The following is a 60,049-nucleotide window of genomic DNA, read 5'->3' as shown; positions in this document are numbered from 1 at the left end:
TCTAGTCTTCTGACAGTACCCTTCAAGGTCAAAGGAAGTTTAAAAAAAATCAGGTTCAAGGATCTGACATTAACCTTCAAAGCCCTTAATGGTCTGGAACCAGCCTACCTGCATGCCCACTTCTCCCAATATGTCCTTCAAAGTGCCTTGCTTTCAGTAAACAACAACCTGCAGGTGGTTCCTGGCCCAAATGTTGACCCGCTAAGATCAAACAGGGCCAGGGATTTCTCAGCTCTGGCCTGGGTCATGAACACTGTCCAATGAGTTCCACAGGGCCTGTAAGACGGAGTTGTTCCACCGGACCTGTGGTTGTGGACAGCAACAGCATCCACTGAGCTCACCTCTTTTCTCCCCTTCCCTCTTTTCCTCCTTTCCCGCTCCCTCTTGTCAATATAACGATGATTGGTATGGAAAGTGGTAATGGAATATTATCTCTTGAAGCTGATGGCGCTGAGATACCATAGGAATGTTTTATTGATTTTTATTGATAAATATGTGATATAATTGCTGTAAGCCTCTCTGAACCTGTCGGGGACAAACAGCCTATAAATTGAACAAGTAAACGAACAATTAAAAGGTGGAATTTACTCCATAACAATGTAGTGAGAGCCAAATAATACATACAACAAACACATAATATATACCACACACAGTAGTGTGGCTCTCGGTGAGGTTGCAAGATGAGAATGAAAGATTGGAACAAAGATCAGCGTGGGCTTGGTTTTCTTGCACGGTGAGTACTACATCCCTGCTTACAGCATGCTTTCTAATGGAGCAGAGTTCTGGTTTCACTCTCCCCTCCATTTCTGGGTAAACACACACAGGCAACTTGGTGTCCCACTGGAGTCTTCTGAACTCCAAGAGGGGTGGCTGCACAAATACTTATCGCATGGTCTGTGCATGTGGATTGGTGGGGGAGAGATCCACAAAGGGATTCACTGATCCCAGTCCTCCTCACAAGGATGCTGTAACAATTGGTGCAGAGGGACTGTGCTCAAAGTTAGTAACCATGTTTTAACAGCCTAGTTTCCTGTCCTTTTATTGCATTTTTTTTTAAAAAAACTACTTTCTTCCACAATTTAAAATGTTTAAATATTACTTTTCAATGCTCCCTCTTGTGGTGCATCTTGTATTTACCACACACAGTGCAATCCTATTCTAAGGTTCTCTGGTCTAAACAGATTGAACACAGTAGGTTTAGATTGGAGTAATTTTCCATAGGAGTGCATTCCATTTAAGAAAACATAAATGGCATCCTCAAAAAGTTGTAGAATACCAGGGATTTCCAGCTGAAGTAGCTGAGATACAGAAGAGTGTCCAGAGGAACAAAGGACATCGTATTGGGCTATTCCAAAATAGTTCCTAAAGGCGTTTTTTTCCCACAGGGAGGTGAACAGTAAAGTGAAACAGTTGTGTCTTCTCTACTTAATGAATTTCTGACAATGAGAGAAGAAATAAACCTTAAGGTGCTTTCCCAAACACAGAAGACAGCCATTGCGGCCTTTGGAAGGTAAGATTTTTCCTTTGCAAGACCAGCACTGTGTGAATATGCATAGGAAACTTTTCAAATGTGGTTTTCTAACTGAGGTTTACAATTTGTAAATATTGTTTTTAGAAATAATTGCAGTGATTCTTCTTTTCTCTTTCATTACCACTTACATCAACTTGTAATGTCATAGTCTTACTGGATATATTTCCAGTTGTATTTGGGATGGACATATGAGACTGTCCAGGAAACTTCCTACAATGAATGCTAGTTCTTTTATAGACAAATTGATTAACCTTTGAATAATACGTACATAGTTCAATGATAATATTTTTGAACTCAGCAGATTTGTGCATAATATGATCAGAACAGCATATATTGGATGTTGCAGTAGCAAATGGTGAAATTTATCATTTTCAAAAGCTAAACTCAGTTGCCTGTCATCTGTACCAAACAAAACTGTTCTAATTTTTTTCTGCTTTTCATTATTAATTCTGCTTCTGGGTAAGAACAATTCCTGCATGTATACTTACATACCTCACCCTAACCTATGGTTTCTCCTGTGCTGTGCTAGGGGATATACCATATAAAAGTATTTCTATTGGACAGGAGTTTGACATCATCTGCTTAGCTTTTGCAGTGATGCTCACCTGATTGAGGGGGGGGGGATGGGACTAATTCCCACTTCAATCAAGCAGATGACTGTTACTTTCAAAATAAGCCTATCACCTGTACTTTCAAAATAAGCTTATCACATGCAGAAGTACGTACAACTTTCATGTGCAGTGATGGATAGGGTTTTTTCTTTCTGTGAGACATTCTTCTACATACGTGGTCCCAAAAGTGGAGAAGGCAAAGTGCATAGTGCATAGTGACCATCCTTGAAGCTAGAAATATTTCATTAGTAAAGCTGAAGTCATTTTACTGTAACAAAAGATTTGTTGGCATTTGAAAACAGATCTGGGAGCAGCTCCCTTTTCTCATGTGACTCATTGCCATGTCAATCATGACAGAAGGGGATAAAAATACAATAAGCTACAGCTTGCTGAGGCAACAGATCCCGAGAGGGAAAGTAACTTTAGACATTTGTTCAGCATGTCTGGCGACCGAGTGCTTGTGAGTGTATAAGAAAGTGGTTGGAAAGCGGACAGTTTGTGCTGCGACCAGAAGGACAGGAAACATTGAGAGTTTCTGCAGCGGTGGTTAGTCTGAGATAATACCATTGTATAACTAGGCTGAGCGACCTCTCCCAGTGCTGAGAGCCGGGAGCCTGGCGTCTGGCTGGTTGGCGCATGGCCAGTTTTGGGTTCTCCGGTCTGGGGGGAGGGTGTGGAACCCTCCCAGGCAGCTCCCCACAAAAAGCTGGCCACACCTCACCTTGCAAAGGAAATCTGGCTACAGCTCCAGACTTTGTGACTTTTTCTTTATTAGGGCTTTCCCCCTCCCCCTCCTCACCAGTTCACTGCATTTGCTGAAGTTTGGTGTTCACCCTGGAAAATGAAGGAACTATTTAAAGTCACAAAAGGGGAAAAAACCCTCAATGGCAGGATTACTGAAGGCACTTTTGCTGTGCTATTACACAGGGCAATTTATATTCCAGAACACATTCTAGTAGCAAAAAGGCACTGCCAACATCACTTACATGAAAAGAAATCATTTTAGAATGTCATTTTCCCCAAGCTTAGGAATGGGTCTCCCTTATTCAGATCATTTATCAGTGGTTCGTTTTATGAATACAATAGGCAGTTTTCAATATATGAAAAGAGTTCAGGATGGTAACTCCTGCATTTCAAAGCATTTAAAGGAATAAGACTTCACACTGGTCACAATCCAGTGAGCGCTTTTAAGTACACCCAAAGGACTGGGCATGAAGGGTTTCTTTCAAGACTAGCCTCCCACACTGCATGACAAACTACGTTTGAAATTCTCCTGAATTTCAAATGCACTTTGCTAACAAGAGTGAACAAATGGGGGACCCAGAAAGACTTGCAGGGGCAACTTATCTTCCACCACTTCCCTTTCCCTACCCTGAAAGGCCTGTAGCCTCCTGCTTTTTCCTGCCTCCTTTTCTCATTTACATCAACAACCAACCTACTTTTACCTGCCCTTTGTCCATAGCTTTCCATCCTTCTCTGTGCCTAAAGCCTCTACCCAGGAAAACTATGGCCCAGTTGGGTGGTGCTGGTTGCCAGACTGGGCCCAACTGCACAGTGTGGAACCTGTAAGGGGAATCTCATTTTCCCTCTTATCACCTTACCCATGCTATTTCCTCTCTCCCTCCTCCCTCTTCCCAACCCCCATACCCTTATCCATCTCTGCTTCCTCATCTCCTTCCCACTCACCCACCAACTCACCATTTCTCTGCTGCCCATCTTCAACTTTATTTATTTATTTGTTTGTTTGTTTATTTCATACTCCATCTTTCTCCACAGATCCAAGGCAGTTACATCACACAATCTGTAAATACAGTAATGGTAGAAGGTCACCCTGAAAGCTTTCAGGTCTAAATGGGGATCAGAGGTGTAGTGCCCAGGGGGCCAGGTGGGGCACGATGCCCCAGGCAGAGCAGCAGCAGAGGCATGGCCAAGCCGTGGAGGGACATGGAAGGGGCATGGCAAGGGTATTGTGGAGCAGGGCGGGGGCGGGCAGTGTTGCAGCAGGGGTTCACAGTGTGCGCGCGCCCCAGGCACAGTTTCTTCTTGCTCCACCCCTGATGGGGATTTGAACCTAGGTCTCCCAGATTCTAAACTGACCACACCACACCAAACCACACCACACTGGCTTTTGTGAGGTGGCTACAGTTGAAAATTAGCAACCAGCCAGACCTGGTTGATTCATGCAAGCCAAATGACAAGTCACCTGATAGTTGATGCTGGTCCTAGACCTGATGAGTCCTCTCTCAAAGACCAAAACCATCCTGGAAAAGACCCTTCCCCTCCCCCACATTTTACTGACAGAAAAACAATGCTGGAACTAGCTGGCAATTTTGTTATACCACAGAGGGCATTCATTTATTAAAAGCTACAGACCCTGCTCTATTATTTTGTGGAGTTTGAAGCCCTTCAGTGGATTTCTTTGTTTGTTTTTAATATTTTGGATTTTTCTGAAAGGTTTGTTGAAAGATATCTGGTCTGTTCATGGCTTCACGCTCTGAATATAAGTATCACCAGATGTGGCCATGTTGAGAACTAGCCGCATTGATGATACCCAGTGTGGTATAGTGGTTAAAGTATTGGACTATGACCTGGAAAGCCCAGATTCAAATCCCCACTCATGCAACAGATACCCACTGGGTAACCTTGGGCTAGACACAAACTTTCAGGCTAACCTACCTCAGAAGGCTGTTGTGGGGGAAAAATGGAGGAAAGGAGAATGATGTAAGCAGATTTGATCTCTATTGGGGAGAAAGGCATGATATAAGTAAATAAAATAAAATGTATTTATGACAGTGTGGAACTGCTTTGGAATACCATATAACTAATCTCCCACTGGTTCATCTGATCTCTGGGGTGTTCATCTTACTCAGTAATCTTTTCAACATGTACTTTTCTGTTCGACACTTAAAAGGCAAATAGCATTTCCAAAATGCATGTTTTTAATGAATTACTCAAAATTTAGGTTTGTTTTTGTTTGCTATTTAGCAGTCCAACTTATTAGCTTATATATAAATTTGGCTGTGCTGAAACCCAAGCATGAGCTCTCTCCTGTTACCCACCCTCAATTTTAATAGTTGCAAGTTAACTTTTAGGGAAGGGTGTCAGTTATAAATGGAGTTTATATGAACCAAGATAAAATTCAGAATGATTATGACAAAGGTAATAACAAATTCACCATCATTTCTCAAGTGGAAGTGGCTTCATTGCTGCATCACCTGGTTTCAAAGTCAGTAACTCCAGTAATTGCTATGGCAAAATACACCTATACAAACTAGTTGGAATAGAGTTTAAAAATCAACAAAACCTGGCTACCAGTACTAAAAAAAATTCAAAACCAAAAATCAGAGACATTCAGAGTCAATTGCAAATGAGCTCCACCCAGAGACATGCTAATGCAATTGCAAATGAAATTGGAAGTTCAGTTGCTAGTGCAATTGCAAATGCAGTTGTGAATGTGATTGCAAATGCAACAGTAAATGAACTTTATCCAGACACATGCAAATGTCTCCCATCCCTCTGTAAGGTGGAGAAAACATATACCCCACCACACAATCATTCCACACTGTGCCATGGAGAGAAACAAATCTCACTTTGACATACCTTTGAAGATGCCAGCCATAGATGTGGGTGGAATGTTAGCAGCAAGAATGACCAGACCACAGTCACACAGCCTGGAAATCCCAGAACAGCCACCTGCTGTTACTAGTACATAAATTGTTTTTCTAATGAAAACAAAATTTATAAAATGTTACGATGAGTGTCAGCTGTGCCAAATGCTGCAACATGATTTAAATTAAACTTTCTTAATTTACAGAGCAGATGGAAACTGCAGCAAAAGGGCTCAGGAAGCCTGTGTGTGCTCGTTCTAAACCTTGGCTAGCTACTTGTGTACATGTATCAATGTACATGGTCCACGACCAGCGATGCTATTTCTTTAAATTTGCCCAAAGTTGATTCCTGCACATGATGGAAAATATATACAGCCAAAGGGTTGACTGTCATGTACAGGGGTTTCCCTCTGGCTACCATGTACCAAAACGGTTGTGTGAATAGGTTCTTAGAAGCTGTCTGTATAGTGACTCTTACATGACCTTGCTGTAATTTACTGATTGTAGCCTCTTTAGCACTCATCCACCTGGTTGTCCCTACAAATATTTGCCTACACAGAGTAAGGAAATTGCATTTTCTGCAGGGAACTGGTAACAAGACACAACCTCTCAGCTCTCTGTGTCAACACTGTAAAACAAACAATAGCTGTTAAAGGAGAACGTAAGCATTCATGTGACAAGGTGCACAGAGTTACTCATGACCGTGACCTACACTCTTTATCACTGTTCAATCTGTATTGTGAGAGCTAGAACTGTGTCAAGGAACTTGGCAGGAAAAGTGGGGGTGGGAGAAAACTTTTCTATAATATGCAAGGACTTTATTGCTAAGCCAATACCTACACTCATTTATTGATCTTCCCACTTTTTAATCTGTTAGCTTTTCTTCCTTATGTACTGAACTTTATAGAATTCTGAATTCATTTTCAAAACCAGTTTGTTTGGTTTTATTTTTACAGAAAATCATGCCAAAGCAATGCCATTTCTGGCTTGTTTCCTTGATCTTACTTACACTCAGATCAATGGCTGATGAGGTTGTCTCGAGAAGAGTGTTGAGACAGAGGATACAGAAGATGATGGAACTTGAGTAGGTAAGAAGGCATTATAATTAGGAAACAACAAGGCCCTTGGGTTTTACTTATAGGTTTCCTTTTTTAAGTCTAAAGTTTTCATTGGCTCCTTGAAAAACAAGGTTTCCAGATTTAATTAATCAGGTTAACTGATTAAAATTATTAATAAAATGTGTTCTTCAATTAATTAGGCAGCAAATTCTTTTTTAAAAATGAGACAATTATTTTAATACAAATTTTTAACAAAAAACTGCCTATGGCACCATATTGGAAGAGGCTTTGTCCTTCTGCCACACAAGGGAGAAAAGTCTCTTTTGTTGGCGTCTGCTGAGATATGAGCATTCACTATTCAAAAAACAAAGCAAGTATGAGTTCTTTTCAGAACTATTGTTTTATGCACATTTACAGTGATTTGAACTGTCAATTGATTGACTAACTCACACAATTAATCTTAATCTGCTAACAGCCCTAACTCAAAATGTTTGCATTGTTTCTTCCTTAAACGAAGCCAAGTTGCTTCTAATTTCACCTCAAGCCTGAAAATGTCAAGGAATCTTTAGACATTAAGGAACTCATGGAAAATATCATGACTGTCATAACCCTGTGAAAAATACCATAATCCCAGAGGAACATCTTGTGAGTTAAGAAGCCTGCAGTGCACTGCTGAAAAGTCTTGGTGCCCTGGTCACAAGCTAATATTAAAAAGAAAGAGACTTGCCCAATTCACCTGGTGACTGACTGTAGCATGAACTTCCAAAACACCTCTCAGTCTATGTTCATTTTCCCCTTCCAGCCATCTTCTCTCACTATGTCTTTTGAAGATAGTAGGCAAAAAGGTGGTGTGTCTGTGTGCTTCATTATAGTAGCAATAGTTTAACTAGTGAGAAACTGATGTCATCAGTAGAGCCCTTGACCTGAGAGGCTTGAAGATAGCACAACACACTGCATATAGCTTGCATGCAGAAGACAATCCTTGGCATCTAAAGGCCAGAGAAGTGCCATGGTTGGTTGATAGGTAGAACATATTCTGTGCTTGTGGAAGATTTATTTTTAAATTTTTATTTTTGGAACTTATACCCTCACTATGTGGAGATTTCAGGGCAGTTTACAAAATTGAAAAATACAATTTAATCTATTACTTTGGCCCAGGCTTTCATTAAAGTGGTTGAGAATTTTCCTTGTGTAGCAGGAACGTTGTGGAAGTGGAAGTGGGCAGAGCTGGGTAAGAGATATAGACATGAGAGATTCGTTGGTGAAGCTGCCCAGCAAGAAGATGTCTTGAGTAGCGATCACACACTTCCTCTACAAAGGATGGTCAAACTGACAAATATTGCTCACACTTTCTTTCAAGAACTCTTCTGTACCAAAATGTTCAGGTTTTGCTGCCTTCACTTTTTATTTTATTTTTGGAACGTATACCCCACCCTAAATGGAGGTCTCAGGGTTACAAAATTGAAAACTACAATTTTTCAGATTACAGGTTCATTTTCAAGTTAAAGAATCTCAAGCAGATGTTCAGAAATACCATCTCTACCTGAGACCAGTGGTGGGATTCAGCCTATTCACACCTATTTAGTAGAACCGGTAGCTAATTTTTTGCTAGTTCAGAGAACTGGTGTAATCCCACCACTGAGTCCTTTTGTTAAAGTTTTGAATCCTACCATTGCCTGAGACCCTGGAGAGCTATGACCAGTCAGAATAAGCAATGCTGACTAAAGGAACCAGTGAACTAACTCAACACATGGCAATGTTATATGCTGACATTTGTGTCATGTTAGTCGTAACCGTATACATTCTCCTTCAGTGGCTATCATCAAAACAGTCAGTAAAATGGCGGTGGTAATGGGAAGATGCCATATGAGTGTCTCTTGAAGCAAAGTGACTAGCTGACTATAAAAGACAGAAAAAGAATTATAAGATAAGAGAGATGTTCTGATTCCATGTTCAGCTTATATATTAATCATTGGCAGATAGAATCCTTTCATCTGTGACCTTTCTACCCATGCAAGCCTCTGTGTTATATCTCAGGGTGAATAGTGAGACACCCTGCATGGTAAGTGTACATTCAGCTGGCGACAGAGTTCAGAGATCAATAAAGTATGGTGGTTTGTAGCCACAGTATTTTTAGAAGATGCCAAAGGGAGGTATAGAAATCAATACATTGGTCTGTAAGAGATCAGGTGCTTTTTGCCTTTCAAACACTTAAGTTGGAAAAGAAAATGGTTGAGGGAATCTTAATGGTATGGAATTGTTTAAAATTTACAGCATGTTACAGTTTGAAATAAAACTATTATAAAATGATGTAAAGATGGTATTTAACACCAAAATAATTGGCAAAGATATATAAAGGTATGTCAAATAGATGTTGGAAGTGTCAACAAGAGGGGTCTTTTTTCACATGTGGAGATCATGTAAGGAGGCCAAGACTTTTTGGGATATAATACTTAAGGAAATACAAAAGATTTTGAAAAAATCTTTTTGAAAAAACCTAAGACCTTTTTGTTGGAAATTATGGGAGAGGAACTTCCTGAGCAATTTAGAACTCTGTTTATGTATATGATAACTGCAGCAAGGACTTTTTATGCACAAAAATGGAGAGACAATAAGACACCAACAAAAGAGGACTGCATTCTGAAAGTTACAGAATACGCAGAAATGGCAAAGTTGACAACGTTATTAAGAGATAACAGTTTTGACAATTCTTCAGAAAACTGGAGATCCTTTACAAAATACCTTTTGCAAAACTATTCAAAAAGGGAAGCAGCGGCACTGTTTGAAACCTAAAGAAAACAGTAGAGTGTAATTACCAGAAAACATTTAAGAAAAATCAATTGCATAACTAATCAAAAAAGAGTCAGCTGGAAGTCACTATTTGCTGTGTACTGAGTTGTGCTGCTTTTTTAAATCTTAGTGTGTTTTGTTGGTTTGGAAAAAAAGAAAAAAATGCATTCAAGTCTGTAGTTCACAGCAAAGGGTTGGATTCAACCAGTTTTTCCACTGTGAAAAAGGGAGCAAGGAGTCTCCTTTGACCATCAAATCAGTAGTGCTGGGGATCATGGAGCCTTCATGGACAAAACCCATATGGCTCACAGGCTGTGGGAGGGAAAATGGCAGAAATGGAGTGAAAAAAATCTGTCTGGATCCAGCCCAAAAGCTGCAATCCTGGGAAACTTGTTTGGAAAGCCCATTAAACACAATGGGTTTAAACTCATACATGGGGCTCAGTGGTTAGTCACATGATCTCCAAAATGGTGTCAGATGTTTTCACCAGTGCAAGACTTCACAATGAAATAGTCCTGCTTGCCCACATCCTAACTCACAGAAATGAATATGTATGCCTAAAATGTAATGACTAAGCAACTGTTGAGCTTGTACCTGCCCTATCTGGATACACAGATTCAAGTACATATAAAAGTTCTTCTAGTTCAGTACAGTCACTGATTTCTCCTTATCTGTACAGTGAAACCAAGAAAGTGGAAAGTTGATTCACACCCAGAGTTGTTGACAGCTATGGCTACAGCACAATGTAAGGAAATACAATCCACAGCAACTGCAGGCTTTACGCAGCAGTCATTCAAACTCTTCCTGAACCTCAGCAGCACTTCTTTGTACTGATTTTAGGAATAACTACAATATCTAAATTATGGGTTTGAGTTATGGGTTTTTTTCTATAGATAAAGAAGGTGGGGCCTCCTTTGACCACCAAAAAGGCTACCCTGGAGATCATGGGACTTACATGAACAAAGGGCATGTGGGACAAGGGCCTGTAATAAGAAAGGGGACTGAGAAAGAATGAGTGAAAAGAGGTGGCTGGATCCAACCCTACAGCTTTTTGATTCCTTCAGGGGAGAAATTGATTTTCAATTAACTTTTGCTTGCCCCATGAATTACACTAGTTCAAAACCATGTGACAGAAAAATAGAGGGATTTATTTATTTATTTATTTATTTATTTATTTATTTATTTATTTATTTATTTATTTATTTATTTATTTATTTATTTATTGTTACAGCTTCTATACCGCCCCATCCCCGGAGGGCTCTGGGCGGTGTACAACAAAAAATATAAATAGACGAATTATAAAATCTTTAAAACAGCGATAACAATAGCAGTAAAAGTAATAATAGAAGTCCGGACTAACCCCATTTTAAAATTCTCCCCCCCAAAAAAGGGGAGGAGGGTGATGAGTCACACATTTGATAGTGGCCAAGATGAAAGGCCAGTTGGGGGGGGGCACCATTTCAGCTGGCTGAAAGATCTCTCCAAAGAGCCCGGTGGAACAACTCTGTTTTACAGGCCCTCTTGGAGGGAACTCATTGAGGAGTCCCATGGGGGCCAGAGCCTGAACTAGCCGGAGGAAGGGTGTTCCCACCAGGCCGCAGGCCAGAGTCGTGAAGGCCCTGGCCCGCGTGGAGGCCAGCAGCATCATAGAGGGGCCAGGGACCACAAGAAGATTAGACTCCCACCAGCGGAGAGGCCGTGCAGCAGGGACATATAGGGTGATGCGGTCGAATGATACGAGGAGGTCCCAGGCCGCGTAAGGCCTTAAAGGTCAACACCAGTACCTTGAAGATGATCCGGAACTCTACTGGGAGCCAGTGCAGCTGGCGCAATACAGGCTGAATGTGATCGTAGATGGCACTGCCTGTGAGTAAGCGCGCCGCTGCATGCTGGACCAGTTTTAGTCTCCGGATCAAACGCAAGGGAAGACCCGCGTAGAGCGAGTTACAATAGTCTAATCTGGAGGTGACCGTTGCATGGATCACCGTGGCTAGGTCCGCTTGGGAGAGATAGCAACATACTAATGCACCCTCACACAATTATTTAATCTTGGTCACCAAAAGCATTGGAGATATGCAAAAAAAATTTTTTTTTTATTGCTTTGTTTGGTGTCTTAATTCATTAGTGGATTCTGCACAGGATATTTTTAATGAGTTGAATCATCATAAATGAACTCGTTTTCCAAGGGAAAACAAGTTCATTTATAACAATTGTAACTCATTATAAATATGCTGTGCGGAATTCACTATTGTGCTGGTTTGTTTCAACAAGTTTGCTTCATTTTGTGCCCAAATTGCTTCATGTCAGTTTGATTTATTTTTAATCATTCCTCAAAGGCAAATTTCAATTCATTGTAACTTTTTATTTCTTCTCAGAAGTAAATGAAATTTGCAATAATTGAAACCCTCTGTTAAGAAAAACACTGGCTAAATTAAATCCAAACAAATACTACATTTCATCATTTTAAAAGTGTGGGGCCACATATGTTCCACCCAGGCCAGGAATCTCACAGACAATGTAAGGTCCCACTTGGTAAGGTTGCTGCAGAATGTCTGAAAGACAGGTGCAAGGGCTTTTGAAAAATTATTCACAAAAGGTATATGAGGGTCTAAATTTATCAGCATTTCATTTTTTACCCAATTATTTCTAAAGTCATAAGAAGCAGACTTTAGGGAAGTTCCTTGAAAAATTTCAAAGGGGTATGTTTCAGAGGGCCCCCCAAAATTGAACATGAATCAATGCAGAATCAAAATGAAACTAACTCTGGCTCACCAATATCAATTATGAGGCATGGCATGGACAAATAACAGGTCTCGCACATACTGCGTGGAAATACAACCCATTACTTTATGGACAACCTCATGCAAGGGGAAGGCAGTAAAGCAAGGAAACTGCCACTGTGCTGCCTCCAAAGAGGCAATCGGTTGGCCAGGAAAGCCTATAGCAAAAAATGACCTACATCATACCTTTTGGTGGAGTAAGTCTGCGCTGCTGTGTCTGTCTGTGTGTGTGTGTGTGGGGGGGTTCCCAGGAACATATCCCCCCTTCATCCAGGCACAGCAGTAACCAGCCACCTCAGGGCCCAGCTTCCTGGGTTGGTACTGAGGCAGCTGGCCACTGAGGAAAGTCCCTTAGTGCCGGTGTCAATGTCACTTCACATGGCACTGATGGCACAGATGCCAGTTGCACAGATACTAGCAAAACCATTTGCAGCTTCCAATATGGCTTCAGCCCACCTCCCCCTGCCCCCAGATTGCACAGTTAACGGCTAATATCCAAAGGGCCAATCATTTCCAGATTTGCATAGTGCAGAATTAGTAGTAATATCATTATGGAAACTGCCAGTAACAATCCCACAGAGTGAAAAAATATATCAGCATTCTTATTTCAGTATTTGACAATTGAGTCACATTTATCAGAGAATACTATGACTGCAAACCATGCCTATACATGTTCTTTTTTTAAAAAAGTCATTGCTGCCAAGTGTCTTCTGACTACATTAATTAGTGGTCTTCCACTAATGCACTGCTATCCATGGAAGCATTACTGGAACTCGGCTGCTGGAACAATGCTTACCATTTCTATCAAACTGAAGCCTATTTGGAAAGATAATGCTTATTACTCTAGAAGGATTGAGTATGAGTTATTATTTGGCAGGCTTCTCCAGGTCAATAATGGATGCGTGGGTGGGATAAAATCTGCTTCACAGTCAAGGCAGTGTAGATGCTAGACTTTGGTGTCTTTGGGCTAGAAGCCAAAGCCTGATTTAAACATGAAACTAACAGGACAAAAGAACTTCCCTGTATGACTTTGCCAATGCCCAGCATCTTGTTTAAAGGTGGCTGCTATGCAAGTAAACAAGTGAAATGTCAGTGTGCCAGCCCAATACCCACCCAGGCCAGGGATCTCCAACATGCCTGTGTACTGACTCAGCTTAAATAAGATGCCAGACATATGCAAAGCCACATGGGTAAAATTTTAATCCTTCTATATATACCAGGCCAGGGATATTATTGGTAAAACAAATATAAGTTGATAATGTAGAAAATAAATAACATCAATAAAATGAACAGCATATTCCTAAAATATGGGAGAACAAGCAAGGAAGAATTAAGAAACACATGGAGACTCTCTAACTTGGGTTTGGGACCCTTGCACAGAATTAAGTTCAGGGTCAGGGGAAAACTTCTTCCCCCTTGCACAGCTGGACCAGTTTGGAAAACTGACACACTAGAGGGAACAGAATGTGCTTTAGGGATCTTTTCCTGGGTAGTTTGTAAGCAAGTGCAAAGTGTCTCTAAAAAGCTACCAGTAACCATGAAATAACCAGACATTTTCCAAAGAAAGGTTTCAGATTTATTGAGGGAAATATAAAGATACAGGAATTGAAAAGGTACTCAAGCATAAAAACAATGAAATGGATGGCATTCAAGATGTTCTCATGAAGAGTTGCATGAGATGAGAGGTAGTGAAACAGAGTCAAGTCTCTGGTTGAGTGAGAATTCTGCACCAAGGAATGGCCGTGAGGAGAAGTGGAAGAGAGGGGGAAGACAAAAACGGATGAACAGAGAAGTTTGCTATCCTCTGCTGAGCTGTGTTGAGTACATTTTCTGTTGAAATGATCTAGAGATTCAGGATAGGGGACTTAGACAGAGCTTCTAAAAGTCTCAAGGCAAGAGAGTTTGCTGGTTCCAGAAGAGCAGAGCTGCTGGCGGAACAGCTATAAATAGGGGCCTGCATAAAAGACTATCAATGACATAATTGTAAAGTCCAGGAATTCAGGGTGAGTTTAGGATCAGAATTTGTGGGTTTCCTGATTTTGACTGATGAAGGGGGAATTCCCTAAAGGATAACAAAAGGTGGTTTTGTCTAGGCACTGTGGACAAAAGGGCTGATCAGGTGAAGTCTTCACTCATGCCTGAGTCAGGTTGAGGGGAAAACATTCAGACAAGATCATCAAAAGTAATCAAGCCTACCTGGTTGCTTGAAAGTAATTAGATTTTTGTACTCAGGAAACCTGCCCTTGCTAATGAAATGACATTGATTGATTTAGGTGGGTGTCTGGCTTTGTGAGCCGGTGTCTCATCTGTGAATCAGTTTCCTGTCCAAAGTTTTGGCCTCTGGTTAACATAGTCAGAGGAGAGCCTTGGTTTCATCTTTTCCAAAACATGGCATTGCTAGCTCCTAAAAAAGCTGCCAAAGCAAATTTAGCCAAGGTGGAGCCAGAATAGGCAGTGCACATCAGGGAAAGGGCTCCCTGGTAAGAAATGACTTAGCAGATTATAAAAATGTGAGAAGGTACTTAAAAGAGAATAAGGACACTGTAGAAAAGGTGACACTTTTAATTTTATTTTATTTAGAAAAAGTTGGACATGTGCCATTCCTGATCCATTTTGGAGAATGGGCATTAGAAGTACAAAGTTCCATAGAACTGACAAGACGCAAAGTTCATGAGCTAATTAACAATAATAACCCTGCTGAAGAAGAATCAGTATCTGTATCTGTAAAAGAAGTTCAGCATAAGCAACCTTTTAGAAGTTTTGGAGAGTTTCCATATCAGGGCTGGCTGCAGTTTGGGAGGAAATGGTCAGCAAGATGCCATCCAGTGGAGCCCCTTGCTCCCTCTTTGTCCCCATTTCCCTAAAAAGCAGGTAAGAACATAAGAACAAGCCTGCTGGATCAGACCAGAGTCCATCTAGTCCAGCACTCTGCTAGTCGGAGTGGCCCACCAGGTGCCTTTGGGAGCTCACATGTAGGATGTGAAAGCAATGGCCTGCTGCTGCTGCTGCTGCTCCTGAGCACCTGGTCTGCTAAGGCATTTGCAATCTCAGATCAAGGAGGATCAAGATTGGTAGCCATCACCAGTTGCCCAAATGAACTTGTCATGCTTGCTGTCACCAGGAGTAGATTCAGTCTTTTACTCACTTACCTTTCCCTCCCTGGGTGCCCACTCCTTATTCTGGTGGATCCACTATACCAAAATCAATCAAGGGGTCAATGTGCCAAAACTGTATACAAAACACGATTATGCTGAAAGCGACTAGCAGCACAGACAGGTGCATAACTCAAAACTCTTCATAAGAACGCAAAGACTTAAAGAACTATACGAAGTCAGTATTGCAAGATAGACTCTCTGGTCTTACATTATTTTCAAATGACTATAAAAACATTACAATATAAAAGAATATGGTTAAGTATACAGTAAATGCATCAATAAATCTTTCATGTATGGTCTTATCAACATAAATCAACATCAAGATCTTATAGCAAGTATAGCTCAACAAAACCACAGTGCAAAATATTCAGCATCTGGATAAACGGACAAACCTCGTCAAAGCTTCAAGGTTCATGGCACCGGTGAAAGAAAAAACAAAGGTGTTCAGCTGTCCCAGGTCTCTTTTAAAGAGAGAAATTTCTTTGACAAGTCCCAGCCTTCAAGAGGGACAGCATCTCAATTAATCATTCTGGACTGCGGTCTCCTGCAGCACCTCTAGACTGCCACAAAAACATCAAGGACTTATCAAAAGTATTTCTCTCTTTAAAAGAGACTTGGGAGAGCTGGTTACCTTTATTTGTTTCACAGCTAGCATGAGCCTTAAACCTTATTCTGGTGGGTCAGGTGACTGAGCAAGCTTCTTCCTTTCCCCTGATGTCTAGTAGAGGTGCAGCAGAGGCAGAAGAAGAGAGCCCTAAGCTTCCATTAGAGGCAGTAGCACATTCACTATGGGAGGAGAAAAGGAACAGTTCCATCATTAAAGCCTGGTCCTGTGATCTTTCCACTGTTGAGAACAGGTCAGGTGAGCAAACATCAGCCATTGCAGCTGGATCACTCACTCAGAGAAGAAAATGAACAACCAAGCAGCAGTGGTGCCTAGTAATTGCTGCTGTTACAGCTTTTCTATCAGCTTGGCTACTGGCCTCCCTCTGTGTGGTTGCTCTAAGCCAGATATTCCCAAACCTTTTGAGTCATGGAGCATTTTTCAGGACAGAAATTTGTCACGGAGCATTGTCATAGCCTTTATGCCAAAGGCATATATGTGCATTCTTGGGCGTTTTTATCTCTGTATTTTTCAAGTTGTTAGTTTTTTATTGTATGTATAGCAAAACCAAGAATTATTTTTTCAAATTCTAAATAGCTTAAATTTTTATCTAAATTTAATTTTTCTCATTGAAAGTAATTAAAAATTGGAACTTTAAAGAACATTTTCTCAAAATTATTTGTCAGACTTATTCCAATCTCTTTGTGGAGGAGCATTTGGAGATGTTTCATGGAGCACCAAGTGCTCCATGGAGCTCTGTTTGGGAACCGCTTCTCTAAGCCATACAGTCAGAGGTGGAATTCAGCCAGTTTGGTCTGGTTTGGCCAAACCAGTTGTTAAAAGTCCCCTCGCTCACCCTACCCTGGGAGAGGGAGCGACAATGGAGATTTTAGCACCAGCCCAGGGCAGGGAGGAGAGCTCCAGCTCAGCTGGAGGGAGGGAGGGAGGGAGAGAGAGAGTGAGAGAGTGAGAGTGAGAGAGTGAGAGTGAGAGTGAGAGAGAGAGAGAGTGTGTGTGTGTGTGTGTGTGTGTGTGTGTGTGTGTGTGTGTGTGTGTGTGTGTGTGTGTGTGTGTGTGTGTGTGTGTGTGTGTGTGTGTGTGTGTGTGTGATCTCTAGCAGGGCCTCCAGCAGCTGAAGCCCTGCTGGGCTCTGCTGGCTGCTGTGGCCCCGCCTCCTCCCTTGATGGAGGTTGAGTGGGGGGTGGCAGCAGGTTCCGATTGAGTGGCACCCTGCCACTCCCCCCGCTCTAACCAGAACTGGTTGTTAATTTTTAAAAATCCCACCACTGCATACAGTCATTAAAATACCAACATTCATCCTCTAAGTTCAAAGCTTATATTACTTTAAGCACCATCCCCTGGGAGCATGCAATGAGGGCTGTGACCTCCATAGCTTGCTTGGTGATCTTCCAAAAGCATATGGCTGGCCATTGCTGAAGGCAGTGATGCTAGACTAGTTGCACCAGAAAGTCCCTTCTTAGGCACTTGAACATTTTGTTTTATTACAGAAATAAGGGGATTCTCTAAGCATAAATTCAGGCTACACTGATTACTTTCTCCTTATTCACTGCTGCCTTGTGGTGGGATCATAAGAACATAAGAACAAGCCAGCTGGATCAGACCAAAGTCCATCTAGTCCAGCTCTCTGCTACTCGCAGTGGCCCACCAGGTGCCTTTGGGAGCTCACATGTAGGATGTGAACGCAATGGCCTTCTGCGGCTGTTGCTCCCAATCACCCTGGTCTGTTATTAAGGCATTTGCAATCTCAGATCAAGGAGGATCAAGATTGGTAGCCATAAATCGACTTCTCCTCCATAAATCTGTCCAAGCCCCTTTTAAAGCTATCCAGGTTAGTGGCCATCACCACCTCCTGTGGCAGCATATTCCAAACACCAATCACACGTTGTGTGAAGAAGTGTTTCCTTTTATTAGTCCTAATTCTCCTCCCCAGCATTTTCAATGGAATGCCCCCTGGTTCTAGTATTGTGAGAAAGAGAGAAAAATTTCTCTCCTGTCCAACATTTTTCTACCCCATGCATAATTTTGTGAACTTCAATCATATCCCCCTCAGCCGGGCCTCCTCTCCAAACTAAAAGAACTTCCCAAACGCTGCAAGCAACTCTCCCTCATGGGAAGGTGCTCCAGTCCCTCAATCATCCTCGTTTGCCCTTCTCCTCTTGCACTTTTTTCTATCTCCCTCAATATCCTTTTTTGAGATCGCGGGCGACCAGAGACTGGATTTTACAGTATGCTCCCATCTGGTCTTGGTCAGCACTCCACTGCTTTATATAAGGAGCATGACAATCTTTGCAGTTTTATTCTCAATTCCTTTCCTAATTATCCCCAGCACAAGAGTTTGCCTTTTTTTTACAGCTGCCATGCATTGAGTTGACATTCCCATGGAACTATCAACTAGAAAGATGCTCCTAAACCCCTTTCCTGGTCTGTGACTGATAGCACCTGACCCCTGTAAATGTTATTATGTGAAGTTTGGGATTTTTTGTCCCCTATGTGCATCACTTTACATTTTGCTACATTGAACTGTGCATTTTGCCATTTTCTGAGCCCACTCACCTAATTTATCAAGGTCCGGCTTGGAGCTCTTCAAGCAATCCTTTTGTGGTTCCTCCACCACCCTTACATAATTTGGTATCATCTGCAAGAGCTTGGCCACCACGCTTAGCTACCTCCCTACTTCCAGGTCATTTATGAATGAATAGGTTAAAGAGCACTTTGGTCCCAATACGGATCCTTGGGGGGACGCCACTCCCGACATCTCTCCATTGTGAGAACTTCCCATTTACACCCACTCTTTGTTTCCTGTTTTCTCAACCAGTTTTAATCCATAGGAGGACTTCCCCTCTTATTCCTTCCATTGCTGAGTTTTCTCAACAGTCTCTGAGTGTAGAGCTTTGTCAAAAGCCTTTTGGAAATCCAAGTAGACAATGTCCACCGGTTCACCCGCTGTCCACATGCCTGTTTACACCCTCAAAGAACTCTGAAGTAAGTTTTGTAAGACAGGATTTGCCTCTGCAAAAGTTTCATGCTGACTCTCTTTCTCAGCGGGTCTTGCTTTTTCCTCACATGTTTTATAATTTTATCTTTAATGATAGATTCTACTAATTTACCAGGAACAGATGTCCAAACTGACTGGCCTGTAATTTCCTGGGTGCCCTCTCCTAGATCCTTTTCTTAAAAGATTGGTGGTGACATGGGCCATCCTTCCAGTCTTCTTGTGGGATGGAGCCTGATTTTCAGGGATAAGTTGCATATTAAAGGTAGAAGATCAGCAATTTCATGCTTGAGCTCTTTAAGAACTCTTTGGGTAAATTGCAATCCTGGGCCAGGGGATTTGGTAACATTTAGTTTATCAATGGCTGCCAAGAACTTCTTCCTTGTCTGCTACCACTATCTTCGCTTAGTTCCCTCGGATCTCAGCCTCCTAAGAAGTTTCTTGGTTCAGGTGCAGGAATGTTCCCTCACACCTCCTCTTGGGTGAAGACATACAGATGCAAAAGAATTCATTCAGCTCTCTCTGTGCAATCTCCCTGCCATCTTTACCTGCTTAGAAGCACACTTTTGTTCCTTTGTCATCTAACGGGCCTACCGGCTTCCCTTGCTGGCTTCCTGCTTTTGCTTTGATGTGTACTTGAAGAAGAACTGTTTGTTGCTTTGTGAATTCTTGATGTTTCCTGCCATGACCATGCGTTCCTCCATAATCCTTTTTTGCCTCCCCTTTACAGCTAAACTTCTGCTTCTCTTTTCTTTGCCACCATTTCAGTAGGTTCCCTCTCATCATTCTTCATATCAGTCAAACTGGACTTCCATTTTCTAAAAGACATTTTCTTTTTTCTGATAATTTCCTCAACCTCTCTTGTTAACCATGGTGGCTTTCTTTTGGACTGGGTGATGCCTTTTTTCTAACCCTGTGGAACACATTACAGGCTGAGCTTTTATTACTGTGTTTTTTTAAATAACCTCCAAGCATCCCTATGGACAGTTTTGACTTCCTCTTTGATTTTTCTCCATTTTCAGCTTCCCATGCGTACTCATCCCCCTCATCTTTTGAGAAATTTCCCTTTCTGAAGGCAGTAATGTAACTACATTAGTAGTTGCCACTTCTGTTCGCATGCTGAGGATACTGAATCTGACAGCATTGTGGTGGCTGTTCCCTATCGGCTCAACAACACTGGACTTCCTTGCACCAGGTCCTGGGTCCCCACCTTAGAATTAGATCTAGGATCACCTCTCCCTCTGGGTTGGTTCCACAAACCATCTGCTCTAAGCCACAGTCATTTAGCTTAGGCTATCCAGGAATGCTCTCTCCTTACTTCATGCACCTGAACATGCATTTTTCCAGTTTATATGGGGATAGTTAAAATCACCCATTACCACTACATTTTTGTTTTTTGTTGGCCTCTCTAATTTCTTTTTCCATCTCAGAATCCTCTTGTGCACTTTGGTCAGGGGGGGACGATAATATATTCCTAATATTAAACTGTCCTTCACACCTGGTATTGATATCCACAGTGATTCTGTAGGGGAACCAGCTCCCCTTGCATTGTCTATTTTATGTGATACTATGCTCTCTTTGATGTAAAGGGCAACTCCACCCCAATGCGCCCTGTCCTATCCTTCCTATAGAGCCTGTAGCCTGGTATAACAGCATCCCACTGGTTCTCCTCATTCCACCATGTCTCTGTAATGCCCACTATATCAAAGTCCTCCTTCAAAACTCTGTACTCTAGCTCCCCCATTTTAGGTCGAATGCTTCTACTATTAGCATAGAGACACCTGTATACCCTGTCTCTGTCCTTAACCTGGGATTTATGTGCTTTACCCTCAAGTCTTTTGCAGACACTATCCCTTGTCACATGCATATTGCTATGTTCCTCGCTTGTATGTGGTTGATTTAGAAAAACCTCCTTCTCTGTCTGCATCCCCATAGATACTGTATTCTGAACCGAAGTCACCTCAGCTCCTGTCGGCTTTCCCCCAGTGATCAGTTTAAAAGCTGTTCTGCCACCTATTTAATGTTGAGTGCCAGCAGCCTGGTTCCTCTTTGGTTAAGATGAAGTCCATCCCGTTTGTACAGGCCTGCCTTGTCCCAAAAGGTTCCCCAGTTTCTGACAAATCTGAAACCTTCTGCCTTACACCACCTTCTCATCCACGCATTGAGACCCTGTATCTCCGCTTGCCTAGCTCGCCCTGCGCTTGGAACGGGTAGCATTTCTGAGAATGCCACCTTGGAGGTCCTGGACTTCAACCTGTTTCCTAGCAGCCTAAATTTAGCTTCCAGAACCTCCCGGCTACATTTCCCAATGTCGTTGGTGCCAATATGGACCACAACTGCTGACTCCACCCCAGCACTGTCTAAAAACCTATCTAGATGAAGCGTGACACCCGCAACCTTCGCACCAGGCAGGCAAGTCACCATGCGGTCATCACGCCTCTCGCAAACCCAACTCTCTACATTTCTAATGATTGAATCACCCACTACAAGGAGCCCCCCACCTCCCCGAGGGGTATCCTCAGTGCGAGAGGATAGCTGATCACCAGTTAAGGAAGGGATCCCATCTAAGGGAGCATCTTCCCCCACCTCAGACTGGCACCCTCCATCCCCAAGACCTTCATTCTCCATGACATCTGAAGAGATGTCACTTTGGGAGTGGGACCCGGCTGTTAAGTCCCTGAAAGCCTCGTCTGTCACCCTCTCTGCCTCTTTCAGCTTCTCCAGGTCTGCCACCTTGGCTTCAAGAGAATGCACAAGTTCCTTGAGTGCCAGGAGCTCATTGCAGCGAGGGCACACCCACGACTTCTGTCCTAGTGGCAGATAGTCATACATGTGACACTCAGTGCAAAACACTGGAAAGCCCCCATCCCCCTGCTGGCTTTCTGCCTTCATATCTGATTTGTTTAGATATTTAAATATTAAGCTTTTAGCCAGTGCCCCCCTGGAGCTATCTGCACGTACTATCTGTCAAATATGTCCTTATTAATTTAAAAAACAAAAAAATTAAATTAAAATTGCCGCTGGTTCCAGAGACTGAACTAAAGCCCCACCTCTCAGGACAAAAGCCCCACCTCTTAGGACAAAGAGGAACAAGAGATGAACTCTGTTAACCCCTGTTAAGCCCCACCTTCTAGATTCAGCAGCCTTAGCTCACAGCAGCCTTACAAGGAGAAAAAGAGATAACCCCTGTTAAAATACATTGTTTTAAAAGCTGTGGCGTTGAGAAAAGCCCTCCAAAATGAACACCAGCAGGTCACTCTGCTCTTCCTGGCCAAGTCTTCTTCCCACTGCTGCTACTCCTCTCTGCTGGTTCCAGAGACTGCTTTCTGTCCCAAGAACAGTCTTTGGTTTAAAACGCTTTAAGCTTTTTTATCAGCATGTTGTTGGCAAATCTCAAAACTGTGTGTGTGTGTGGGGGGGGGGGGGGTTCAGGGCTGATTTTCCTGCTGATTATACCAAATGGCAAAAAGTAATATAGTAAAAGAAAATATTTACAAGTTCATTTTGAGACAGGATTGCACAATGACATGCCTAGTGGGCACTGCTTGCTCATCATCCTACTTGTGAGCTCCCAAAGGCACCTGGTGGGCCACTGCGAGTAGCAGAGAGCTGGACTAGATGGACTTTGGTCTGATCCAGCTGGCTTGTTCTTATGTTCTTATGTTCTTATCAGAGCTTGGAAAAAAGAAAAACCAGCCTTAATAATTTTATCCAAGAATACAAAATAAACAGAAAAGCCAGAGAGCTGAATATAGTTTCTAACTCATGCATGGAGACAAAGAAGGATGATATAATTGCAGAAAGTGGCAAGGGATCACTGTATGGTTGTGAAAAAGGGATAGACGGGCACACCTCATTCAGTTTATTTTTAAACCTGTGTTGTCATTGATTAATTCTGCAGTACAAATCTAGTTATAAATTATCAGCAGTGTTGCCAGTTTCATGAAAAAGCAAAATCCTAAGATTGGCTCATAGCAAGCTGAGCATGCTGACATTCTGATGTGGTTCACTAATTTTTTCTTCATAGAGTCCATAAATTCAATTTGTTATAATTACTGTCAATAAAATTAATGAAATTGCAGGCTGTTCAACAAAAGGAATATCAATCTGAAGCTTTTCATTAGGTCAGAGAGACCTTCATTTATCACAGGTCCATTTTGTGGAAGGCAGGAGTTTGGCCCTCAGTTTGTAACTGTTGCAATTTTTGAACTGATGTTCCAGAACTCAGAAGTGCCCTCAGATGCCTGTTCCTTGCCAGGGGGAAAAAAAGAGGAAGGGTGGAGGGTGTTACAATTAAAAATAGAAATCCAATGAGATTTCAACATTAGATGAAAACTATAAATTGCTAAATTAGAATATATGACATTAATAATACACTGAGGACTCCTTCCCTTGCTACTTATTTTAGCAAGGGGCTTAATACCTGGGCATCATAGACAATATATTGTGCCTGTGCCCATATTCCAGAAATATTCATCTGCACATGTACAAGTTATTTACAAGACATATTTTATATTTTTCCAACATTACCTAATCTCAATGTGAAGACTATTAATGTACGAAAATATTCTAAAGGAGAAGTAATCAAATGGAGACCTTTTTGACTGATGGGAGCCTTCTGAGGAATGGTGGTGATGTCTGGCTACAGACCTCAGCTTGGGAGATCAAGAGTTATGGCAAAGGGATGTCTCCTGTCCTTGTAATAGAGTCATGAGAAAGTCACTTTGGGTGATGAGATCGATAATCAAACAGATGCCATATCTCTGAAAATGGCCAAGAAAACAAGTTGCTGAACATGTTATTAAGATGTGCATTTAAAAAATAGGATTGTAACCAGCCATTGAAGTGAAGCATTGTTCTAGGATAACTAATCGTTCTACATATTTTCTCTGGTTTGTCTTCTTCCTTTAGCATCCAGTCTCTTGCATCATGCTGCTTATTTACAATATCCTGCCTTCCCCCTCACCCAATTTCTCTTTTTAACCACTTACAATATGGATCCTAACTCTGCCGCCCTTTGAAACTGCCCTAACCCAACCGCTAATGACCTCATCACTGTGAGATCCAAAGAACAACACTAAATGCAATTTACTTGATCTCACTGGTAAGTTGCTTGACCTTCTTCACCTTCTATGTTTCTATGACCCTATTGTTTCCCAAAATGATGGGAGTCTGTCCTTTTTGGAATCGGGAAATTAGTGAGAACAGACTTCTGGTTAAATGAAGGGTTGAGCAAACTTGGACACTTTGTTGCCTATGTATACAGAAAGTTGCTTATGCAAGAAATTTGCAGGAGATCAAAATAAAGTTTAACAATTTAATTAAAAGGAAAATAATAATTGTAAAATCACACAATAATCAAAGCAGCAGAGCACAATCCTATGATATAGAAAGCATTGAGTGGACGGGTTTGAAATAGATGGATAGAACTGAGGGAATTTTCAGAATAATACTGTACCAGGACTTGGAGTGGAGTGGTCAGATAAACAAAGCTGAGTGACCCAAACTAGCTCTGGCAGAAGAAACAATGTGTTGGGCACAATATCAACAGAGAGGCATCCAGAGAGGTGTTCAGAGATATTGAATACTGGCTACTGGGATAGGGGGCTTCTTATAGGGAAAAAGAGACCTCAGGTTTATGCAGAGTGACCCTTAATCTCCAAAGGAGAGTCCTGCTTTCCCAAAAAAGACAAAAGAAAAGCAGTCAACTTAAGTGATTATGCTCAAGTTGATGGGTGAAATATGTGAAATTAATGTTTGGTGCTTAGCATTAATAGACTAAGCCTGGGAGTGACTGCAAGATAATGCAAGTATAAATAAGTCTTTAGAGAGAAATTAGTCAGAAGAAGAAGCCAAGATTAGTGAAGTACTGGCAGAACACTTGGGGCATTCATATTAGCAAGTTCTTTGTCTTTAATGAGGAATATATTCCAGGGTTGGAGATGGGGGCTTGGCTTTAATTCTTTTAGGAAAGGAGTGGAATGCTATTATGCAAGGCAGATATGGGAGAAGTTAAGTCCAGACATGATATTCTGTCCTTGTGAGTACACTAACCAGTGCAGAGAATGGGCACCCCATTATGGCTGGGTACTGCTGGGCATCCCAAAGTTTGGCAGGACGGGTAGGGATACTGTTGTCTTAAAACAGGGCTTCCCCGACCCTCCATGGATTGGTCTGGTAACACTAGCATCTGCTTATTTTCTCCCAACCTCCATAAAAATCCATACATACATTTTCCTGTGCTTTTTAGTTCTCAGTCTGGGTTCTTCAGGGATCTGTCCTTCCCTCTTCTATTCTGTTTCTGTACACCATAGTCTGAAAGAACAGGAAACAGGAATTAAAAGGGAGGAGATTGTACAAGATTTGGCAGTTTGCTTTATTGGGTAATGCAGCAGCTGTGGATGTTTAAATTTACAAAATAAACCTATTTTGGAACTTGTAACTCAGTCACTTGAATCAACCACTACTTAATCAAATCCCGTGGCTTTTCAGTATCACCTGTCCTATATACTGGTGGTGATATCCATCTCCGTCTATCAATCCTAGAGCGTCCCCCTTCATCCAAACTTGCATCTCTGGTAGGGATTGCAGAAATTTGAATTTACTAAGTTGCAATCAGAGCTGATCACACAGCATGTTCAGTTCATGCTAAATATTTTGAACACCTGCCCATATTTGTATCACTTTTTTTCAGATCTGAGCACTGAAACACTGCTGACAATGGCTATGCAGCCAATCACCAAACAGCATGCTTTTTCATTAAAAAATATAATATTTATTTACAATGGATTAATATGATTTTGATTGATTTAACTATATGTAGGCTAGCATTTCCCATGCATTTCCCCCACCATATCACCTGTGTCTTTTTAGGACTTTAAATAATTGGTAATTACTATTGCAAAATTGTGCACTAACATTCCATCACTCTATTGCCATGATCTCTAATTCCCCCAACATTCATTCATTTAAATTAAATAAGTCTCTAGCCCTTTTCTTTTCCTTTATTACTTTGTAAGAATAGGGGCTAAAGAATTCATTTTTTAAGAAAAGCAAGCTGATAATTCAGAGGTTGTGGCAACAGACTGAGAGGACATTAGCACACACCTTCTCAATAACGATTACCAGTTTTTTTTGACAGAACAAAAATCCTCTGGTAGCATGGCAAAGGAAAAAAAGGTGACAGCTTCAGGGAAGCCATTTGCACTATACAGTACTGTTAGGAAAGTAATACAGCTAATCAACTTGCCAAATAGCCATAAACAGGTCAGTGAATAGCTGAATCGGTCAATGAAGAATTAGCTCCTTGCTTGTGACTGCTGACCAGGACATCAGCTGAACTGGTAGGTATTTTAGTATCCCTAATCTCTACCATTCTCGACTGCCCAGGCTAGCCTGATCTGATCAGATCTCAGAAGCTAAGCAGGGTCAGTCCTGGCTAGGAGTTATTTTATTTATTAAGATAGTTGACTTCTATTCCCCCCTTCAAATACATCCCAGGGCAAGTTACAACAATCTAAAAATGCTTTCTGTATTGCTGTAAAAACACCATCGTGTCCATATAACATTGGATGGGAGAGCCACTATGCAGAGGAAAGCAATGGCAAACCACTTCTACTAGTCTCTATGTAAAAATCCTACTGAGTTGCAGTACATTGGCTGTGACTTGATGGCACTTTACACACACACACACACACACACACACACACACTTGTAAAATATCTCAACAATATGACGCTGTGCTCTAATTTATTATCAGCATAACTTTACAAATTATAATATTTCCAGTAGCCTAATGATGGAATTAGCACTCTAGTTCCCACAGCCTGGGAATGGCTTGATTATGTGGTAGATGTTTTAAACATGCTCATCAACCCAGAAAAAAATGGTTTGACATTTTCCCTTGGAACTTCATTTGTGCAGTTCTTTGTTTTGGGTAAGGTTCATGCAGGAGGCTTGTTGTAGATAGTGTTCCAGGCTTTCAAGTTTGTTCTGTTCTTGTGTAAAATACTGGGAACATCAGCTATTACAGAAGAATTTATTACCATTTCCGCTTCTTTGAACCAGCGTGGTGTAGTGGTTAAGAGCAGGTGGATTCTAATCTGGAAAACCGGGTTTGATTCCTCATTCCACCTGAGTGGCGGAGGCTTATCTGGTGAACCAGATATGTTTCCACACTCCTACATTCCTGCTGGGTGACCTTGGGCTAGTCACAGTTCTTTGGAATTCTCTTAACCCAGGGGTAGGGAACCTGCGGCTCGAGAGCTGCATGCGGCTCTTCTGCCCTTGCACTGCGGCTCCACAAGCTGAGCCTCTGGCCCCATCCTTGCCCGCTCTGCAGGCAGCAGGGTGGGCGCACCAACTGCCCGCGGCCGGCTGGGCCACGCCGCGGGCTTTCCCTCTCGCCTGCCCCGTTGGGCCCAGCCGGGCGGTTGCCCGGCTGACCCTTGGTGGAGGCCGAGCTTTCACTTGGCCCCATTCTTGCCTCGCTGCCCTGCACAGACGGCTTGGAAGCAGTGGCAGGACGCATCCATGCGCTTCTCAGAATGAGCGGAGTAAAAGGTTAAAAAAAACCCAATATATACAGTGTTATCTTTATTTTAAATGTCAAAATTATTTGCGGCTCCAAGTGTTTTCTTTTCCCATGGAAAACGGGTCCAAATGGCTCTTTGAGTGTTAAAGGTTCCCTACCCCTGTCTTAACCCCACCTATCTCACAAGGTGTCTGTTGTGGGGAGAGGAGGGGAAAGGAGTTTGTAAACCACCTTGACTTTCCTTAAAGGAGAGAAAGGTGGGGTATAAATCCAAATTCCTCCCCCTTCCTTTTGTTCTTCTATTTTTAGATCATTCATTTACTATTTGTGATCTGTTCAAATGCAGAGTTTCTGTGGGCTGTATGATTAGGTTTAACCAAAGAGAAGCCTTGTAGTTGGCTCTAGATTTTAGTGAAGAATTAATGACATGTTTCTGGGGAACTGAAATTACTTAATATGTTTTAGTGAACAAATTCTCCCTTCAGTTTCCAGAAATAAAACCAGCAAAGTGATAATAGTATCCTTAGAACCCAATCCTAAGATTTGTTTGTTTGATTGAGTTTAAAGTTCTTGCTTTATGGTACATTATGACCCTAGTTTATTCCAAATGTCTTTAGACACTAGTATTAGTTGTTGCTATTCATAGGTATTCCTGAAACGTTTCATTATAAACCATGTGACCACTTTTCTGGAAGCTTTTCACTGTTTTACATGATGGAAAGTAAAAAAAATAACAAGAATCTGTTATCATTTGAGCAAGTGTATATTCATTTTTATGCTGCTTGTTACAGTAGCAAAGAATGGGTTAAATTGAATAAAGATAATCTTAACTGAAACATAATGGAATTTAACATGATTTTCATAAGGATGCCAATAATTTAACCTGGGGATCTTCTGCAGTGCTGGCTGTTTGCTGTCCTTGCTTGCTTGCTTGCTTGCTTGCTTGCTTGCTTGCTTGCTTGCTTGCTTGCTTGCTTGCTTGCTTGCTTCCTTCCTTCCTTCCTTCCTTCCTTCCTTCCTTCCTTCCTTCCTTCCTTCCTTCCTTCCATCCAACTAGGGTGGCTTGGAGCTCCCCAGACTCCACTGCCCCACTGTGGAGGCCATGTTAGGGCAGCAGAGTCTGTGGGGGAGTGCAATTTCAATGCTTGCCCCAGGCACCAATTTTTTGTAGCTATGCCTCTGTATTACTTGCTTAGAGGTAATACACTGCTATAAAATACAGTCATTAAAATGAAGACAATTATTTGATAAATATCTTCATAATCACCACTACCACCACCAACTAAGTCCCCCTCCTCATGGGCCAATAAGCACTTCACACAGATCCCATCCCTAAAACGAGTCTGCCCTGTGTTACTTCCCCCAAATCAGTTTTTTTTAGAATTGCGCTATTCACGAGTCATTTAAAAAAATCCCAGGTTGCAGCTGCTTGCAAGCAAATGGTCAGACAGGAGGCGTTTTATTTGCCTCAGTTTCCCTTTTTTAATTTTGTGGCTTATATCTGCATAACTACGTAGGTGCAGATGGTCATATCATGAGACATCAGCATGGCTATGCGGGGGTCCATTTGTGCATGCCTGTGTAGCTACGCATTGGTGGGAAGTGAATTTTTAAAAAGAGATGTGTCTCCATGCGAAGGAGCAACAGCGACCTGGATTGTTTTCATGGGCTCCAATCGCTGCCTGCATGGATGCACGTGAATGCAAAAACAGGAAAATGGGTTACTTTATCCTGACTGCAACCCGTTATACATTTGCTATGCCGAAAGGGCCTAAGTCACAAAGTGGTATTCTGAATAGCTCAATAAAAATTAATTGTCCATTAGCAATCACTTCATTGAAAGAAAGCCCTTTTGTTTATACATCATAATGAGTTTAAGTTTTCTAACTGTCAGGGAAATAAAACAATAAAGCAGGCAATATCTACTATACTGCATTATGTTTTGCTTCCTTTGTCCTGGATGCAGACTTTTTATCAGCATCCTTATGTAGAAACAACTTATATTGAAGAAAAGTAAACACAATCAATACTGGTTTTGTTGTTTTCTTTCTTTAATATGTAAAAATATAATTTAATACCCTTCGAACAAAGGGAAACAGAATTAATGAATTCTCCAAGTATATGTGTGTGTGTATTTCTGTTTCAAAATTTCTCTTGTAACAGCCTTTGCTCGTGGTTTGTGAATACTAATTATTTTTATCAAATTTGACTGCCATTTACTTTGTAAAGAGTAACACATTTTGAAGCAATTTCCCTTCGTAAGGACTTGGTGATGGGAATGGTTTTAGTTGGGACTGACACATAAAAGCTTAATCTTGTGATGTAGAGCCCAACTATACAGTTCTTCATCTGGTTTAGCAGCTTGCTGCAATGTTTTTTGCCTGTGGCAATAGGGACTATCAGAATTAAAGACAGGAGTGTTTAAAGTTTTACAGCCCTTCCAAAGCTGTAACAAATGTGTACAGTTTCCATGACGTCATTTGGGCAGTGCAATCCTGAGAGGGAGGGCAGTAGTTATGATGTGGCCAGGGATGACACTGTTATGCTGCCTCTAAATCAGTTTGCTGTGCCACAGTCAGCTAGCCAGCAGAGATGCTCCCCCTAACCCCCGTGAAACTGCTTTGTGCAGCTCCACGGGATGCATCTTCCAATTTGCTGGCATAAGTCTTCCCAAGCAAATGAGGGCATTCCTGGGCCAAAAGGGCCCCACCCCCAGGAACACCTTCTTCAGCACTAGCTCCTGCCTTGGAAAAGTACTGGTGCTGCAGCAGCTCTGGTGCCCGAGTGTTGCACGTTTGTGTGGCTCCCCACACCATTGTAAATGCCTCTGTACCAGTGTAAATGCCCCTGATGCTGGCATCAGTGGCAATTACACCAGAGCCAAGGTCTTGCCACCTCATGAGAAGTCTCTGGCCACTCTTCAGGACTGCACTGTTGGGCTCTCTGTATCAGGCACAGGGCACGCACATGAACTGGTGTTATATTTACAATGATAGAAACAGGCAAGCCTCTCCCTGGTTGTAGATGTTAACCTTGTCTTGGCTTTGCTTTTAACTATGGTGTAAAATGTCACCTATCATTTCGTAATTATGCATTATTTCATCAACACACCTAACAAAATTCAAAACAATCTTAACCCATAATAAAAAATATCCTAGACTTCAGCAAGGCTGAACAGACACCATCTCACAGCCCCAGTGAACATTCAAGTATTGTTCACATCTGTAAAAGTAAATCTAAGGGCAAATTCTGTTTTCATAAGACACAGAAAAATCAGCTTTTGTCTCACATAAAAGCACAACAATGTGTTACTCTTCCACATCATAAATACAGAAATGCTAACATTATTGAACATTCAGAAATAGGATTCTTATAATTTTCTAGCATGAAACAAGACAATAGTGTTCTATGACCCCTGGGAGAACCTGGGTGCCATATTTCTCTAAAGCAAAGATGGGAACCAATGGTTTCATATCTAAGAATACTACAGTTCCAATTAACATAAGGATGAAAAACGTTAGTTTTTCTTGTTACATATAACTTTAAACATAACCATGTGTTCAAAAACAATTCCTTAAGAGAAAAAAGATCATTTGTACACATTTAAATCCTGCCTTTCCCTGAATAATCGAGTGCATAATCACACCAATGCATAATCACACCAATGTGATATAAAATTCAGTAAAAATTACAATATTTAAAAACAATAGTCAATAATAGCTTATGAAGTCATACATAAAAAATCAAATGGCATAGCGATTAAAGTGTCAGGTTCATTCTGCACATGCAGAATAATGCACTTTCAAACTGCTTTCAATGCTCTTTGAAGCTGTGCAGAATGGCAAAATCCACTTGCAAACAGTTGTGAAAGTGGTTTGAAAACGCATTATTTTGCATGTGCGGAAGGGGCCTCAGACAGGTTTTGGGAAATTCAGGTTTGCCTCTTCACTCTGCCATGGAAAGCTTGGGCCAATTACATGGTCAGCTTAATTTATCTCACAAGTGGTTATTGCAGGCAGAGAGAATGTTGGAAACTGCTTTGGGTCCTTACTGGGGAGAAAAGCAGGGTATGAACAGTAAAATAAATAAAGTTTACTAAAGTTTGTGCCATCAAGTCATAACTTGACAACCCCATGGGGTTTTAAGGCAAAAGATGCTAAGAGGTAGCCTCATCACCTGCCTCCATGTCATCATGACCCTGCTATTTCTTGGAAGTTGCCCATCTAAATTCTAACCAGGGCTGATCTCACTTAGCTTGTGAGATCAACAACAGTCAGTTAGCCCTAGAGCTACCAGCATACAAATACACAAATGTAATTTTACTCAGGGCTTTTTGTATATGTTTGATACTTACCAGTACTGAATAGCAGCACCTTTTTCTGGGGCTGTCCTGAGAGGCAAATTGTTAGAAATTGGCACAGCCTTCTTATATGAATACTGGCACTGTTTTTGAAACAAAAAGCTCTGATTCTACTAACAAAAAGCCTTTTGGGAAAAAAAGCAGCTCTGCTGTGTCTTCTTAAAAAATTAAAAGGAGGGAGGAGCTCTCTGGATTTCCTTTGGCAATCCTTTCCAGAGTGTTTGATAATGAATCTGGGTTGAAGACAGTCATATAATTCTGTGAGATCGCATAGTGATCAAAGGGCTTTGTTTTGGATCCAGCAATCTGCCAGTATAAGACAAACACTGATGGTCATGGGTCTTCTGCACTTTCCTCTCCCTCCACCACTTCTGACTTTAAGAAAGTTGATTCCCAGGGTTGTGTGGCTCACATAGAATGAAGCCATGCAGTGTGGTGGACTACAGTGTTGAGAAGGAACGCGACAAATTTATCCTTCCTTCCTTTTCCAGTGGTGCACTGGTCTCTTCCCAGAATGGAGCTCTGCTGACTGAGGAGAAGGTGATTTAACCTTCCTGATCCTCATTTCGGTCCACTAACCTGTATGGTTCTTACTCCACATGAATTTTGAAACTCTGGGGATCAACTTCCCCAGGGTTAAAGGAACTGTTGGGAGCAGGGAAAGAAAAACAGAAAGGATTTATAACCAATGATGAAGAATTGATATTTTCCAAACAGTGTAGAAAGCTGTTTCTCCATAATGATAATCTATTCAGACACAAAGCTTCTCAGCTTGTTCAATTTACTCATGGTTTTCTTGGGAGTTGCTTCACAAGTTTTGGAACTGGTTTGGGCATGGCTTTTCAGCACATCTGCGCCCCCTCTGCATTTTTACAATTGTGGAGTCAGTTTATTTTCTTCTGCATGTGCCTTAAATCACGCCCCGTTATCCAACTTCAGCCCACCTCAGATGTTATGGACTCAGCAGTTCCCATCATCCCATGCCTTGTATTCTTAGCATGGGATGATGAGAACCGCAGTCCACCGAACATCTCCGCTAACTGTCCCTCAAATAATCAGGGACTTTCTAAAAGAGGATGCTATTATCATTGGTGGGGTCACAACACTTCCCCTTTTACTTTTTGTACATGCTTATATCAATATAGTAAAATCATGGCTGCATTTTTTAAAAGGCACTAAAATATCAATATATTCCTGTAAAAATAGTTCAAGCAGGTTTTCGGAATTCTCAGCTTTCATCTCTTTTTAAAAAATGTTAATCTCTAGCCCTTTCCATCAAAGAAAAAGACATATGTTCATTAGGGAACAGGATAAAGAAACATTATACGTGAAGAAAAAGGCTACTTCCAGAAAAAAAAACAGGGTAAAAGTGGTGGTAAAAGAAATGGGAAAAATACACATAAACAAAATGAGGGGAAAACTAAATACAAAGAAGTGTTTGCAGAAAACAGGGGATAAATCACAGGAGTCTGGGACCAGAACTGATGGTAAAAAACATGTAGAGAAGCCCATATTGTCATCCATGAATATTCTGAATTATTTCAGAGTAATTTTAAAGTGGAAATGGATACAAGTAATACTTGATGTATACAGACAGTCAAAAAAATCAAAATCAGTTTGTAACCTGAGGGGAAAAATACATTTCTCTGTAGCTCCATGCTATGCTTATTCATTTTGATTTGTTATAATGGTACACATTATCAGCCACATTGCCCAACCAGGACAAACTGGGAGGACTGTGCTGCCTTGTACTGGAGGGCAGAAGAAAGGAAGGAGGGGATCTATTTCAACCAACAGAGGGGGGTGGTGGGAAGAAGGAACAGACTCACTGCAGCTCCTGCCTGGCTCACACCCACCTATGTTGTGTGGGACAGGGTCCACTACCTCACAGTGGCAGCTCCTGTCTACCTCATTCAGGGTGAGGCTGCCAGCTCGCAGTGGTGGTAGCTCATACCTATCTCAGAAGAGGCCACCTTAAGGTCCACCCCCCCCCCTCGGTGTGCACCCAGTGCAAGGCGTACCCCCCCTATCCCCTGGTAGCTCTGCCTCTGTCCATGCCTGTCAGAACTGGAATATGATCCCCTCATCCTCCCCACTCAGGCACATGGCTTCCCCTGATCAACCAGCCCCCAACCTTAAATAACAGACCTCCAGATGTCACACCATTTCACAGCACTAGCCAGCAGGCAGGAGGAATCATTCATCTCCCACCTGGAAGGAGGATGAAGGAACTCATTCCCATCTCCCATCCAGGAGTACAATCTGCTCTTCTCTCTTCTCAGGCTACCCTCTCACAGAAATTACCTCTCCAAAGCACAATTAGCTCATCATCCTGTTCTATGGTGCTTCTTTGATGGAAACTAAAACACCTACAGGAAGAATCAGGGTGTTTACATTGCACTTGTAATTAAAATTGCCAACTTTGGATTGGGAAATTCCTGGATATTTGGAAATGGACCCAGGGGAGGATTCAGAGAAGGGGTTGACTTCAGCAGGGCATAATGCTGTAGACTCCACCCTCCAAAGTAGCCATTTCCTCCAGGGGGAACTGATCTCTGTGGTTTGGAGACCAGTTGTAACTTCAGGTGATCTTCAGGCCCCACCTGGAGATTAGCAAACCCAGCTACAGCTCCCAAGTCACAACGCCATAGCAAAGTGAAAATAAATGTATATTAATCATTTGAGGCCTAGAGGGAGGAAATGTAAAGCCTATCTATTTCATAACAATTTTAGTACTTACATTTTGGTTTGGGCCATTGGATTTACTGTCGATTTTAAAATATATATTTTTATTTGTACTGCTAACTTTTCTGTTTAATAACTTTTAAATTGTTGTGCCATCATGACATTAACTTTCACTGAGCACTTTCCCGAGCACTTATGGAACAGCAAGGCACCTCTGGGTTGTGGCTACCAATTGTACTGAGGAAGTGAGAGCAGGAAGGGGCCAATCATTCTCTCTCACCTTACCCTAACTGACAAGATTTGGAAATAAAATAGGCCTATGAGCAGAGGTGGGATCCAACCAGTTCTCACCACTTCTCTAGAAGTGGTTACTAATTTTTTCTGAGTGCCAAGAAGGAGTTACTAAAGCAACCTCCCTGCCCAATAGGGACTGGATGTGCGTGTGTGCGGCGGAGCCACTGTTTGAATCCTACCACCATAGGAACCTGTTATTAAAATTTTTGGATCCCACCACTGCCTATGAGGCTATGCAGTCTGCCCTCAGCTCTCTGGATAATAATTTAATGATCATGTACTTAGCTATATTTAACAATCTCTCTCAGAATATCCTGAACTATTTCTTTTGTTGATGAGATTTTCTAAAATTATACTGGAAGCCATACAGTTCTGGCTTGCGCCCATTTTCAACAGGGCTTATCACTTGGTGCTACAAGCTGTTATCAGATAACCCTGTGCTCAAACACAAATACTGCTGCTATCAAGCACCGACAGACCATCTCCTGGCAATTATTCTAAGACACAGAAGCAAACACAATGTGAAAGGAATATTAATAAACTCAAGGAAACTGGCATAGAATATTATTAAGAACAGATTTCAGATGTGTTAAGACAGAGGAAAAGGAAACAACTTTCTACCTTAACAAAATCAGAAGAAGAAATATATGCAGATAGATCCTGTGTTTTGCCTCACTGAGATGCTACCCTAAGTAGGCAGTCTTCACACATGTCATTAATGGCCAAAAGACCAATATTTATACCCCCCAATGGGTCCTGAGGTGGTATGAAGGAAGCTGGCAGGAAAGCCAGAGACAACATTGATTGCTTTTGGGGGATTTCAACAAAAAAGTAGGAGGGTCTTGATGATTCATCAGGACCCAAAAGAATGCCTGGGCTACTCTCTTGAAAACTGACTGATTGCTGGTATGGGTGCAGATAGGGTAAGAAATGGTCTGCTTAGAGTGCTGAATATTAACCTTAGCATGACACAATACACAGTAGGTAGCCCCATTGTTCAACCAGGCACACCTTAGGACCATGGGAAAAGTTAAGTGACCTTCCTTCCTGCCCAAGCTTGACACCAGATGGATTCCAAAACTCCCTCTGAGAGGCATCCATTTTTGGGGGAGCAGTGTCTGGCTTGTGGAACTTCACTCATGGGGTGGATTTTGTACTCCGCCATACCCCTAAAATGCTGCCCGAGGTTCAGGGGAATAGAGGTGGGAGTGTTGCATGTTGAGGGGAAATTGGAAAATTCTGCACTCCTCCACCGGTGGAAGTGTTTTTCCACAAGAAAGAAAGAAAGAAAGAAAGAAAGAAAGAAAGAAAGAAAGAAAGAAAGAAAGAAAGAAAGAAAGAAAGAAAGAAAGAAAGAAAGAAAGAAAGAAAGAAAGAAAGAATCCCAGAGCTGAGCCTTTACATGTGCAAGAAGTAACGTATTACCATCAGCTTTGTTGCAAGAGAGACAGTTGAAAATTCCCCTTCATGAGAGAATTTGAATATGTAGAATCTCTCGAGCATCTGTTTTTGTACTCTCCTCTCTATGATACAACTAGACTAAATCTTTTGCAACTGGTTCTGACAAAGAAAAAAAGTTTGTTGGACCCACAAAAAATCTTATACCTGTTGAATAATGAAGTTGATAATACAACTGAGACAACAGTGAAATTTCTATGTCTTGCCATTGAAATGTGTTTACAAATGTAGAGTAAGACTTCTATAGTTCTGTAGCCAATTGTTAAGATCTATTATATTATATATGGATATTCTTCTTTTTGTCTGTCTTTTACGCTGATAAAGGTTGCCGACTTCAATACATACTGCTATTTGAAACTTTTTTATTTTATTCATGGCCTAGATCTTATTCTCTGCAATCCACTGAAACAACTTTTTCTATGTCCTGTTTGAAATCTGAAATAGTGACCTTTGCATTTGTGCGTGTGAGCTATTTGTAGCAAGGTTAAGTTGCTACAGGCAAGTATGGATTGCCAGTCAGAAAGCTGCAGCTCCCAGCTTCTGTTCATTATCCTCAAGTCCCCTAAGAGAAGCCATGCTTGTAAGAAATCTCAGATACTGTCATCTCCAATTTTCAGTCTTCCAGATTTGTTTGATCAAATGATGTGTTACACAGTGCAACTAGAACAGTACCTACCATTTGAACAGTATAAGTTTGCCCTTATATAACTCATGTATTATTTCTACTTTCCCCCTCCTATTACAGAATTTAGATTTGTGTAACCAATTTGCAAACTGGTTTATAGTGGCATTGCCAAATGATAGTCCATAGCTTACAAATGGCAGATTTTCTACCATGAGTGACAGATTTGTCACTTAACACAGATTTTTCAGTGAAAAACAAGAAGAATCTGAACATCGTTAGGAAATAACAAAGTGATCTATATAGAGGACAGCTTTTTTGCAATATGTACAAAGCAAAAGATTTCCATTTATGGAATGTAAAAGCGCATTCTAAGTGGCATAGCCAAGATAGCGTCAAGTTTTTTGCCGTGATAAGACTTGAAGCAGGAAGCCATGAGAGGTCAGGAAGGAAGTACTATCAGGCCGGAGAGAGGGACTGAAAATTAAAGAGAGCAGCACAGGCCCTTGGACTCAGGCTGCATAACAACTACACTATTTTTCTAAGATAAAGTTACAAATATAAAATCCACACAGCTGTCACTCACTGCTGCTGAAACTATTCTATTTTGCTACACTTGTTGTGCCTCAGTGAGCTCTGCCAGAAGTGCAATGAAAACACAGTTCCTCCAGCATCAGCTCTAGGAAGCAAAGCAGTTTGTTTATGGCAATTCAGGCTGACCTTGAACATACTGAAGGAAATGGATTTAATACTAAAATTGCTCCATTATGCCACAGCTGAACAGCTCAACTTTTGATGGCCCATTTCCAGCAACCACCTGCTTGTCCATGGAACACGGCCTAATGGGAAATATATCATGGCAAGGAGAGAAAAGGAAAGTTTTTCCTGATCTCTTCTTATACTAAAGAGTTACAAAAAATTGGTACAACCTGACTTTAGAAAAGTTAAAAAGCAGTATAGCAACTTTGACCTTTTCAAAATGAACTCTCCTTGGAAAACATTGTTCTAACCTTTTCAAGACTATAACTTTCACCCTTTGAATATTTTAATAATCCTTATTTCTGGAGCTTTTCCAACATATATTTTGCTGATTATCAGAACTATGAGCAGGTTGCATGAATATTCTAATGGAATAAAGATATTTATCAGCCCAAATTTTGAGATTAATTCAGTTGGACCTGACAATGCTACAATGTAGGTCAATTATGTCATGAGAGATCGATGATGTCACATTAAATATAAGCATTAATAGTGGTACTTCCACAATACACTAGAAAGTGTATCACTTGTGTATGAATGTGGATAACAAGCATATGGCTTTGAAGAGTCAGGCCATTCATCAAACTAAATTAAAAAATGGGAATTGTCTTAATGTAAAATGTAGCTGATCTGCTATCACTGGATTATTGCCTCCAATTTATATGTGTTTTAGTTACACAAGCAGCTATGCATAGTCTGGCATATCATTAACTATCCAGGGAAATTGATTTACTGACTCCCTTATAATAATATTATGAGTTGAGGGAATGTGATGAGCCATGGTATCTTCTAGGGCAGTGGTTTTCAACCTGCGGGTCGCAATCCCTTTTGGGGGTCGAACGACCCTTTCACAGGGGTTGCCTAAGACTGTCTGCATCGGTGTTTTCAATCTGTAAAATGGATAAATGTTAGGGTTGGGGGTCACCACAACATGAGGAACTGTATTAAAGGGTCACCGCATTAGGAAGGTTGAGAACCACTGTTCTAGAGTTTCAAGCGCTTTCCAGCATCCTGTTTCCTTGAAAGTGATAGTTCCAGAGGTAACTATCTTCCAGACTACAGAGATAGTTCCCCTGTAGAAACTGGCATCTTTGGAGGGCAGACATCATGGCATTAAACCCTGTGGAGGTGTCTCCCCTCTCCAAACCCCATCTTCCCCAGTTTCCACCCTCAGATCTCCAGTAATTTCCCAACTTAGATCTGGCAACACAAAATGGACATAAAACCCTACAGGCTTGTCTGAATTGTGGACTCTTGTATTTGATGAATAATGACCTCTTAAATTTTGAATGATTGATTCTGCACGCTTTGTAAAGTGCAGATTCTTGATGATATACAAGTTTGAATACATTTTTCTATGTGAGATTGATTTTTGTGCTTGCGCTATATGTAATATACTGGTTCACATTTATTAAACGCTTGTAACATTTCTGGCACGGATGAAATGTAGAACATTTATTGTAGCCTGGGGATAGATTGCTCTGTATGCGTGTGCAAAGTGTCATTGAGTCATGGCCAACTTATAGACACCCCAATAAGGGGCTTTCAAGACAGGTGAGTAGCATAAATGGTTTGCCATTTCCTTCATCTGCAGGGTCTTTCTTGGTGATACCACATCCCAACCCTGCTTCACTTCAGGAATCTGATGAGATTGAGCTATACCATACCACCTTTCCTCCCTGTAAAGGATAGCACTATTTAATCAGATATTTATTGAGAAGGAGCCTGATTCCTTCTGTCTAAAAATTTAAGTATTACTGAGCAAATGTCAAAATTGCAAGATTGTTAGTTTTGCATGCTGCCTGCCTTTTACGTATCATTCAGTTACACTCTGTCTCTTTGAAATTACCCTTCAACTAACAATTGAATAAGTCACTTTTCATTGTCTGCCTTGGACTGTTGTACAGTAGTGCCAATTGCTGTTAAACAGTGACTACGTATGAGCTGTGGATGGCTGCATTTAAGAGGAAAATGAAGTCATCTCAGTTTGAAGGTCCAAGCAAAGGGGTAAATGGAATACTAAAAATCAGCTATGTTCAAAATTAGTATTATGGTGGCGAATTACCGGTATTTATATTTCACTTTTCAAACCTGTTGTAATGGATTTAAGGCCATTGTATGGTAAGGAGATAATGAATCTTCACACAACCTCATTAATTCCCTTTGTTTGCCCTCTTTCACTCTATCCCAGGTTTCAGGCCTGCACTGCCAGTTCCCATTTCAAGGAGAAGCTTGCAATTTAGCTGCAGCAACTTTTAAGAGCTAGGCAAGCCTCAAAGTCTCACTAGCTGTGCAGATCTGTTCTTAGCAATTTGCGCTACGAAGTGGCCCCTCCAGAGGACTGTCAGGGAGTCCCAGATTTCAGAAGAGAGATATTGTAAGCCTAGCTTTGCTGGATTTTTCATTGTTATGTAACCACCCCTTGCTTATAACATCTTGTTAAATCTTAATAAACACAGTTGTAATCACAAGTTATTTATTCTCTTCATTCTATGAACCTGAGAGCAGCCTGACAGATCCTGATTCCAAAGAAAGACACTCATGTATTAGTTCAAGCCACTATGAGTATGTTCCTCTAGCATGTTTATACACTATACTTTATTTTGTCTCTGGTTTGCAGCCCATCTGGGTTTTTTTGCGGAGTGTGGGAGGCGAAGAGTTAATGGACAAGTTTATACAAAAGCAGGAGCCTTTGTGGGCATACTAAAAAATCAGGATTTAGGATCTATTTGCCACCCGAGGGTGGGACTGCTACTGCTCAGAGTCCCAAACCAAAATTAACGACAAAGAACTCTAGACTGTGGGTTAAAACTTGGCGTGGCACCATTGATGAAGGAGCGGCCCAGGGTGGGTAGAAGCCTTATAAGGCTCCCGCCCGCCCCTCCTGCTGACATCATGATGCTGCGCCAGCATCATGATGTGGATGCTCATAATGGGCATGGCCAACCACCTGCCTTCTGCCCTGCTAAGGGCAGGCAGGGTAGGGCCTCTTGGCAGACCCCTTCACAGGCAGCAATGGCAGGCCCTGGTGATTCAGGACCACCCTTTAATGTACATTATTTTAAAAATGCTTTTAAAATATTCTGACAAAAAGATTTTAAAGAATGTTAATTAACAGGATGCAATCTACACTGTTTAAAAAGCTATTTTTGAAATTGCCATTTGAAATGTTTGAAAACTCATCAGTTCATTGGTCTAGTCCAGTATGGTTTGCTGTAACGGTCAGCAGCCCTTCAACCATGTAATTCAGAATCCCAATATACCACCATCCCAAGAGCACTATGCTCTGCAAATAACAATGGACTGCTGATCCCTGTCCCAAAGATTGTCCTCAACCAGAGCCTGAGCATTTTTGACTCTGGCCCCAGTCCAGTGGAACACGCTGTCTAATGAGAGCAGTTCAGCAAGGCCTACAAGATGGAGCTGTTCTGCCTGACAGTGATAATGGTATCATCTTAGTTTGGATTTATAGAAGAGTTTGGATTTATATCCCCCCTTTCTCTCCTGCAGGAGACTCAAAAGGGCTTACATTCTCCTTGCCCTTCCCCACTCACAACAAACACCCTGTGAGGTAGGTGGGGCTGAGAGAGCTCCAAGAAGCTGTGACTACCCCAACGTCACCCAGCTGGCATGTGTGGGAGTGCACAGGCTAATCTGAATTCCCCAGATAAGCCTCCACAGCTCAGGCGGCAGAGCGGGGAATCAAACCTGGTTCCTCCAGTTTAGATACATGAGCTCTTAACCTCCTACGCCACTGCTGGCCTCCTTTCCCCTTTCTCTTCCCCTATTACCTGTCCTTCTTTGTTCTTTGTTGTTAAGGTTGAACAAGTATTAACATCTTAATTTCTGAGTTATCCCATCTTTTGCTGAGTTTCTATCTTAGGGTGCCTTGAATAATTATTATACCATTTTAGTGTTTTTACTGGGATTGAATGTTGTAAATTGCTCTGAGCCTGTTGTAACAGAGGACAGTGGTCTAAAAATTCAGTAAACAAAGAAAATTACCTCCACAGCTTGAGAAGATTAACCTGTCTCATGCAAGACTCTGTGTCCAAGGCAGTGGGGAGAATAATGACTGAGGAGCTCCTTTTGCCAGGAATGGAGGGAAGGACCCTGGGAGAACACACAGTTGTACATTCACAGAAAGCTTTCCCGTCATCTCCCCAGTCATTAACTGGGGGAAAGCACTCACCAGAAACCAAAGTGATGGACTTGAACCCCACCAAGAAGGAAGCTGGCAACAAAGCAAAGTTCACCTTCTCTATTTCTTTCTCCATCTTCCCACATCTACATTCACTCTTTCCCATTCTTTCCCATTCCTCCCACATGCCTCCTTTCACTGGTTCTCACACACATTCTCTCTCTCTCTCTCTCTCTCTCTCTCTCTCTCTCTCTCTCTCTCTGGCTGATTATACACTGCTGCTCTCCTGTGCAGCAAGGAAACATTTCCTTTGCAGCAGAGATTCCTGTATAGATGCACTTACACTTACTGCGCTGAAGATCCTGAAAGCACTGCGGTTAGTGAGAACAGGGAAACCCCAATGTTTTCCCTTGCTTTGTGGGTTCTCCTCCTTCTGGTCTCCCCCCCTCTAAACTCCTTGTTCCCTGCTTTGTGAGGGAAGGACAAAGAGAGGATGGTCAGAGGGACAAAGGAAGTAAGAGAAGAGTGGGAGGTGGCAGCAGCAGGCAGCTGAAAGAGAGGGGAAAGAAAGATCCCATGGGGCACAGAAGCAGCCTGCCAGTGCTCCACCAAGGCAAGTCAGCCTCCATCCTCAGACAACAGCTGGATCTGTTACTTTTGTTTCAAAAACTCTATCGATTTTTGAAACAAAAGAAACAGATCCAGTTATATCAATATAATAATAATGTAATAATATCAATATAACAGCAATTTAAAGGGCTTTAACAAAGCTGGCAATCTTGTGACTACCAGGAGTGATCCAGAGGTGGGGGCAGGCAAGCCATGCAGCAGGCAGTGGGCTGCTTTATTGTGTGTAAACAGAGAAATGCAAAGAGACCCAACTGCAGCCCCACTGCGCAGTGAAGAGCCCTGAGGAAAGGGCTCTATGCACAATGCACCTTTCTCTCCTTCCTCCAGTGCCTGCCTGCCTGCCTGCCTGCCTGTCTGTCTGTCTGTCTGTCTGTCTGTCATTCTTTGATCCCTGTTCCTCTTTTTTCCCTTTCCCATCACTTACTTGGGGTCCTCCTGCCACTGGACCACTACTTCCCACCTACAGCCATTTTGGGATATGGTGATTCTCATGGCTGAAGGATCGTTGCCACCACATGGTAAATAGAATCTATGCTGGTATCTGTCCTTTTTTCATGCCAGCAAACAGACAAGACAGGCACTAGAACGGGAATTCTTCAGTAACAAGAGATAGCATAGGGGACCACACAAGATATAAGCTGCAGCTTAAGAAATGACACTGCCAAAGTATTCTTTATTTTCCCATACTTTCCCCATTCCCATCCCTTTGGAGACTCTCACCTATTGGAATTAATATTTGGAGACCTTCTTTAGTCAGTGGGCGAAGACCTGCCTATCCCTTATGGAGAGCAAGACTGGAATTCCATCTAGATTTTCTGCTTTGGCTGCTCCCTGGGGCCTCAGCTCTGTATGGCAAGGTGAGTGGTGAGTGTACAGTCAGCAGTGGTAATAGTTGTGTCTGGTAGTCACCCAGAAATGTGGTTGTGTTCCCATTCCCCCTACTTACATCATTCACAGTACATCAGGCCACTGGTACGAATGCTAAAATGTGCACTAACTGTTATTATTATTTATTTTACTTTTTCTTTAAAAAGTTATTATTGATCTGTTATTATTTGTTTGTTTGAACAAAGATAGAAAAGAATGATTTTCAAACCTTGCCTTTATTTCAAGTGAAAGACAGATAAAACCAGCTTAGATTTATGGAGAAGTTCTTCAAAGCTCAGTTTAATTGTTTTGCATAACACCTGTCTGGGGGGTTGGGGTTAGCATAAAAGATTAAAGAAAAGCTAATCCACTATTAAAAGTGTCCCCCCCCTGCTTATAAGTGCCCAGCCATACAATTAGAGGTAATGTGGTTTTGGCTTTCTAAGAGAGACATGGATTGTTTGGGGCTGGACTTATCAACCCCAATTAAAGCAGTGCTATCAGGTGCCAAAACTCTCCCCTTTTGTTTGTAAAGCAGCAAACAACCAAGGCTTTTTCTTGCTCTCAGATTCAACAGTGCTCACGCACTGATGGAACTATGAAAAACTGGAATTTTTCTAGCACACATTTGCAAGAAATGCTGTCCAGTCTTGTTGTCATAGCAGCTATGTTAGTGAAGAATTCATTTCCAGCTGTGCTAATCTTATGAATGAAAAACAATCCTGTTAAAGAGCCTATGAGGTGATCAGGACTGTCCAAAATCAGTTAGTTACACTGTCAATAACAGAGCCTCTCCAACTGTATCCTACACAGTTGTTCTCTCTCTCATGTATTTACCTTTCATCATCTAATATCTGCCCTGATTGTGGTCCTGATCCAGTTGTGCATATATAGCACACTTTTTACAGTTCAGTTACTATGGTGACCAGTTATTTGTTAGGAAGCATTGGAATGAGAGCCAGTGAAGTATAATGGTTCAAGTGTCAGATGGGGGATCAATTACATGTGAAACTGATCTGCAAATGAAGCTTCTAGCAGATTTTTTTTCCCTTTAAAAATCATGCAGGAGGAAGAAAGGAACTTACATATCTAACCTGGTAGGACAAATACTAGCTTCTTATGTCCATTGTCAGATTAGAAGCTCTGTTCATTACATCCTCAGGATCAAGTGCAGGTCGGCCCTGGGAATGAGGAGGTCTCAATTTAATTCCTCATTCAGCTATGGAACTCATTGGGTAGCTTTGGATCCCTCTCAGTCTAATATATCACACAAATCTACTGTGAAGACAAAATGTCAAATAGGAAAACCAGCTACCCTGAATTTCTTACAGAAAAATCAGTATGAATCTTTTACTGGCAGACTGACAGATGGTGAATTATTCCGCAGGGTATTCTTGTAGAACAGTGATGTGATGTATCAGCTTGGGATGTGACCACCATTAGGAATAACTTGGTGGTTTCTTTCCAGTTATTCAGTCCCAGTCCCACTGTACTGTGTCGTTTTACTAGGAATCTTTGCTATTAGTGTCTATTATCTAAATGTATATTTTGAAACTGCTATACTGATAAACTGAATTGTTCTATCGTACTTGTAATCTGCCTTCAGTCCCCATGAGAAAGGAAGACTATAAATAAAAAAGAAATGAAAATAGAGAGCTAAAGCCTTTGTATACAAGTGCTTCTCCTCTACCTGATCCAGTCACCAAGGCAGGTCCCAATTATATGTTACCTGTGTGCACATTGACAAAGGCTTATACTAGAATAGCTGAACATCGCTTTAGGGTGGACATGCAAGTCTTACTTGCTTCTATGAAACTCCATTAAATATGTGGCCTCACAAACATGAGGCTTTTTCCTCATGAGTTGTTTACAACATATCTTGCCACTAAATGTTTCTTTTTCCTTTTAATTCCATACCTTCTTTCTTCCATTTGGTTCTGGAAATATTTTCCCTTCATCCCACCCCCACCCCCCCAATTGCTTTCTTGCAACTGAAGAGACAAGGGGAAAAACAACTGGATGAATGGAGTGTGTGGGATGATTTCACATAAAATGTTTCCAAGACACAAGGTTTGACTACTATAAAAAAAATCTGGGGTAAGCTGTGCATGCAGTGAAGTCCACAAAGAGAGAGTGAGTGGGGGACGATTTTTCACATAAAACTACACTTCCTTTGATGTAATCATATAAAACGTAGAAAGAGAAGAGGTGCTTGCTTACTGTACATATTTATATTTTACATACTGGTTAAATTTTGTAACACTTAACCAGTGTGAAAGATGACCCTGTATCTTTGCCAAGTTCAACAATCCATGGCATTCAACTAAGTCAGTCAAAATATGGTTAACAGTTGCTTTCATTATTAATATAATTTGTACTGAATGTATAACATGAGACTGTTAACAAACCAAAAAATCAAAAAAGAATCAAGGTGACTGGTGACAACTCGTCATTTAATGCCCCTCTGCATCCCACTGTATAAGCTTCATTGAGTGATCTATAAAAAACATAATTTTACAATACAACTAACTATGAGCCTAAGGAGAGTTGCTATGGAAGAGCCATGCCAAAGGCCTGAAGAAAGATATCCTGTCCCTGTAATTGAGGCACAATAGGATGCGATTTATCATGTGATATTTACCTGCATGCCATGAATTTTTGGCTGCCCATTTCCATGCATTAAGCCTGTATTAAAGGAACAGAGTACTTTTCTTCAGGACAGCTGGCCACTCAGAAGAGTCATGAATGAACAAATAAACCAATAGTAGGATCAAAGGTCCATGAACTGCAGGAAGTTCAGAGTAGAATGTAATTATGCAAATTTCAGATCTAATTGAGAGAAACACACGGGAAAAACAGGAGAAAGTTCATTCGTTTTGAGTGCCACAACAAATCAAGCTATTTTTACTAGCAGTGAAGTTCAATTTTTTTTAACTTCTCTGCTTTACATATGCAATGCAACAAAAGGGAAGTAAATTATTCTTAAAGATTGCTTGATTCAGTCCTTCTGCATATGGAAGGTGACAGCGTCACAGATCAGCAATACACAAAAGATCAGAACAGGAAGCAAAGACTTGGATAATTGGTTTAGACTTGGAATTTATTTCACAGTGGTATAGCAGGAATAGCCAAAGGATGGTTTCTGCAGAATCAACATCATGCAGCAGTTAAACTGAGATGAAAGCAAGAAAAACAACAATTGATACTTCTGTCAATAAATTTCAGTTGTGTTTTCAGCTTGCTGTAACTTCCAACTCTGTGATTTGCAGTCAGTTTACGGGGCTACTAAGCCTAAATGGCAAGAAAGGGAGGGGGGATGTCTTAATAAATAAAATAATTGCTTTGAAGTTATTTGTTTGGTATCACCTCTGCTTAATGAGAGACATTAAGAGCAATCATGTCTGCTGACATTTAAAGCTAATTGTCTGAACACAAGAATAGGATATGCAAAATAACAGAATATACTTCGCTCCAAAATGTAGAAGCCCAGTGTTACCCAGGATATCTAATTCTGACCAGTCTTTTACTAACATTTTACTCTTCTGTAAATGCTGTAAGATTTCTATTTATTTAAAGTAGTGTTAGTAATAACATTTGAGTTCTGCACCTGGGTGAACACAGGTTCATCATAAATCATGTTTGCCAGTGTTGTAGAGTTATGCCACATAGTAGATTCATGATGGCATGGAATCATCTTGTGGCCACGTTGTATACTGCCAATATAACTGCTATATCAGCAGTACAATTACATTTCAAGAGGAAGATGGAATGTAGCTGGAATCTTGTGCACAGTGTTACATAGTGTTCAGTTGCACACAAATGATGGTACCATGTGATTGGTAAGGCATGTAGAAGCACATATACATATTTTGGAGACAGAATGAAATAGTAGAATCCTGATCTATGAAGTTCTGACTCAATACTATGTTGAACAAGTGTTCCATGAATGGAAATGACTGTAAAGAATGTCAGCCAAATCTCAGGCCCATTAATACCCTTCTTAGGCATCACATACTTATCTGGAAGGGAAGCTTGTGATGTTGCCATGTCGTTTGCAACCCTGGCAGGGTTACTTGGGAATTACTGATTAGGTTATATGAACTGGAACCTTTTGTCTGGTACATTTGAGACACATGAATACTGTGATTTGCACAGTTAGGGCATAAAGGTGCCAGTCCATACAATCTTAATGCACACAGGCTGGTTGTAGGTCTGCTGGTAACCACTTGAAGTCTAAGAGTCTGATCTATCTATCTATCTATCTATCTATCTATCTATCTATCTATCTATCTATCTATCTATCTATCTATCTATCTGTCTGTCTGTCTGTCTGTCTGTCTGTCTGTCTGTCTGTCTGTCTGTCTGTCTGTCTGTCTAACTACCTATCTACCTATCTACCTATCTATCATCTATCTATCTTGCTTGCTTGCTTGCTTGCTTGCTCACCAATTTTGTAACTATTACAATTCTGTCAATTTTATAACTATTACAGTTTTGGAATCTGTCAGCTTAATAGCCTTTTAAATGTATGTCTAATATTGGACTTTTCTTTTGGCTAGGAGATAACGATCTTTGAACACAACCAGAACTTTAGTCACCCTCTTCTTGGGTTCCTGAGAGAAAGAGTGATCAATTGAAAGGTGCAGAGAAGCCAGAGAAGGCCAGATCCAATACTGGCCCCATGCTATTGTTATTTTTCCTGCCATGTTTGTAGGGTCCAGCTTTCACTTAGTTTTCTTGCTGCAGGACAGAAAGGTCAGTGTGGAAAGAATACAGCTCAGATGTCATCAGCGATTTCTTGGCGACAGAGCTTGGCCCTGGCTTGCTGCCAGCTTCAAGGCAAGAAGTGGGTGAGGCCCAGCTGCAGCCAACAAGGGAGAGAACAGAATCTGACTCAGCCTCTCCTCCCTCCTCCCAAACTGTCCTGCTCTCAAGGGAGCCCTGACGACAGTATCGCACAATTGGTTATTTTTCTCCATTCTTCCAGGAACCTAGATTCTGAGAACCTGGCCTGCAATGTAGTGAGAACACACCCAGAGTTCAGGAATGCTCCTGAATGTTAAGGTCCCATCCTGAAGGTTCCAAAATATTCTATTACATGCTCATTTAAAAAATCCAAATAAGCAGCTCTTAAAACACCATGAATTCAAACCAGCACAAGCTTGGGTGCGAGGTCAAACTGACGTTCAAACTGAAAAATATTGCGCCTTTACATTTTATTTACAGTCTCAAAATGTTTTAAATCCAGTTTTTAAAAGATTATTTTGCTGAAATGGTTTGAAAACAACTTGAGTTGCTGTGCAATCTACTGCTTTTCCTATGTTTCTCTGCTTCCCTGAATTTCCTCCTCAGTGCCATTTTCTGAGCTCTATTCCCCCCTTGCCTGTTTTATTTCAATCCTTTCCTTTTGCTTTGTTTTTGTAATTTGGGGAGGGTATGTGAGGAACAGTACATGAGGAACAGAGCATCGCAGCAAGAAGTTTTGAGTCATTGAAGCATCGATTCAACATAGAATGCAAAAAAGGGTGGGGAGGGGGAGGAATTTATTTTTTAAAATGAATATTCAGTTTTATAGATTATTAGCTACTTTATCTGATGCCAGTAAGACCTAAAAACAGTTGTTATTTTAGGGAAGCCAGCCTCCAGGTGGCACTTGGAGTTCTCCTGGAATTACAACTGATCTTTAGGCTACACAGATTAGTTACCCTGAAGAAAATGACCATATTCAGAGGACGGACTCTACAGCTGAAGTTTCTTTCCTTCCAAACTCCACCCTCCTCAAGCCCACCCCAAAATCTCCAGAAATTCTTCAGCTCCAAATTGGCAACCCTATCTTGAGCTACATGTTGAAATAAAGTTGTATTATTATCTTTAAAGTTACTCATCTAGAGATTGCTTACGGCCTATTTATCCCAGAAAGGCTTGACTATAGAAGCAAGAATGATCTTAGCAACAAGGGCTCAGCTACCTACAGAACAGAGGCGTAGCTACCATGGGAACATCCAGGAACAAATGCCCCAGGCGCCCCCTTGTAGTTGGTACAAAAATTGCAGGTTCATTTGTGGCTTTTTCAATTTTTAGGGTTTTTCCATTTTTGGCCTGCAGGGGGCGCGGTTTTTAGGCTAGCGGCACCAAAATTTTCAGGCTATTGTCAGGTGTCTTCCCTGATGATACCAGCCAAGTTTGGTGAAGTTTGGTTCAGGGGGTCCAAAGTTATGGACCCCCAAAATGGGTGACCCCATCCTCCATTGTTCCAATGGGAGCTAATAGTAGGTGAAGCTACCATTTTGAGGATCCATAACTTTGCACCCCTTCACCCAAACTTCACTAAACCTAGGTGGTATCATCAGGATAGTCTCCTGCTGACACCACCCAGGTTTCGTGAAGGTTGGTTCAGGGGGTCCAAAGTTATGGACTCCCCAAAAGGGCGCCCCATCCCCCATTGTTTCCAATGGGAGCTAATGGTAGATGGGGCTACCCTTTTGAGGATCCATAACTTTGGGCCCCCTCAACCAAACTTCACTAAACCTGGGTGGTTTCATCAGGAGAGTCTCCTGAACATAGCCTAAAAGTTTGGTACTGTTAGCTTAAACATTGCTCCCCTGACAGGCACCCTCAAATTTTCCCCAGGTTCTCTCTTTAAATCCACCCCTCTTGCTGGAGTGGATTTAAAGGGAGAATCTGGCCTCCCTAGATTAAAAAAAAACATTGGAAAGTATTGTTGGAAGGCTTTCACAGCCAGATTCAACTGGTTGTTGTGGGTTTTACAGGCTGTGTGGCCATGGTCTGGTAGATCTTGTTCCTAACGTTTTGCCTGCATCTGTGGTTGGCATCTTCAGAGGTGTATCACAGAGAGAAGTCTGTTATAAGAAGGAAGGCTGGACATGTGGCAGTGTATAACAGACTCTCTCTCCTGTGATATACCTCCTGAAGATACCAGCCACAGGTGCAGGTGAAACATTAGGAACAAGATCTACCAGACCAAGGCCACGCAGCCCAGAAAACTCACAACCTCAACAACAACATTGACTCATGTATGTTAGAGTTTGGGGGGTGTCAGGTGGAAGAATCTAATCCCTGAAACAGCATCACTTTCAATGTTGTTTAAACTAGGGAGCCCAGAGTATTCCCTTAAGGTGGATTTAAAAGGAGAATCTGGGCTCTCTAGTTTAAATGACATTAAAAGTGATGCTGTTTCAGGGTGGATTCCCCCCCCTTCAAAAATAGCATCATTTTCAATGTTGTTTAAACTAGGGAGCCCTGGGTGTGTTCAGATTTGTGTGTTGGAGCATGTTCTATAATGTGATGGTGACTTTGAGATGACCTGGTGCAAAAAATATTGTTTGGTCATGGTGGGGGAGGGACGCTGCCCATATGGGGGGGCCGCAAAACTCAGATTTTGCCCCGGGTTTCATTTTCCCTAGCTACGCCCCTGCTACAGAATGTTAAAATATTCTCTGTAGACTTCTATTTTTTCCCATAGCTTCTCTACTTCTTTAACCACACCTTCTCATAAAGCTAAAACACTGCATGAATTAGTTTTATGGTTGTATAAAGACAATAAGTACAGTACTGGAATATACCCAACATTTCACGACACTCACATCGATGCCTGGAAGTGTGCTGTTACCACAGTTATCCTGCTAGGCTGAAATCACATTGCCCTGAACACACACAATATATTGTCAAGGTTTCTATCAAGCATGAAACCACAGGCCACTAGATATTTAGCATGTAATGGATATTTAACCTAGTATTTACTAGAAACACCAGACTAATAACGGGTAGAAAACTTTTTTTCTAGAAAGACTGGAGGACAATCTGTAACCTGAAGCTGATCCTACATAAGCACCAATGTGTAGGATGAGTTGCACGCAAACAAGCTGTTTTAATAAGCCTTTGAAAAAGAGAGAGAAATTATTTATTTCCGTGTCTAGATGAGGAATCGATCCTTTACTTATTGTATACAGAGATTAAGCACAGACAATATTTGAAGCTCCCAAGCTAACATGTATTCAAAAGTCTGCAAAAGATGAGAACACAGAGGCTGAAGGCAGGGAGGGGGGGATGTTGGAGAGAATGGGACTTTTATTTCCATCCCTGGGATGAGGCCTGCAGTTTGTGGGATACTAGTTCTCCAGTCCCTGCTCAGGTCATAGTTTCAAGGAGGGAACTATCTGCCAATCACAAGTCCCACGAGGCAATAGCATTTACCACTTTCCTAAAACCTGGGATGGGTGCCACAGTGGGGATCAGGACCTGGGGTTATCAGCTTCTAAGTGGGACCTGGGCTCTCCCAGAATTACAGCTCATCTCCAGACCACAGAGATCAGTTGCCCTGGAGAAAATAGATGCTTTGGAGGGTGGACTCTATGACATTGTATCCTACTGAGGCCCCTGTCCTCTCCACTCCCAAATCTCCAGTTTTTCAATCTGGATCTGGCACTTCTACCCACAGACCCCTGCTGATGGCAGCCTGGCCACCCTGCCAGTACCCCAAAGGTGGAAAATCAAAGAACCATATGTGGCCACCTGAGTGAATATCACTGATCTCGAGAGTTAAAAAAAATCCATGGGAATGGCTTGTATACAAGCAAAACAAACATAGAAGCAAACTGAAAAGCTCTGACAATTTCCACTAATAATATTCTAGTAGTAATACTACCACTAATAATATTCTGTTTCCGATTAGTACTGCATAGTGTTTAAGGTTAAAACAAGCACATTATACACAATTCACTACAATGCCATTCTGCATCCTGATCATAGTATGTATCAGTTGGTTGAAGTCTATGTAAATAGGAGCTATATACATGATAAACTTTGTTTCTCTGAGGTCACATTTAGTTCCTTCTGTGATCTCCCTGTTTGCAAGGTATCTCTACAGATATTTTAATCAGAACTTTTAGAAGCTTACTAATGTTGTGTGCACTTGAGTGTAATGTACTGAGATAAAAAAATAGGCATGGGGACATGTATTTATGCCATACTGATCTACTTGGTTGGGACCTCAGATGGTCTAGTTCAAAACCCCTCTGCACTATGGAAGCTCTGTTGGTGACCTTGGGCAAGCCATTTTCTATTTAAGCTTCCTGACAGAGTTGTTGTGAAGATGAAATAGAGGAGAAGGGAACAATGTGTAAACTACTTTGGGTCTCCACTGGAGAGAAAAGCAACCCTAGTGGCCCTTATGAAAGCAGACAGGCAGCGTATAAATTTTATAAAATAAATAAATAAAATAATTAATTATTAAACAAAAAGTGGAGTATAAAATAAACATATGTACCCTGTAAATTGTTCCTTAACACTGTATTTTCTTCCACAGAGCATTCTGGATGCTCCATATGTTAGAGCTTTCGTTGTCCACTGATGTTCTAGAAAATGATATTTGATAATGCCTAATAGCAGAGGATTGCACAAGCCTCCAGGTCCCATTGTTGGGTCTGGAAAACAAAGAATAGTGATTGTGGTCCATTCCATGGGAAAGTTCTTTTGTAGAATGTGTTCAAAATGCTGATCTGGCAAGCTGACATTTAAGGTGTTGCTGAAGACTTGCTAATGACAAGTACAGAGGAGCACATTTTGTTCTTGTATATGCGTAATTAGAACAATTTACTTGTACTGTGCTTTCAGGGTTGTTTGCAAAGAACAGGAAGAATTATTAAGCTTGTACCTCATGTATGCAAGAGCTGCAGAGGTGGGAATGGTCTTGGTTGCCAAAGGCTCAAGCCGACCTTACCGAGTTCTCAGATCCAGTTTAAAGAAAGTTTTAACAGTGTGATCCTATCTTCAAGTTATACCTGCTGGGTGCAGATAGAATCACTACTGAATCCTTGACCCCGGTAGAACAAAATGTTATGTTAGCGTAGTGAACTTGTACTGGCAGAGTGTTAACACTGTGCTAGGGTTTTGTTATGTTGGCAGAGCTGGAGGGTGGCAGGGGACAAGAGGAACCTGGCTGGGATTCTGTGCTTACCCAGAGGGAGGTCCTGCATCAGCTGTGATGTAACATTACAAATGAAAAGGCAAAGCAAGGGCCCCTTCCACACACGCAAAATAATGCATTTTCAAACCACTTTCACAACTGTTTGCAAGTGGATTTTGCCATTCTGCACAGCTTCAAAGAGCATTGAAAGCAGTTTGAAAGTGCATTATTCTGCATGTGCGGAATGAGCCAAGGTAAAACATTCACATTCCATGCAACAAACAGCCACCCCCCCCCCCCACACACACACACTGCCAACACAACAAACTCAGTAGACAATTATGGCCAATCATCAGGGCTGCTTCACATGGTGATGGCTCTCTGTTTCATTTTCAGGTCATTCACAGTGGGAACAGAGCATCCATCCAACAGTTTAGTTGCCTCAGCCTTTGCAGCCCCATATTACCCCCAAGGGACGCCTAAGGGCATTTAAAAATAATTGGCAAGTGGCATATTGTTATAACATTATCACAATCAATCTTCTTGTTTGTTACTTTCCAGGTATGTCTAATGTAGGTGTTGTTGGTAGTATTGGTTAGTGTGTGCCAGAATGGGATACTGAGGAACTGGCTGTTGGTGTTGTGGCATTATCCCATCTGTGATATTGTGATTGCTGGAAGAGTATAGAGACAGAGTGACAGAGTGGCCATAGTAGTCACCACCACAATGAAAGCATAGGACTGGGCAATTACTTGGTTTGGCCTGTTTTTATGAGCCTGGCCTAGGATTACCAATATCTAGCAGGGAAATTCCAGGAGATTGGGGTATATCCTGGGTTTGAGAAGGGAAGGGCTATCAGAGGAGCATGATGCCATAGGAGCCCTCACCCCAAAGTAGCCATTTTCTACAGGGAAAGTCTGGAGATCAGTTGTTATTGTGGCAGTTCTCCAGCCTGGAGGCTGGCAGCCTCCATGTGTGAATAACCCCCCCCCCCTCTTTTGCTGGAATAATTTTTCTCTGCATAGGGAAGAAAAGACAATATTTTCCATCAAAAACTGGGTGACTAAAATTTATTGTTCTAATCTACATTCTTTCTGCTCTACTCTATGTGATTACAAACCCTGTTAAACTATTCCAGAAAGTGCCAAGGCCAAGGCATACCAAACAGGGCTAGAGGTTGTGGAAATGAATTGCTAGCATTACTAACACTCCATTGTTTTCAGCAATGCCCTCTTAGACTTCAGCAATAATTCAGCTATGAAATAAACAAGACTGATCAGATAGCTATGAAAATTAGATAAAACACACAATAGCTGTGAAGATATAAGCATTTTGTGAGGAGCCATCTATCAATTTCTTCCTGATGTAAGTTCCTTACCATTTTTCTTTCTCAGTACCTAATGTTAGTATGAAGACTGCAGAAGAACATGAACTATATACACTAACTGTGGGAGGGGGACACTTTGACCTGTGTGGAGAAATGAATGTACAAATATCTATTTATTAAATGAATAGCTATTAACAGTTTATCTTTCTAAAGATTGTGCTGACTGAAAATTAGTCCTCTGTTTGAAGCTATGGCATTTTCTGATTGAGTTGTTTACAAAGTACCTTGCTGCCAAATGGTACTTTAAAAAATTCCAAACATTTTTTCATCTGTTTGGTTCTGGAAATGTTTTCACTTCATTTTTCCTCCATTGTTTTCCCAAGCACTTTAACTGCAATTTTTTCCTGTTTCCAAGCCAGATTTACTTGCATGTACAATGATTTTGAAATGGTCTTTATTTCCCATCTCCACCAAACACTTATCCACACCTGCATGTAGTAGTTACCCAACCTCCGCTTCAGCCATTTTCTCCTCCCCTCCTCCTCCTTTTTCAAAAGGAAATTTTAATTTTTTTCTCCTTATCATATTGAACTAGCAATGTAATGTTCAGACAGAGATACAGAGAAGAAGAATTAATTGGATCATCACTGTCAATATCACATCAAACTTGTGATGCAACTTTGGGGCACAGAGCGATTTTGAAGCTGAGGCGATTGCATCATTGACACAGAACTGAGATTCTGGGGCAACTGGAAAGAGAACTGGGAGTAATTGCTGCATGTAATCAGGGACTGCTACAATAACAACCATGTGTTACTGCAGATCAAATTACTGATGATGGTGGGGGGGGGGGTCATCTGTGATGCAAACAAATAACCTTCCCTTTTTTTTCTTTTGTGTAGGTGCTTTAGCGTTCCGGTGCAGTTACATTTTGAAGTGGCAATTCAAAAATTTCTCAGTCTCCATTTCTACTATTGAGAACTATCTACTCAAATTGGAAGCCAAAATAACTCCTGAAGATGGCTCCATTACCTGAAGGAACAGGAACACCTAGAAAAAAATGTTTTCAGCTGTAGTGTGTGTAATTGTTGCAACTGAAAAGACAACAGGGATAGAAACCCAAGACAAGAAGGAGAAAGGAGGCATGCAGAATGATTTCACAGAAAATGTTTCGAAGACCCAAGGTTTGACCACTGGAAAAATCTGTGGTAAGCTGTGCATGCAGAAAAGATTCATGACAATATATTATCCTCTTTGGTAATCAGAAATGTTAATGAAAAACAGAAATTCTGCCTGAATCAGGACCACAAATTTCCTAAGTTAACTATGGCTTTTTCCGCACAAAGCATTTAAAATGTTTGCAGAATGTTTTGATAACATTTTGGAAAAAAAAACTTTTGCAGGGTTATGTCCACATTGTGCCTTTAAGAATGTTGTGCAAATGTTTTAGCTCAGGGGTAGGGAACCTTTAACACTCAAAGAGCCATTTGGACCCATTTTCCACAGGAAAAGAAAACACTTGGAGCCGCAAATAATTTTTGACATTTAAAATAAAGATAACACTGTATATATTGGGTTTTTTTACTTTTTACTCCACTCATTCTGAGAAGCGCATGGATACGCCTCGGTCCCGCTGCCTGCAGGGCGGGCAAGGATAAATAGCGGCTTGGTCCCTTGCCAGCCTCCAGGAAAGCACCCGCCCCGTTCGAACGGGTGTGGGCGAGAGGGGAAGCCCGCTGCACTGCCTCAGCCGCCAACGGGCAATTGCGCTTCGTCTTGCCCTGGCTGCCTGCAGGGCGGTGGCAAGGATGAAGTTGGGCGGCTCGGCCTTGCCGCCGCCACTCAGGAAAGTGCCCACCCCGCTCCAATGGGTGGGCGAGAGGAAGCCCACGGGCGCAGCCCAGATGACCGCGGGCCACCAGGCGCCTGCCAAAGATGAAGCCGCAGCTTGATGAAGTCGGGCGGATGAAGCCGCAGTTCGGCCCTTCACTGCCTGGCCGGAAAGCCCGCCGGAATGGGGTGGGTGAGAGGGGAAGTCCCCGCTGCACTGCTCCAGCCGCCAATGGGCAATTGCGCTGCCGCTGCCCTGCTGCCATTCGCAGGGCGTGGCAAGGATGAAGCTGGCTGCTCGGCCTTGCCGCCACCAGGAAAGTGCTCCACCCCGCTCCAAATGGGGCGGCGCGAAGAGGGGAAGCCCACAGCGCAGCCCAGACGCATCGTGGGCAATTGGTGCTCTGCCAGGATGAAGCCGGCAGCTTGGATGAAGCCGGCGGATGAAGCCGGCAGCTTGGCCTCACCGTCTGCCGGGAAAGCGCCCACCCTTCCCCAATGGGGCGGGCAAGAGGGGAAGCCCGTGGCATGGCCCAGCCATCCACGGGCAGTTGGTGCACCCGCCCTGCTGCCTGCAGGGCAGGCAAGGATGAAGCCGGCAGCTCGGTTCATGGAGCCGCAGTGCAAGGGCAGAAGAGCCGCATGCGGCTCTCGAGCCGCAGGTTCCCTACCCCTGTTTTAGCTCATCAAAATAAAACATTTCAGGTTGTCCTCACAAAACACATTTCCCTTTTTTTAAAACACCCATGCGTGTATTCAATGCTATGAAGACTTGAATTTCAAAGCAATGCCGATTTTCCTATGACTTGATTGTATGTTACTTTTGCTGTCTTTCTCCTTAGATTCTATTGGTCAACACAGCATTAAGTAAATAGGTATCTGAAAATAGAGTGGGGCAGGGGAGAACAGAGCCATTGGCTATTGCAGATGTCTAATAGATAAATTAAAAGAGAAGACAGTGTAGTATAGTGGTTAAAGTGTCTAAGCAAGTTCCACTCCATAACTGGCTGAACTTTGGGCCAGTCATATACTCTCCATTAAACCTACCTTACAGAGGTTTTGTGAGGATAAAATTGAGCAGTGAAAAATGATTTAAGCTGATTTTAACAGAAAGATGGAGGACGGATGGATGGACGGACGGACAGACAGATTTATTTCTGACTTGGATAAAACATTCCCTGTAAAGCAGTGACATTTGGTTTTAAATAAATGTTATTATTTGTGTATCTCTCTCTGTGTGTATTACAAAGTGTCCTAGGATTTTCAAAGGGAAGAGACTAAAACAGGTGGCTTTCCATTGCTTTCCACTGCATAGAAACTCTGGATTTCCTTGGTGGTCTCCTATCCAAATACTAACTAGAGCCCGCCCTGCTTAGCTGCCAAGATCTGAAGACTGGGTGAGTCTGGGACATCCAGGTCAGAGCTGATTATTTATTTAGTAGTACCTATTTATCTATAATATTTATATCCTGCTTTTTAACGGTTAAGTCAACAAAGCAGCTTACAACAATCTAAAAAAATGCATTAACGCTTTCTTTCCTCGCCCCACCCATTGCTAATAGTTCACGTTCTGTTGTCTTGTGAATGCTGCCTCCTAGGAGGAAAGATCTAAGCTAGGATACGAATGTAACAATGAGAAATAAAGAAATCAGGCTGATAGTTTTTCTTTTGTACATGCAGGTTTTCTCGGCTTCTACACACTGACAGTTGTCACACAGGATGATTTATCCATAAATTGCTTGTTATTTCCTCCTTCAGAATATGGAAGAAAATATTTGAAGGAGTTTTGTAACAGCTGAAACAGTCATATGAATATTTTTTTTAAACCCAGTCTTGTTGATGTGCTTAAAAATATCTGCAGCACATTCTTAAATAAAGTCGCATTGTAAAACAAAAACCTGACATCTCTCATGGCTTATGTCATTCTTTTCAAGAATGAATGAAATCCCCTGAGCTACAATTTGTCTCAGGGGTCTTGCTTGGGAAATCCTTTAAAGTAGCTGTTAAAGCAATTAAACCGGTATCCTCAATTTAATCTTTTAAAGTTCAGCACCAGATCTGAGTCACATCAGTCTTTTAGGTCAGGCAGGAAAAGAACTGACGTCATTGCAAAATATCGCTGCATAAATATCCCTGAAAAAATATGGCTGCCCAATGTTGATAGTTCGGTAAGTTAAATGGGAATTGGGTTTGGGTGGGGATGTAAGGGTGAATTGGGTGTTTGATATTTCAAATTTCAATTATGTTTGTTATTTGTTGTTAAAGAAACAATTTTCAGAGATCCAAGACATGTTTTCTCTGACATAACACAACAAACAAGATGTTTCCTTGATTCATAAAACTATCTTATTAGAAATTATCCTTTGAGCCATAGTATGCTCAAAGGACAAATAAGAAATGTTTCTTACAAAGATTCTTCAATCGATAACCAGACTAAGGCGAGGGAGCAAAAAATAATAAGTTACTTTCCAATCTTGAACAATGAAAGCTGTTTTCTAGCAAAACAGGGATAGCAAAAGCAGATGTTGAGACAGTCAGTTTCAAGTTACTATTTTTTAAAACTCTTTTTGGAAGCAAAACAACAAGGCAGGTATTATTATGTTCCTTTCAGGATGCTAGAAATTAGGCAGACTGACAGGCTAGTCAATCATCAGGGAAAATACTGCCATAACCATGCCAAGCCTTTCCATTGGTGCAACACAGTTAGGAATGGATCCTGGGCCTTTCCCTTCTGTCACCAGCAGTAAAGTTCAGGATAGCACCCGTGACTGTAACTCCCTCAAAGACTCTTGCAACTCCATCAGTGTCATGCCCAACAGTGCCCCACTCTTTCTCAACCATACATAGAAGACCCTGAACAATACATAGCAATAGCAGGAATGCGAAACTGAAGTTGCAGAACCGCTCACACGCAATGCACACCCCACCTGTCAGTAACCACAGATTATTTCCCCTAACTCACGGGTGAACTCCTTCTTAACATTTAATCTAAGTGCCAATATTCAAATGAATTTATGTAAACAACTTGTGGGGTAGGTAAGGCTGACACTGTATGACTGGCCTAAGATCTCCCAGTGAGCTTCTGTGACTGAGTGGGGATTCAAAAAAGAGTCTTCTAGATCCTAACACTCTAACCATTATACCACAGTAGATTTCTATTTCTACTTGTATGCACCATCAGAAGTGGCCTGTTAAGTATTCTCAAATATTCTATATGCCTGGCTACAAAATGTAACATTAAAAGTGTTTCCTTCGCCATATTAGCTGTGGATATTTTCTATTTTATTTTATTTTTGTACATTTTTATTCTATCCCTCCTACAGGGAGCTCAGTGCAGCAGATATCATTAGCTCCTCCTGCATTTGAACTCCTATTCTAAACACCAGGCCATAACTGACTTGAAAAAACGTGATGTGTGAATAAAATGGTGTGTGAAAAAGGGGAAGTATGATAAAAAGGGGTATCTGC

The 60,049-nt window shown here is 41.6% G+C and overlaps 1 long non-coding RNA gene across 1 annotated transcript; it reads right to left on the bottom strand.

Moving 5' to 3' along the window:
* Window positions 1-3,853: 3,853 nt before the first annotated feature.
* LOC125438787 lies at window positions 3,854-41,919 on the bottom strand. The gene is made up of 4 exons (XR_007245405.1): window positions 41,867-41,919; window positions 25,382-25,465; window positions 5,743-5,864; window positions 3,854-3,943 (listed from the first exon to the last, which is right to left on the bottom strand). It is a non-coding gene; the product is annotated as an uncharacterized LOC125438787 (long non-coding RNA).
* Between the last annotated feature and the right edge of the window lie 18,130 nt (window positions 41,920-60,049).

This window comes from Sphaerodactylus townsendi, linkage group LG09 (assembly GCF_021028975.2).
Source record: "Sphaerodactylus townsendi isolate TG3544 linkage group LG09, MPM_Stown_v2.3, whole genome shotgun sequence".
Classification (NCBI taxonomy): Eukaryota; Metazoa; Chordata; class Lepidosauria; order Squamata; family Sphaerodactylidae; genus Sphaerodactylus; species Sphaerodactylus townsendi.
This window is presented reverse-complemented; position numbering and strand designations above follow the sequence as displayed.